The sequence below is a fragment of the Protomyctophum bolini genome (genome assembly GCF_963924005.1).
Source record: "Protomyctophum bolini genome assembly, chromosome: 17".
NCBI lineage: Eukaryota > Metazoa > Chordata > Actinopteri > Myctophiformes > Myctophidae > Protomyctophum > Protomyctophum bolini.
In genome coordinates, this window is record NC_137878.1 from 33,440,882 (window position 1) to 33,512,970 (window position 72,089).

The 72,089-nt window shown below is 41.9% G+C and overlaps 5 protein-coding genes and 1 pseudogene across 6 annotated transcripts; 1 reads left to right on the forward strand and 5 right to left on the reverse strand.

Annotated features, from left to right (window-relative positions):
* Positions 1-7,488: 7,488 nt before the first annotated feature.
* On the reverse strand, positions 7,489-8,160 carry LOC308331736 (chemerin-like receptor 1; annotated as a pseudogene). The gene has a single exon. The product of its transcript is annotated as a chemerin-like receptor 1 (transcript).
* A 1,744-nt stretch (positions 8,161-9,904) lies between these two features.
* Positions 9,905-11,843, reverse strand: LOC308331737 (chemerin-like receptor 1; the record flags this gene model as incomplete). The annotated part of the gene is made up of 1 exon (XM_080787227.1): positions 9,905-11,843. One exon carries the CDS (start codon positions 11,841-11,843, stop codon positions 10,767-10,769), a length of 1,077 nt encoding a protein of 358 aa, XP_080643353.1. The 3' UTR covers positions 9,905-10,766.
* A 10,962-nt stretch (positions 11,844-22,805) lies between these two features.
* On the reverse strand, positions 22,806-25,989 carry LOC308332182 (uncharacterized protein). Its single transcript, XM_080787884.1, has 6 exons — positions 25,740-25,989; positions 24,591-25,264; positions 24,239-24,300; positions 23,834-23,925; positions 23,342-23,460; positions 22,806-23,237 (listed from the first exon to the last, which is right to left on the reverse strand). The coding sequence occupies exons 1-6, from the start codon at positions 25,924-25,926 to the stop codon at positions 22,986-22,988; spliced, it is 1,386 nt and encodes a 461-aa protein (XP_080644010.1). The 5' UTR covers positions 25,927-25,989; the 3' UTR covers positions 22,806-22,985.
* Positions 25,990-28,924: 2,935 nt separating this feature from the next.
* LOC308332181 (kelch-like protein 25) lies at positions 28,925-38,696 on the reverse strand. Its single transcript, XM_080787883.1, has 12 exons — positions 38,558-38,696; positions 37,388-37,616; positions 36,440-36,574; positions 36,144-36,335; positions 35,542-35,685; positions 34,714-35,020; positions 33,232-33,363; positions 32,213-32,347; positions 30,938-31,126; positions 30,032-30,175; positions 29,724-29,922; positions 28,925-29,633 (listed from the first exon to the last, which is right to left on the reverse strand). Exons 2-12 carry the CDS (start codon positions 37,592-37,594, stop codon positions 29,489-29,491), a joined length of 1,929 nt encoding a protein of 642 aa, XP_080644009.1. The 5' UTR covers positions 37,595-37,616; positions 38,558-38,696; the 3' UTR covers positions 28,925-29,488.
* Positions 38,697-40,071: 1,375 nt separating this feature from the next.
* serinc2 (serine incorporator 2) lies at positions 40,072-52,155 on the reverse strand. Its single transcript, XM_080787886.1, has 10 exons — positions 51,967-52,155; positions 48,188-48,349; positions 47,505-47,686; positions 46,209-46,288; positions 45,353-45,490; positions 43,802-43,971; positions 43,043-43,133; positions 42,752-42,899; positions 41,954-42,169; positions 40,072-41,429 (listed from the first exon to the last, which is right to left on the reverse strand). The coding sequence occupies exons 1-10, from the start codon at positions 52,003-52,005 to the stop codon at positions 41,291-41,293; spliced, it is 1,365 nt and encodes a 454-aa protein (XP_080644012.1). The 5' UTR covers positions 52,006-52,155; the 3' UTR covers positions 40,072-41,290.
* A 14,911-nt stretch (positions 52,156-67,066) lies between these two features.
* Positions 67,067-67,875, forward strand: pkib (protein kinase (cAMP-dependent, catalytic) inhibitor beta; the record flags this gene model as incomplete). Its single annotated transcript, XM_080787893.1, has 2 exons — positions 67,067-67,217; positions 67,784-67,875. The coding sequence occupies 2 exons, from the start codon at positions 67,067-67,069 to the stop codon at positions 67,873-67,875; spliced, it is 243 nt and encodes an 80-aa protein (XP_080644019.1).
* Positions 67,876-72,089: the final 4,214 nt, after the last annotated feature.

Consider the following 72,089-nt stretch of genomic DNA (forward strand, 5'->3'; position numbering starts at 1 on the left):
AAGCATGCTAGTTCCTGCTCATTCTGTTCTTGTCTTTGTTTCCATAATCTGCTATAGGGACATCATAGATGTGCTCTGGGATAAAGCATCTGTGAGTCTAGTTGCCCTATAAATACCTTTAGTTTACAGCATGTGACACTGTGAGCGCTACCAGGTGTGGAAAACTGAAATGGACTGACGTTATTGAGGAAACAACCCTGAATTTCATTCACAACTTGGGCAGACATTTGTAACCTCGCCGATTTGTGATTTTGAATGGCCCAAAACACAAAACCCTAACCCCACATTGAGAAACCACTAGCTCTAAGCTCTGTAATAGCACTGCTGTAGCAGCATGAGTGGGTCAGATTAGGGTTGAGCAGTTTAATTATGAACAGGGAAATGAAGTTCTCACATCTCTGACTGACGGGACACATTTAGAGACGAGGAACCATGGCGAGTGCCTCGCTCTCTCACTCCCTTCCTCTCTCTCTGACTCTCCCTCTCTTTGTCCCCCCCCCCTCTTTCTAGTTGAAGTATCTTCTCCCACTTCACAATCAGAACGTTCCTGAGGGAGAGGGATGGGGGTAGTGGTGGTGTGGCTGTAAGGGGGGGGGGGGGAATCCAGAGTGAAGTGGCACTTAGGATATTGCTTCAAGGACCGCTTCCTCTTGTTAAAGTCGTGGCTGAGGGGCATAAATAGGGGGGCGCGTCACGTGATTTATGGACGTACGGTATGCGTTCTTCTGAGCCTCTTCATGCCGACTGCCGCTAACAGGGAACGGTCAAACTGGAGGGACTTCTGCCCTGATTTAGAGTCAAGTTCCCATGGCCCATGGTGGGAAACGGTATAGTGAAAGAGGATGTGTGTGTGTGTGTGTGTGTGTGTGTGTGTGTGTGTGTGTGTGTGTGTGTGTGTGTGTGTGTGTGTGTGTACACGTGTGGGGGGTTGAGGGTTAGGAATAAAATAAAGGCAAAAAAAATAAAATAAATAAAAGAATACAGTTAAATTATCGTCTTAAAATGTTGACGTAGGCTATAGTAATACAAACATAAATGAATGCTCTACTTGGTCATACTACAATGCCCCACAAAAGTAACAATTAAAGTATTGCCGATAAGTTCATAACGTGTTGCATCGTGACACATTGTGAGCGTTTCTTTATTTCTATTTTAAATGTTTAAGTGTGTAGATATTGAACCAATGAAAAGCATGAACAAGAGCCTGTGACTATAAACTATAAACTACATTGGATCCAGTTTTGGACATACGCAAGGTTTCCACCCGCCCCAACAGCAGCGATATATGTTCTGCATCCATTCCACTGTATTAGTGTCAAATGGAATGAGTTTGTCTTCACGCCAAAAGTGTTTGGCATTGCAGAAACCATTTAAATTAACAGCTGCACAGTTGCTCTGTTAACCTCTTAAACCCATATAACACTTATTGTAGGGTTTCTATGTCAGATACGTACGCAGACGTCAGGTCATGGTGAGGTTTGGTGACCTGAACAAAGAAATGTCCGGAAGTGAACACCACCAAACGCAATCAGCCGCAAATAAAGCTTGTTTTGATTAGAGACAGAATCTGGGATTAGAATCCGAAACATTTGAAAAACGTAAACAGACAGTGACTGGATTGCCGCAGCCATGATTTTCGGGTCAAAGCCTGTTTACATCCCGCTAGCATTCCAGAGCTAACTAGATGTAGCTTCCGCAACCAACCTTAATTAATATAAAACATTAAAAAACAAGATATCGTCAATGGCAGACAGTACGGGTGTATTAAAAAACAAAACAAGATATCTTGTCTATGGCCATTTTATTTAAAGTAAAAAATACGCACCATATGAGCCTGATTTCAGCTTAAGGCGGGGTGGAATATCCCTTTAATCCTTGTAGATCGTCTATTTTTGCAGTGTTCGATTCAACTTTTCGACTTTTATTGTCACATCAGACAAATTCAAACTGCCGTTGAAAGAAATATTTACTATATAGGCCTGTCTGTCTGTGTACTACTACTGTGTAGTGTGTTCAAATATTTGTTTATTTTTTAGATTATGATCTATTCTAAATAGTCATTCTTTCTTAAATATTATCTCATTGGATTACCTTCTATAGCGAATAGTGAAATAGTCCCATTAACTACATTCAAGGCATCCATATTTCGGGATGTCATAGGCAAAATAAATAGAAAAAGTGCAGAGCTACAATGACCTTGTAGATTTACATGCTCTGTACATGACTCCGTACAAGCTTGTAGATCCGCTATTTTCAAATATCCTATGTTTGGGGTTAATGTGATCTGGGTCCACTTTCAGAAGCACTGACTGTGCTAGAGTTGTGGTTCAAAAAATAAGAGCATGGGCAGCGAAACAAAGAAACCACGGATACTGGAGTTGGTCATCAGCGGATGATGATAATTACACATCTGAGAGGCTGATCACACTCACCGTCTGTCTCTCCTTTTATTCCCTCTCCCACAACTGTCCTCTGCTTTTATTACCCCCCCTCTCTCTTCCATCCATCCAGCCACTCACCCACCCACCCACCCACCCATCCACCCATCCATCCATTCATCAGGTCACGGGTGACACATCAGAGCTGATTAACTGTGACAATAAGCTACTCACTAATTTACTCATTTATAATATGTTAATATGATTGACATTTCATTTCTGCAACCTCCCCTCCCCCCAAACCCCCCGTAGGGCTGTGCGATAGGGCTGTTTGGGGCAATGTGTGTGTGTGTGTGTGTGTGTGTGTGTGTGTGTGTGTGTGTGTGTGTGTGTGTGTGTGTGTGTGTGTGTGTGTGTGTGTGTGTGTGTGTACGTGTGTGTGTACATGTGTGTGATAGGGGGGTGGTGTTTGGGCCAGTCAGCGCTGCTGACAAGCCCATTAAAGGGAGATGGGCGTACAATTATGTGACTAATTCAAAGGCTTCTTTTAATTTGCCAGCATAAAATTGTCAATCACAGAAATATAATCAGCCTCGTTCCCCGTTTCGGCTCGCAACTAAAAATAAACGAGAATGATAACGCTGCTGCTTGCCATGTCTGGATGTTATTCCTCTGTTTATATGAGGCGATGATGCACTGAGGTATAGGTATTAGAAAATATGAATATTCTTTCGGTGGTGTGCAGGACGTGAGCTGTGAGGGGGGGGGTCTATGCACTAGGCCTCCACTAGATACAAATTTCTATCTCTGGAACCCCAATATGCACGTTAAAATCCTAACTCTGGGACTGTACAAATTGAAGCAAAGGATCTATTTGGTACCATTTGCACGCTATCAGGCCCAGGCCCGCTACTCCTGGACCCCTGGGGGTTCCCGGACACCCGGGAGACCCTGAGGGGGTTCCAGGGAGTCCCCAGCTAAAGGATTGATAGTTGGGACCTTTAGGAGTCCGAAACTCAGAGAGTTGCTCTTACAACCTTATAATAATGGGTTCCATTTGTGCACTCTCAAGTCTCAAAAGTTAAATTAACATTGTGTCACAATGTGCCAGCTCAGGTGAGGACCCATCACCCAGTCTCAGAAGCAGGGGGCCTGCTGCCTGCTCATAATTCCGACCTCCCAAATGTTAGCTTAGTGTGAGGTTGAGTTAGGGATAGGATCAGTTATAATGGGGCCGCCACCAGTCGGACCAACGGACGTCCGAATGATGGGCCTTCAAATATCCCAATATAACCAAAAATGACATTATGGTCAGAAGCAGAACCATACAGCCATGCTGATCAAGCCCAATGAATATACTTATTTAAACAAAAACAAAACTTTTTTTTGCATGTTGCTTTGCCACTCGATTTGCCACTTGACACACTTTTAAGCATGCGCATAGGCTACCCTCTATTGTCTAGTGTGGGCGCTATACTCTCTCTGCCAACCTGGGGGGAGCAACGGACACAGTACACACTGGCAAAAAGAACCCCACACACAGAGGGGTATAAATAGACAAAACACTAACTAGGCACAGGTGAACATAAACTACAATCAACACACGATAGGCTGGAACTGAACAGGAGGACACAGGTGAACATTCTTTGCAAGTTACAGACTGGTGAGACAAGACAGGTAGCAACAATTAGGGCACACAGGAAACACTCAAATACAAGGAGACATTGAGGTTTCACACTGTAGACTTGGTTGCCAGAGATACAAAACCGTATCAAACAAGGTTACGGGGTCCATGGCCTATAATGTGCACACACTGCACAGGGGTCCTTGAAATTAATAAGGTTGAGAACCATTGCGTTAGGTCATTGACCCCCATTAACTCTGGGAGTGTACAAATGGAACCAAACGGATCCATAAGGGTTCGTTTGACAGTTGACAGTGATAGTGTACCCATAAGGGTTCGTGTGGTTCCATTTGTCCCTCTGTGCCCAGTTAAGATCTGGTGCTTACCTGTGGCAGTTGAGGTGGGCAGATATAGGCCTACTGGCATTCCTGAGGAGCAGCGATGAGCAGCGACTTTGTGACCTCAGACCTGGGAGTTGTAGAGGATGAGTTTCATTTTGTTTTCTATTGTCCACTACAGAGAGAGAGAGATTGATTGAAAACTTTATTTCAGACACAATGGGTCCATATACAAACAACATGTAAAAACACAACAGTAAATACAAAAACAACAACACAGAAATAGCCTATGTATCAGGCTATTTTCACTCCTTTTTTTGCCTCCAGTGTTTCCAGAAACATGAGGAGAAGACTGTGTCACTCTGTGTGATCTCTGTTAAGGCCATAATTAGTGCATTATTTGATTCCCTCAGTCTACACATGAATCTAAACATAAAATTCCTCAGTACAGCATGAAATGTGGGTACATTACTGGTCACAAACATTTCACTAGCACTGGTCCATCTTGGGAGTCTCAGGAATATTCGAAAAGCATCATTATATGCCACCTGAAGATTTTCATTTTCGCTTTGCTGTATCGGCACCACAAGTGACTTGAGCTGTATAGAGTGGAGTGCAGTAGGTTTTAAAAAGTGCTATTTTGACATTGTCTGTACACATAAAAGAGAGAGAGAGATGTTTTACCTGTAGCCTACTTTTAAACAGAGAGAGAGAGAGAGAGAGAGAGAGAGAGAGAGAGATTTTTACATGTAGCTGTTATGTCTCACTGTTTGATTGTGCTGCGCTCGTTGCATATTCCTGTGTTCAAGTTGCCTTTGTGATGATTGGGGGGATTAACTGGGATCGACTACTTCAGTCTTGACATACAACATGTGTGATGATTTTGATTTGCCGTTGTGACTTGTGACTGAGTTTTGAAAGTAAAGAAGAGTTGTGTTTAAGCTGTGTCATGGTCCACTGATTCACAATAGTAGCGTAGCTACTTTTAAACAGAGAGAGAGAGAGAGAGAGAGAGAGAGAGAGAGAGAGAGAGAGAGAGAGAGAGAGAGAGAGAGAGAGGAGAGAGACTTTTACCTGTAGCCTACTTTGAGATTTTTCCTGTACTTTTAAACAGAGAGAGAGAGAGGGGGAGGGGGGGGGGATGTAAAGTGTCGTTATAGTGAGAGTTGAGGGGGCCCAAGCCGTGTATATCCACTTCCCAATGCTGACCTCCTTCAGGACATCACAAGGCAAAGGGGGGCGAGCAACGCTGACCTCAAGTGGTCATTCAGTGAACTGAACACTGGTCTGGTTTTGGGCTTCATTCTCGCCCCTCCCGTTTGTAATGCGGGAGCTGACCTGGCGAAACCTTCTGGGAAGACTGGGCACATTTTTGGGGTTAGAGTGGGCACTAAAGAAATATGGGCACCAATTTTTGGGGAAGAGTGGGCACTAGAGAAATAGCCTAGGCGCCATGCTCAGTAAAACTATGCCTACATACCTAACCTTAACCTCCTAGAAATATACCTTACATTAATAAATGAAACAAATGTGTCTGTAATGCAGTAAACAATAATCAAATAAACAATAATCAATAATCACTAGACAATAGTCTAGTGACAATAATCACTAGACAACCCGGTCTGGGAGAGATCTGTGCTCAGACAAGCAGACTTTTCTATTATGTAGATCAGGGGTGCCCAAAAGGTTGATCGTGATCTACCAGTAGATCACAAAGACATGATAACATGCCCCTGGCCTAAAATATAAATAATTTAAATTAAAAAAAATGGCATATGCCACTTGCATTAAGGTGACTTGATTGATTGACATCAAAAGGGGCCTGCCAGCTCAAACCCACAATGCAATATTTTGTTTTCAAGAGTGTTGCACACAAATGTAAGTAGCATTACAAAGATACATACAAAAAAGGAAATCCCCCTTTATTTCCCATTCCGTGCATTTGTCTGATATGTAACGACAGAGCCCCCATTCCTATAGCAGCATGCATGTGTGCACAATGCACATGCATCCATGCATGCTTACGAACGGCACATGTGCTGAAATTGAAAGTGTACACCACCACCACAAAATCTGGATTGTTAGTTTAACCGCAGCAGCTTTGCATCTTTATTGTCGGCATGTCTTAAAAATAGGGGAACATTCGGCAAAAACCAACATTCATCTACATATTTTCACTATTATGCATGCATGGTTTAAGTGGTTAATGGAAGCCAGTCATCCAAAATGGAAGAACAAGAAACCGGCATTGAAGGAAATCATGAAGTGCAACTATGCAAATATTAATATTCCATCACATGGGTGTTGTGTTGTCTGCACCATTCAGAATAACACAGCAGAGAAACCTTTCACATTATGGCATTACAGGGCATTACGTAAATATAATTTCATAATGGCAACAGCAACAAGCGTTCTCTTTTTGTTACTTCAAGGACCACACTTTTTTGGCCTTTCAGGCTTCTCTGTCTTGCAAACCGTACGTTATTCAAATCTTTATTCAAAGTGATTGGCATATTCAAAGAGGGTGCATAATGCAATTAATGCATGCACACACTCACACTATAACTGATCTAACCTAAGCCCTAATGGATAGATGTCTAATGTTAAACCTAACCCTAAAAACTTGGGGACACCAATTTTTGTGTTGACATGCACTCAGACCTCTATAAGGTACACACACGAAGATGAACGCACGCACACTCACACGCCCCCACAGGTAGATTTTTTAAAACTATTTTCAGCAATGGGATATTAAATATAATTTTTGGTGGGTAGATCTTGTTGAGCTGGTCATTTAGCAAGTAGCTCTCAAGTAAAAAAAAGTGTGGGCACCCCTGATGTAGATTCTAGAAAATCTAGAATATAGGCAGTAGGCACTATAACTAAATAACTTTGTCGTTGCAAGTAAATAGCAAAATGTGCATCATCATCATATGAAAACAATGGCCAACACAAAATGTGTGACCGTCTACGTCTCTACTTCAACATATTCTTTTGGATAGTTTTCCAGAACAAATAAAGGAATTTACAATTGCACTTCAAAATCAATTATAATCAACCTACAACTGCTTCAGAAAAGGAATTTTCTTTGCTAGAACTGGTGATCTCTGGGTTTGTGCCAGTGGAAGTGTTGTTCTGAGGCAGCCCTTCAGTCCTTGGCTTTCTCCAACACTTTGAGGATAGACCTGCGAAATACATCCTTGAAATCCTGACTCATGAACACATACAACAGCGGGTTCAGGCAGCTGTTGAGAAATGCCAGGCAGATAGTTATGTGAAACCCAATGTTGAGCACATTGTTCACCGTTTCACTGTGATATCCCACCAAGATAACCACTAACTGAGTCTGTTCCATGATGTGAAAGGGGGCCCAGCACAGGATAAATGCTGTGATAACAGCTGCTATGATTTTGAAGGGGCGACCCGAGTGGCTGGCCAGAGAGTGATTCCTCCTGAGCCGGTAGATGATGACAGAATAGCAGGAGACGATGATGGTGAAAGGGACCACAAATCCCATGAGGACGTGCGTGATGATCATCATGGCCCCATGTCGAAACTTCCACAACTGGATCACTGCAAGTGTACTCTACTATAATCATCGGTGAGTGCATAGTTGTTAAAGCAAATGGTGTCCTTCATCAGGGCATGTATCCATGAAAACAAATTAAGGGGAACTAAGAGCGAAGGCCGGTACCCAGACACCTAGAGTCACACAAGTCGCCTTTCTTACACTGCGGTGGTTCTTGGCCAACACTGGCCACACCACACATACACATCTGTCAACACTGATGACCATCAGAATGTAGACGCTGGCAAACATGTTCGTGTAGAGAATGGAATGGTAGGTATATGCACTTGCCTCACTGACGTTCTGCCCAAACATTTTACTATATGTGTAGCTGCTTTGAAATAAAGTTGTTATATTTTCTACAACGTGCCTCTTGTAAATTGTTCCTGTCAAGGGGACATTTGTCACAATTCAGTTGAACAGTGTTAAGGTTTAAACTCTAGGCCCGGGTGCCTCCTTTTACCAGTTACTACACTAACTATATTTCTTCTCCCTTCCCAGGGACCAGTTTACTCTAGTATAGGCCTATAGATTTTGGAATGACACCTGTATGTCGGGTTTATTGAACAAACTGGTGAACTGACTGTGAATGTTGGTAGCTACTAGCTAGTCTATGGTTGTGTGATTAAGTTGTGTTGTTGAATCTGATAAGAGTGCAATAGTTACTCATCTCCAAACTGAATTTACTTCAGGATAAGTAACAATAGCAAGGTTGTTGTCACCACTGTCTGCATATGTCATGATTGTCATCTATTCTCTCCTGGTCGTCCACTAGATGTCAGTCTTGTCTCTCCTGTCCAGTAGAACATGTCAGTCATTGCTCTAAAACAAAGTGATACAATTGGCATGTATCAATGTATGAAGTATGATCAATACAGTATTCGGCTGTATTTCATTTCAATATCACACATATTTGACATTGTGATATTACATTGTGATAGTGTACAATATGGTTTACATGTTGCACTCATCTTACAGATTTGTAACTTGTAAGTTATAATATAACCAGTAAGACGCCCTGAGGGCGAGAAGCGACCTCGTCCTTTAGGCTTAGGGCAAGGTCAATCCTTCTGTTGAGCTGGTCGAGTCAACATTGTGATGTCAGAACAACATTGTGATGTCAGATAGGCCAGCTCCACATATGGAGATCTAGAGGTTTGCCGAGTTAAGATCAACATATGGAATGAATTCTGTAGGCCTACTGGCCATATGAAGCGTGTCTTGAGTGTACAGGGTTTGATGAGGTCAGATCAACATAATGGAATGTCAGAACAGGTCAGCTCCATATATGGAGATATTAGGGTTTGATGAGGTCAGGTCAACATATGGAATGAATTCTGTACTGGCCATATATGGAGCTCCATGTATGGCCATCCAGGGTTTGATGAGGTCAGTGTCGTGATCTTCATATATGGAGACGGCCATATATGGTGCGTGTCACAAGGCGTGACTGACGGTCATGGAAATGCAGGTTTTCATAGTAAACTGCGACCTACAGTCGCAATTAAAAACAGTAAAGTGAATATCTGTTTTCTCAAGCAGTGCATTCAATTGTATTTAACTTTAATCAAATAATATTTAATTTATGTTACAATTGAATGCTATATTATACAGCAGCTTGCCTAAAAATAAAGAGTACTCACTGAATGGTATGGTATAAAAAAAGGTAATTTGTAAAGGCTAGTGGGCTATGAAAAACAAAAGTCAACAGAGTTGTTAAAAGGGTCCTTTTGCACACCTACTGGGGCATGGAACAAGTGCATATAGGAGGAGGCAGTCAATGCATACGAGATAGGGAAAATAGAGAGATCCGAACACAATGTCTTCACTTACAGAAAAAAGAAGGGGTTTTATTGCAAATATGTTTATGGTCAGTAGGACCGAATTGCAATAATTAAAATAAATGTTTAGTTTATCTTCAAACTACACTCCTTGCACAAGATAAAAAAGAGCACTGACAAAACACTTTAAGAGAATAGTGTCATTTCCTGACAGTCTTTAAGGAGGTTAGACATAAAACCATCAAATGTCACATTGTGAGAAATGGGCCATGGAATGTTCACACCACTCTGGTGTGGTGACTCTGGTGAGCATTTCCTCAACAGTGATGTGGGTCAATTCACAGCTCTCTTTTTTTATCCCACGATTTTGCAACCCATTCAATAATGACACGCGCCTCAGAAAGGCGGAAAGGGTGTCTATACGTTTATATGTCTATGGGTACAACAACAGTGAATATACGCAGAAAGGTGTGTGAGGATGAATCAAATGGCATAATGACTAAATTGTGGAGAAAATGGTGGTTAAAAGCAACAAAAATAATATTCTCCTCATTGACTGACATTGCATGGTGGTGAGGTCTCAAAGTCTCTTTTAGTAGGCTACATAAAGACCACAGACTACAAGCTTGCAAGCATGATCTAACATGTTGTGAGCTTGTAGATCAGCGTTTTTGGGTGAGTCATACGTATACATCAGGCTTCAGTGTCAGTGTCCAGATTGAAACCAAACCACGTAGGAATGTGATTCAAATTTGATTCTCAACAATCTGTTTCTGTGTGTTTTTCTTGTGGGTGTTCTGTTGCAAGAAAGTCACATTTTTGGAAGAGTGACATCCTGTGGGTTTAAGCAACATAGTTTTGTGTTGTTCAAAGGCCCATAATGTGACACATCGGATAATGTGTTCATGTTTTATAGCGATGTATAGCGATTTGTGTGAAATCTGAAGAAAATCTGAGGCTATAGTGAAAGAAATCGAGATAGGCATAAATGAGCATGACCTATGGGCTGTGGCTTCATTATCCCAGGAATCCTGGGAAAATTTTAGAATATAATAAAAATAAACGTTTGATTCTATTCTATACCTGTGCCTCAGACATGGCAATCACTTGACTGTTGACCCCTGGGTTTGTGGAAATGTTCGTCTGAGGCATCACTTCAGTGAAGGCTTTCTCCAACACTTTGAGGATAGACTGGCTAAATACACCCTTGAAATCCTGACCCATGAATACGTATAACAGCGGGTTCAGGCAGCTGTTGATAAATGCCAGGCTGACAGCTATGGGTAACCAAATGCAACCAAACGGGTAAACCACATTATCCAGCATTTCACTGTCCTCTAGGAGATTCACCAACAGAATTTGTTCCACAACGTGAAAGGGGGCCCAGCACAGGAAGAAAGCAGTGATAACAGCTGCTATGATTTTGAAGGGGCGACCTGAGTGGCTGGCCAGAGAGTGATTCCTCCTGAGCCGGTAGATGATGACAGAATAGCAGGAGACGATGGCTGTGAACGGGACCACGAATCCCATGAGGAAGCGCGTGATGATCATGGCCCCAAGTCGAAACTTCCACAGCTGCATCACTGCGGGTGGACTGTAGTCATCAGTGAGTGCATAGTTGTCAAAGCACTCGATGATATCCTTATCACGGAACGAGGGCCGTGTGTCCATAAAGATTAAGTAAGGGGAGCTGAGAGCCAAGCCCACTACCCAGACACCCAGACTCACACAAGATGCCTTTCTGATACTGCGGTGGTTCTGGGACCACACTGGCCACACCACACATACACATCTGTCAACACTGATGACCATCAGAATGTAGACGCTGACATACATGTTCATGTAGAGAACGGTAGGGTACAGTTTGCACACAAATTTGCCAAAAATCCAGTGGTAGTCCATAGCTGTTTGTGTGATGACCAGGGGCAGGGAAGCTGTGAAGAGGAAGTCGGCCACGGCAAGGTTGAGGTACCAAACAGTGTTGATGGTTTTCTTCATTTTGAAGCCTGTCGCCCAGATGACAACTCCGTTCCCCAACACGCCGAGCACAAAGACCAGGCTGTAAATGACGAGGGACACGATCTGGAGGGATTTGTAGAGTCTGTACTCTTCATTGTCCTGCCAGAAAGAACTGTTTCCACCAGACAGATCCATGGTGTCATTGTGATAGACAGCAGTTGTGGTCATAATCTCCATCGTCCTAAAACCGAAAATAACAAAACAAAGGTATATGTGCTTTGTTACGATTTCTTAATTGTCTTACAGGTGCAGTAGGTGATTTATTTTGTTATTATATTTTTTTTAATAAGTGTTACATTGATCTATATTCTGATAGAAATCATTGCTCAAGACCTTTGATGCTAGATAGGAGGGCAACAATTCAGGAATCCCAAGTTGCTGTTGGCTAGACTGCACTTTCGCATCGGATTCGCAAGAATCGCAACACAACTCATTTTCAGGTTGGGATACCATCCAATCACTCAGGAAAGAGAACTCATACAGTATATACTATACAGGATAAACAAAGGGAAATTGGAAGTGATGACAAACAAAATGAGTAGAAAACATTGGAACTGGAACACTATAAAATTGGGTTCTCGCTTCTGACCTGAATATAGTTTATCTATTTTCTGTTTACTAGAAAAGAGAGACTGGGAGCCCCATGCTAATAGCCTGCATGTATTATCCTCTATGACGTCTATAGGGTTCAGTATGACTCCAAAAGCATAATGGACTAAAGTAACTCTTAACTTAGGGCATGAGTGATATATTTGTTAACATAAGTGTTAAAATAGCCCAATACTCTCATAGCAATCATTGCTATCTGTCTAGTGTCTACATAAAAACAGAAAAGCTACCTGTTTCAATGTGTTGAAGTCAGCCAGAGAAGTGTCTTCTTCAAACTGTGATCAGTGAATGCTGAGGAGCTCACATCTCCCTGTCTGACGTCACGCCAGACGTATGCAGGGAAGCTATCAGAAATCAGCATGAAAATGGAAATTACAGCAGCAATCATTTGTTAATAATTAGGCTATTAATAATGTAATCACACTCGTGTGGAAGCTTCCACTGGAAGCTTTTCATTCATGGGGAAAGACCCAGAATTTGACATACATTGGAGTTGCTATAGGCCTAGCCCTGGTCCAATGCTTACAGCCGTGTAACCGATCTGATGCTGCTCACCCACTATACACGGAGATTCTCCCATCCGGCCTTCGCTTGCGAGCCCCCTGTGCCACAAAAAACAGGCACAAAGTCAAACATTAATTTGTCGCCTGTCTCTATCTGCACACTGAATGCTGCTCTGGGTAGATCTAGGAGATAACCTTATGATAAGCACTTTTCACTTTTTACATCTCCTTGCCTATGTCTATCGCATAGCACTTTAACGCCTGCACTTTAATGGTTGTGTGCACCTTTGTACTCTGGTATCTGCTATGTGAACTGTTTGTTTGTTTGTACTGTTTCATTGTTTAATGTACTGTCTATGCTGCAACCCAATTTGCCCTTCGGGGACACTAATAAACTTGAACCTTGAATAACTGAGGATTATGCATGTTGGAGTATAAAACTGCGGGGGTGTAGAGAACAGCATTAGAGCAGAGGATGTGGATAGTGATGAGAAATAACATGAAATGTTGCATTGTGACTCAGTGATGTGACATGACCACAGGTGACCTGTCTCTGCAACCACCATGTCTGCACTGCAGGTCTCTGTACAAACATACTATGAACAGAGAGAATGTTCTGGATTCTATGTCAACTTATGCAGTATGAGTAATCAGGACGGGAATTTCATCATTTAGGGGCAAGGCCACTTGGTCTTTGGTGTTGTCAATTTTGTTTAAATAATGGTTTTAGTCCACTGAAATGTTTTTAATATAAAATAATGAAATGAAATGAAAGCTCGGAATTTGTTAATATTACTTAAAGGAGTTTATTACACGGCTTGATTGAATGCTTTATTCTGATTGAATTGGTCAATTGCTGAATTGAGCTGTGTATTATTTCTTGATAACAGACTGCTACACTCTCAGAGCACCTGCGCTGCTTGGATTTGATGCTGTATGACAGCCATGTAAACAACACACACAATGTCATTTGACTAACGCATTGACGCCTGGTGCAACGTATACGTTGTTCTACCCTTGATGCCGGCGCGCTCTCTGTGTCTCATCAGCTATTGCTATACATGTAGCAACATAACTATTTAAAACAAATCATCAGAATTTGAAGGTTTTCAGAAACCTTTAGGTCAGGCCCTAGAAGGCGTTCCCAGATTCGGCCTCAGGCATCAATGGGCTAAACATTGCTCTCAATAATGTTTTTGAAGATGCAGTACCCTGCTCTGCAGGGCCAACTTGGAAGGAAACACTTAGTATTGTTGTCTCTTTTGGGTCAATTTATTATTTTGTATTAAGTAGCCGTGTATAATAAGCGGGATAATGTATGGCTAAGTGGTCATTGTTTCTAGATAAATCATCCTATCTCTGATTTATCTATCAATAATGACCACCTAGCAATACATTGTCCCTTACATATCCTGTAACACAGCCTGCCTGCTCAGGGGGTCATTTCAATCTTGACCATCAGGTCAAACTTCATGTCAGATCCTGTGTCTAGTTGAGGCATGTCCAGAGCTGGGAGACAAAACACAACCACCCCAATAGTATTCGTTATATTGAATTAACACACTCTATCTACTGTACATACATGTTTCCAAGGGGGAGTGGTTAACCAGGCTAACTCTACCCTACAGTTTGGACCAAATTACATTTTATTCCAAACGCAAGCTTAGGACTCGCTGTGATTGACCAGTAGCCACTTTGAGTGGCAGTTGGGAAAAATGCTCTCACCAGGACACTATTTACTATTCTCTGCCTATCGGGGTGCAACTTGAAGCGAACTTCGCAACGCTTTATAGGCGTTTCAGCTATATGAGCCTTCATCAGAGCATTTCTGATGAAGACTATGAAATATTAACGAATATATCGAACCATTCCTGTTATAGATTTACAAAATGCAGGTAGCTGGATGCCGATTGCACACTCTGTAATTTTCACTACCTTATCAGCCACAGTGCAGTTACCCGTGTGTGTGTGTGTGTGTGTGTGTGTGTGTGTGTGTGTGTGTGTGTGTGTGTGTGCGCGCGCGCGCGTGCATGTGTGTGCCTATTTATAAACGTTTATAAATGTTATGCTGAAAATGTGGGGATTGTGAAATGACTGAAATCAAGCGAGCCCCGCATATTTCGCATGTTGTGTGCGCACTGCGCGGAAATATGCGATTAAGATTACTTTACACCACTGCAAACTATACACCCATATATAAGTGTAACCATATATTATGGAGATCCAGTCTTAACCACAAGCTTACAACCAATTGATCAGAATCCTGGGTGTCAATGATTTTGTACACTTTTACTTGGAATTATTAAACACGCACACACACATTAAACAATTTGTTTTTAGATTATATTTAAAATATATCATTACACACAGGTCTGGTCTGTCCTGCTTTCAGAGCCCTTTGAAGCAAGGCAGTTTCCCAACTTTGTAGATGTGGAGCATAGGATGAACAAAGACTGGCATCATGGCTATCACATATGTGATGTATTTAGCAAGTGGGCTGCTCAGTTGCTTGAGTTTATACAGAACATAAGGAATATAGGTCAGTGTAGTCAGTACCATCGCTATCAAGCTGATCAGAATAATATTAAAAGCCCTTCTCTTCATGTAGTTTCCCTCCACCACACTGTCCTTCTGTCCTTCTCCTGGTCCAGGCTGTTTCAGAGCTCTGAGGACCGAGAAGCAGCAGAAAGACACCACAAAAATGCAAACAATGTCAAAGCCCAGTAAGATGTATGACAACACGATTCTTGACCAAAAATATAACGAGCTGAAGGCAAACACCGTCAGCCAGACAACGCAGCAACAGGCCACCCTGTACTGAAGACCTTTATACCTGAGAAATACCACAGGGTGAACCACCGCAATGTAACGCTCCACACAGACACAACACTGGAACGATGGAACAGAGAAGAAGAAAATAAAAAAGGAAACATCACAAAATGTGCTAAAAATAATGATGCCTGTGAAGCGCCATGCAAAGTAAAAGACAGCGGTCAGGGAAAAGATGATCACAGATGCAATCAAGTTGAGATAAAATAACTCTGAGGCCATTGTCCCACCAGCTCCATTAAGGATCAGCCACACAACATAGCTGTTGGTGGGGAAAAGCAGGGTGAGGTAGAGAGAGTTGATAGCAGTTCGGAGTGCCAGATAGGTTTCGTCTTCTGGGGATATGAAGAGGATGGAGGAGTTATAGGTGCCGTTTCCCAGTGTGTCATTCATCTTAAGAATCTGTTTGCCTGCTCTGTAACCTGTACAAGAGAGCAAGACATAATCGCTGGGTTTGAGTGCAGTTGAATTAATATAACAAAAACAATGAATGACACAACTAAACATGTTAACTCTTGTGAACAACATTATTCTGACAACAACTATTCAAATGAACAATGAACACAAGGTTAAATAAGTGATCTCACATTTTGGTTGCCAGCAAAGTGTTTCAGATCTCTGAGTCGGGTGTTTGGGTGAAGTCTCTTCTTCAGTCTCTGTCTTCCTGATGTCACATCGTCCAAATTATGTCCTCTCTGCTTTGCCTCCTCTAACTATTCCCTTCTCTGCTCCTCTTTCCACTGTATTGCTTGTTGTACACCTGCACATCAATATTTATTTGGATGTGGTTATTCCATGGAAATATTCTTAATCACCCATAAAACCCAGTCATTATGCAAAGTATGTCCTTGTTGGATAAGTTTTGTGCTCATCATTTGTTTATCCCACACCCATGTAGCCTTTACCATGTAGCATTCATATCACTTTCGATGATTATTTCATGGAAATGTATATTTAATCACCCGTCGTTACACATACTCATCCCTTTGTACGTTATTTTATTTAGATATTATGTAGGGAAGCTGAGAGGAAAGGCATATGTATAGGCTATGGAGCAATTTGTAACCCAGTTTCAAAAAATGCTTTAAAACTCTAAATCCCATGATGGTCGTCGTCACCCCCCCAACACACATCAACCTCTAGGCATATATATGTGTATATATATATATATATATATATATATATATATATATATATATATTGAACCACACGGCACCAACAAGAATGTGAGGGAGTAGGGACGTACCTTAACACATGCAACCACTCAAACACACTGGGACTGTTCCGTTTACTCTAGGGCGGCTACTCTCTCTGCATTCTGCCTGCCCTCAGTCCAACAAAGATGGGCACTTGAACTTGAACTTGCTGTAGAAAAGGGATAGGGTAGGAGTAGCCTACTTCTGTACATCCTCCTCGTCTTTGAAATAGGCATTCCCTTAAGTAGTGGTAAAAATCATTTTGTTTGGGGCGCCCGCTGGCCATAGTGGTCCAGGCGCATGCCACATATAGGCTCTGGCCTGACAGCAAGTCGCGTGTTCGAATTTAATTCATGACAACCTTTGCTGCATGTCTCTCTCCCTCTTTCCTGACCGTCTTTACTGTAACTATAAATAAAGGCACAATATATATATCTTTTTTTGTTTGCCATTCACTTTTGAGTTTTTTTAAATCATTCTTTTGCATTGTAATATGCTCTTAGTTTTCTGTCATAATTCTACTTATTACCATTTTTTATTTTTGTTCATTATGCTCTGAAGTGTAAATCACTTTCAAATGGGTTACACAAATACACTGACATTCAAATGATTGTTGTGCAGCTCCATAATGCAGAAGCCACACATGCAAAATTCATCCCCATGTTGGAACATGTTGGAACTGAAGCAATCGAGTGTTGCAGTCCCGCCCCCTTTCAGAAGGACGAGGGCACCAGGAAATTATTCCCCATTCATTTTTTCAAGTATTCAAGTATTTATGTAAAGGCTCGCAGAGTTGACAAATCATGACAATAAACAAAAGAAATTGGGCCGAACAAATAATTAGAAAGAAGAAAAACTATTTTTTTCTAATTATTTGTTCGGCCCCCAAAAACGTGTTTGTCACGATTTGTACACGTTTCTGGTGACAGGTGAACAGTGTGAGCTAATGATAGCAAATGTTTAGGTGTGTGTATACTATGGGGCTGGCGGGGGGGTGGAAACTTCCTCTCTTAAACAGCTAGCCTCAATAAAAGAGTTAAATGTCTTTAAATAAAATACTTTTGGAAACGTCTATGGAAAAAATTAATGTGGAAATATTTCCGTGGTGCCCTCGACGTTCTCAAAGGGGCGGGACTGTAACACTCAATTGAGACTCACTGTCTCCACCAGGCCGAAGGCATGGGGAGAGATTATGTTTTGCAGTCCGTCCGCGTACAGCTAATCTCCAGCACCGTTAACCCTGGATGCCAACGACGAACCTCTGCCCCAAAACTTCCAGAACGGCCTGTTATAGCACCACCATGAGGCAGATTTTCACATGTTTACCTATAACTGCACAGATATGTTTACCTATAACTGCACAGATCTGCTTGATCTGCTTGAAACGCATTGCATGCACACTCCCTAGAGGGAGTGTGCATGCAATGCAATGTCCAAAAATCCCGCAAATCGTTACACAGTATCTCTAGTCATGTGCTCAAAACGGATCTGTCCATCCTAAATGCCTAACATTGGCTTCCAAAGTTTGCATGCAGGATTGGCCCATTTTGAACAAAAAGCCTCAAATCATGAACGCAGCATGCAATTTATGTGACATTTATCACACACTTTCCTACTAGGCACTGGCAGAGGAATAAATACCACCCTTTCAACATTGGCCTGTTATAGCGCAACCAACAGGTGGATTTTTGCTAAACACATTTTTGGAACAAAATGCCTCAAATTGTCCAATTGCCATCAAATGTGTGAGAAGAAAATGGCACCCTTTTCACATTGGCCTATTAGAGCGCCACCAGGAGGCCACGATAACCTGACCTGGCCTGGTCTAGACCTGTGCCATGAGGGGCACTTTTTATAGTTAGAGCTGTAGTCAATGTTACGCACAACAGTCCCAACTTCTTCACCAAAAATAACTTTGGTTCTAGAACTAGCTCTGTTCTAGATTCTTGGAAAGTGCTTTCACAGAACTGGACGTGAACTGGCTTGCATTCCACCAGTTTTAGGATCAGTGGCAACGATAAGTTTGATTATTTGGGTTTTAATAATGCATTTTATTACCTCTCTGGCTCCTTTTGGTTTAGAGGGCAGCAACACATGTGCAATTGACATCACATGATAACTTAATTGATAACAAACAACTAAAGAAAATATATATTTATTAACAATAATAGTTTTACAGAAACCGAATAGCAGCATAAGCCGTGAGGGTGGCCAAGGCCAAAACAACAAACCAAGGACCACACTAAATAATCAACAAATACACTGATCTGCACCAAGTCAAATTCTAGTCTCCCTGACCAACACAAAAACAGGAGTTTAAGCACTTTAAGCACAAAAATATGGCTCACAGCCTATATGGCATTGAGATTGAGGGAGCTACAGCACACACTGCAAAAGGTCTCTATAGGCTATAGGGCCACTAGCTACTAGCCTGGTTTCCAGCCCATAGACCCCGCCCACCCGACTGAGCGCACTGGTTCTGGAGAGTTGGCAACACTGGTCCTGTGCTCATTCCGGGCCCCTTGCTGGATAGAATGTCGTCCGTGTGCAGCTCGTGGAAAAGTAGAGTAAAGTTTTATGCAGTTTCCCAGCTTTGTGGATGTAGAGCAAAGGATGAACGAACAAGGACATGTTAACTATTGCATATGTTATGTCCATAGCAACTTTGTTTTGTGCCTGGAATATTATGGTTAGGGCATAGGGAATATAGCTCAGTGTAGTCAGTAACATTACTATCAAGCTGATCAGAATAATGTTAAAAGCCCTTCTCTTCATGTTGTTTCCCTCCCCATTGTCCTTCTGTCCTTCTCCTGGTCCAGGCTGTTTCAGAGCTCTGAGGACCGAGAAGCAGCAGAAAGACACCACGGAAATGCACACAATGCAAAAGCCCAGAAACATGTAACAATACAAGGCTGCTGATGAATAATGAACTATTGTTCCAATGCCTAAGACAATCACTGTCAACCAGACAACGCAGCAACAGGCCACCCTGTACCAAAGAGCTTTGTATCTGAGAAATACCACAGGGTGAACCACCGCTATGTAACGCTCCACACAGACACAACACTGGAACGATGGAACAGAGTAGTAGATAAGAACAATGAAAAATGTATTAACCATGTGAATAATCAAGTTGCGTGTGAAGAGCCATGCAAAGTAAAACACAGCGACAAGTGAAGAGCTGATCACAGATGCAGTCAGGTTGAGATAAAAGAACTCGGAGGCTATCGTCCCACCAGCTCCATTCAGTATCAGCCACACGACGTAGCTGTTGGTGGGGAGACCCAGGATGAGGTTGATGGAGTTCATAGCAGTTAGTAGTGGCACACTGATGAAGGGAGGACCATGGATGGAGGAGTTGGTACCGTTTCCCAGTGTGTCATTCATATTAAGACTCTGTGTTTGCCCTGAGACCTGTTCAGAAAAGCAAGACATGATTAGTGTTGATTTCGTCAACTAAAACTATGTTCATCGACTACCTTTTTTTACTGAGGAAAACTAAATAAAAGCTAAATTAAAACTAAGCTATGTAGCTAAAACTATCACTAAATACAGTATCCACTAGAACTAAAAGTCATGTCATTTTATGCTTGGTTGCATGCTGAAAATAGCAGGTCTACAAGCTCACATCGTGCTGTGACACGTTGTGAGCTTGTAGCTATTTTCAGCATGCAACCAAGTGTAAAATCAGCCATTACGACAAAATCATGGCCAGCCATAATACGTTTTAGTCGACTAATTCAACTGTAGATTTAGTCGACTAAAATCTTATGATAGGCCTATTTAGACTAATCGTAAAACAATTCAGATGACTAAAATATGACTAAAACTAAATTAAGTTTAATTCCAAAGATACTACAATGATTGGATTGTGTCTGGATTTGAGTAGCCTACAGTTGACTGAATATAAACATTACACAACTAAACATTTTAAACAACTCTTCTCAACTTTCTTCTAACAACTATTCAAATGAACAATGAGCACAAGATTAAAGTGAACTCACGTTTTGGATGCCAGCAGAGTGTCTCAGATCTGAGTCGGGTGTTTCGGTGAAGTCTCTTCTTCAGACCGTCACTGTCTTCCAAATAATGTCCTCTCTACTTTGCCTCCTCTAACCATTCCCTTCCCTCCTCCCTCCACTGTATTACTTGTTGTACATGTGATTTTGGTGTGTTCTGCAGAAACCACCTGTATTCACCTCGTGCCAGTTAAAACGACAAGCAGGCAGCTTGAACCATGGATGCATGATTCAGTATGCAAACTTCTGCCCCCGACATCAATATGTTTTCACTGAAGCAAGACTCATTGGAGCTGTTGTTGTTATTGTTGTCACCACAACATCTGACACCAGAGCAACAGCTCCAGACTGGATCATGTCTGATAGGACACAGGATAAGTGGGCAGTGGCACTATAGCGACATCTGGGCACTTCGAGGCTATTTTGTCCAAAATTTTAAAATAAATAAAAAAATCCCCCCCCCCCCCTCTCTCTCTCATTAGCAGGCAACAGTGCAGCACTACCCCTCTCTCTGTTTCTGGCACAACAGCGCCCCTACTGGTACGCATAGTCATATACTGGTGATCATTAACCAACACAGGCACATAGGTGAATATATATATATAATATATATATATGCATTGGAATGCATCCATTGCGATGCAGTGCGAGGGTCTCATTGCGTGTGATCAGATAATGGAGGCTACAGAGGCTTCGATCGGTCTTAACCATTGTTCTTAGAGCAGTCGCCATGTGAATGTGTGAAGCATAGTCTTCTATTTAAATAAATGTATAGCGTTTGCTAATAATTTCATCCATCGACCATATGAAAGCGTATAGATAGCCAATAAGTGTGCATGTTGTGCAGATTGAATAGTGTCTGAAATAACCTAGACTACAGCACTGGTTCCATGGGTACTAATGTACCCGTCTCTCTTCGTCAGATCATATTAAAAATTGTATGGCTAGAAACTGTCAGTGAATTTGATCATGATGACAAAGTGTTCATCAATCATGTTCCTTATGGCCTGGGCCATGGCTCAGTGGTCCAGGCACCTTGGCCGGTAATCCAGTCTGGCAGTGTGCAGCGGGTTCGACTCCATCTTTACTGCATGTCTTCCCCCATATCTCTTCCCATTTCCTGTCAGCCTACTGTCTGTCCTTCCATAAAAATAAATAAAGGCGAGAGCCAAAAAAATCATGTTCCTTACAGTAATAGTTTGGTATGCAGGATGAACAGTAAAATGAAGCAGTTCTTGTCACTGTATTGTTCACAGTACAATGCTTATCAAACACAGGATAAGATGTAAATTCCTTTGTGCAAGCACATAGGGATAGGCCTACCTGAGTGTCGTCGTGATGAATGGTAGAATGTCTTGGTGTCATCTTATCGTCTTGGTGATGAGTGGTGGTGAATGGTGGGAGCTGGATACGCATCATCAGTAGTGTATCCTTGGATCTTGGGATGTTTCGGCCCTAACACTACACCCTCCCCAAGGTGGCCAGCTACAGGCTGATCAGACCTGAGTTTGCGTTAATCCAGACTCGTCACTAGAAAGAGAGCCATGCATGGCAAACTTCTCGTGGGACTATGCATGGCAGGGGCGTCCTATTCCCTGAGTCAAGCCAAAGCTGACCGCATACCTCATGGCTTGCTACTTCGGTGCCCAGCTTGTTCACAGTACAAGATAGACGTCCATAATTAAATTAGGTGAAACACACCTTTCTGTAATGTGTTTCTGTAATGTAATGAACACACTTAAAGGAACTGTAGCTGTCAAACCTTTATTTGAAAAAGAAGAAAATAGGAACATAGTTGTTTTTTGCAGATATAACAGAATAACTATTTGACTTTACAATACAATTTATGAAGATAAAAAATATAATCTAAACAAATGATCAAACCAAGTGATGAAAAACTGTTAGTCCAAACAACATCATCAACAGACAGTGATGCACCAATAGTGCATGAATATTACGGATAGAATATTGCACCCTGACAAAGTCCTTAACAGCCGAAATGCATAGGTCTTTCTTTTTAACGCTCTTTGCCTGAGATGCTGCTTCAATAAAGGCTTTTTTACTTGACTGTAGCAGAGTGCCTTGGACCACTTTTCGTATTCTTAAAAAAAGAGATCTGTTCTATCTCATTGTCTCTCGCTGCACACGGGGGTGTTGAAGGGAACGTGGGTCTCTCTGTTTTTCTTTCCTCTCCTGAAGAAGCTGGCACAAAGCAGAAAGCTCCGCATCTCTCTCGAATGGAGGTGAAACGATCCACACACTGCGTCCATCTACAGCGCCATCCTCTTCTTCCGACATTAGTTCAGCTGTTGCACGCATCCACACAGCCCTCTCTCCATCGGTCTCCAGACATTCACTCCTGGATTTCATCAACTGTATAAAATAAAATAAATTGAATAGAAATTAAATTACGTATATATTAATTTACCATTATTACATTACAAAACGCATCTTATAAACAGTCCCACATAACCTACCCTCTTTTTTCTGGCTCGGATCTTCATGGAGGCATTCATCTTCTTTTTCTGGTCAGCATTCTCTGGTTGGTCCAGGCGATGGCTTCTTTTCATAGACTCAAAGTAAGTCCTGCAAGCAGCTAAAAGGAGAATACAATTAGGATTTACTTAGTTTCAAAATATATACAGTTGTAAAAGAGCATGATTTGTAACTGCATGCTCCCAGCTCCCTGTATAAGTCTAAGCCTTTTCACTGGAAATTGCCCACCCTCCCGGGGGAATCGATTTCTGTTCATGAATGGTAAATGGTGCATTTATATAGCTTTACATAGAATGTGCATTACATGCACACTGATGCCGAAGGAAACCATGCAAGCACACCAACCTGCACATCGGGAGCAATTCTAAAGTATTCAATAAATAAAATGTCTGTCTGTGTGTGTGTGTGTGTGTGTGTGTGTGTGTGTGTGTGTGTGTGTGTGTGTGTGTGTGTGTGTGTGTGTGTGTTCTTACCTGCTATCACTACACTGTCCATGTCTGGGAAAGCAATGCCGACCTGCTCCAACATATGGGTCGCAACTGCCAGGTTATGTGGAGAATTGATACTGGAAGAGCAAGCAGCATGTTGTTAGTTGCAGTGGTGTAAAGAAACTTTTGATTCTACTCCAAAACATTTCAGAGGCAAATATTGTATTTTTACTTTTAATTTATAAAAACATACATTACCCACTTCAGCCGTATATTTCGACCAGCTCACACTGTTTTGTGGTGTGTCAGTTAGTTTTGACTCACCCCTCCCCCAATTAAAATCCCTTTGTATCCCTTTCTCTACTAATCAAGCTGTCTATTTTGTTTTGTTTTTAATATTTAGCTGGGGTAAATTACACAGTGATACAACAAACAACTGATTATAATTACCTTCGTTGTGGATCAAGTTTCAGGGAATTGCTTTCAGAGTTGTGTAAACGTCTCACCACCTCCTGCAACAGAATGATTCACAAAGTTAGTGGGACTGTAAAAGCATATCCAATCCACTATATTTATATAGCCCATTTCAATGTGCTATACAACTCAACCCCTGTACAGTGCTGTACAGAAAGTTAAGATAAATACACTGTACACACTAAATAAAGCTAAAAACACAGAAAAAACAGCAAGATGATCTTGCTGTCGTTTCTCATCACACAGTAAAGAAAGTACAGTAAAAAAACAAGGCATGAAGGCATTCTCGCCTTGGGTGGACACACAATGCAGACATAATTTCACTTACCGCAATTTGTGAATTATGTGCTCTTTTAATCCTCTTTGCAGGCGGCAAAGGAGAATCAGTGGAATTATCAGCAGCAACAGCACCGATACTATCAATCATACTAAGCAACTGCTCAATCTTCTCATCCTGTAGTTGAAACATCTCATTGAACTTTTCTTCAACTTTCGTGATTTGTCGCGACAATCCATTCACAGCCACAATAATAGTATTTAAACCTGAACCTGACTGGTCCCATTCATCACGGTCTTCAGTGTCAGATTCAGAACGGTGTGAAGAGAGGAGTTGATCACCACTAGTTGGTTGTGATGTTCCACAGTCCTCTACACAAGCTTGTGTTTCCATGTGTTGAGATGAGATGTTCGCTATAGATTCTGTTTTTATGTTTTCATCATCCTCTGTTGATCCCCCATCCTCGTCTGATATTTGAAGTAGCTCCTCATGCTCCTCTTTAATCTGTGGAGACCCTGGTTCCTCCTGGGCCACACTAGAGGTTCTCTCCTCATGTTCATCTTTAATCTGTGGAGACTCCGGCTCCTCCTGGACCACACTGGAGGTTCTCTCCTCATGTTCCTCTTTAATCTGTGGAGACCCTGGCTCCTCCTGGACCACACTGGAGGTTGTCCCCTGCTGCTCAGGGAATACTTCCTCTTTACACACAGGGAGGTGTATGGAGTCTAGACAGAAGATAAAATGAGAGAAAACCATTACATGTTTGAACATTCTATCCTACTGTGGTGTCTTTGTATTGTATCTTTGTACAAAAGTTAGTGTGCAACCAACCAGTATGTAGTTGTTAGTTGCTGTTATTTCCATATCTATCCTAATGCTGTTTTGAATGATTTGGAATGCAACAAGTTTAATTAGTTTCCTCCCTTTAAAACTGTATGATTATATTTTGAATATATATATTTTATTTATGTTTTCCTTCTATATATCAATATTTGTTTAACAGTCACCCTAACATGAATGGAGGAATCTACAATTAGATAATACAAACTCAGTTGACTCAGTTCCTCTTCCTCTTCCTGTTTTGTGTCTGAAATTATGGTGAAATTGCACTCACGTCTTTAAAGCAATTGTTTTAACATGTTTTCCTTCATGTTCAAACCTTTTACGATTAGAATAAACATAGTAAAGGGTTTTACCAACCTGCTCTGTGTAGTTTGTCAATTGGTTGTAAAATCAAATCCAGTAGTCGGCTGTTATTTTCTTGCTTGATGTGGAAAGCTTCATCCTTGTACACTGTTAGAATTCTTTCAAGGACCCCACATATCTCTTCAGCAGCAGTAGAAAGTCTCTGGTTGACCAAGGACTTCAATGTTTGTAGTAAAGCCATAACTCAAAACTTGACCAAATAGACTGATCTCGATTTAAAAAAAATGCAATTGTCAGTTAACTGACTTTGGAAATCTGTAAAATTAAGCACACAAATAGAACCAAACCGAAATGCTTGAGCTAGTGCAGAAAGGAGAAGTTCAGCTCTTAACAACTAGCAGAGATTAAAGTGACACTATGCTGAACAGACTCATGTTAAATACCAACATAGGTCACTGATGGTCCAAACAGAGCGAGTGGGCGGGACATACCAACAATAGAACAACCTATAGACCGATTCACAGAGGGTTTCCTGGGTGCGGCCATTACTGAGGTGTACCATTAAGCGCAACAGCACTGATTAGCTACACCTGGCCTACGGAGCACCTGCTCCATGGATTACACCTCAGTAATGGCCGCGCCCAGGGCACCCCTCTGTGAATCGGTCTATAGCCAATCACTGCTCCTAACAACTAAAACAACTAAAATGAACCTGCACCATGTAACTCTTCTTTTCTACCCCGCATTGGCCCCGCATTGGCCCCCCCATGGCCTTAATAGAAAACACATATTCAGGAAACAGAGTAAAACAAATAAAACAAGCAGGGAAGAGAAAAAATATATAGTAAAAGAGCAAAACCAATCAACAAATTTGAATGAAATAAATTAAATAAATGCAATAAATATAATAGAATGTCAGTGTAGAATAATCATTTCAAACATGCATGTTTTTTTTAGTTAAACGTCAAAGCAGGGGAAGTGTATGAAATGTGTGCGCATGGCAATCGTTTTAAAACTCACTAGAGGAATCACAAAAGCCAATTTGAGTCAAGGCTTTTTTACTACATAGCACAGCCAAGCATTTTATCTGAGAAGTCTTGGACATGTTCAAATTTAGATCAAATGTTTTATTTTTTATTTTGCTTTTTGATTGATTGATTGATTGCAATTAACAGATTGCAGAAAGGACACAGTTCAAGGAATGTACAGGTCAATACAAAAACTGCAAATACTAAGACTTGCTTACATCAGGGTCCTCCATTTTCTTCTACTTTCTACTTTATAACTAGTGTATTGAAGTAAGGGACTCAATTTACAATTTAGGCATTTAGCAGACGCTCTTATAATCCAGAGCGATGTACTACTCCTTGAACACCCACAGATCTGATAGAAACAATGAAAAGATTATAACAATACTGGAGAATAACAGATGACAGTTTTGCTTGTTCTTTGTATAACTAAAGTGAAATGTTATACGTATGTAGTCAAATACGTATGTGATAAGAAAACTAAAATACATCAGCCGGGGTGATCAAGTCCCGATTTACGGCCCAGTAGCTACCCTCGATCAGTCCCATTAGGGAAAAACCAGGGCCACACAATCCGTTCCTCCCGAACTACTCTGACACGGAGGCACTATTCTGGCATGTGGAAGGACTAGACTCTGTGGGTTGACTCCTGTACGGGCCTCTCCTACGTCTCACCATATCCACACCTGCTCTCACCAGGTCCAGCCCCTGTGCGTTGCACCAGACTCCCAGCACCAGGCACTTCATTCAGGAATGGTGGATTCTCGAGCCGCAATGGTTCCGCAGGTTCCACCTTGCCCAAGGTGGTGATTGAATGGCCCTCCTAAAGGCCTCACGGTGGGTTTGTTGGGCTTCTTCCTCATGGAAGACACAGGCTGGGGCGCCAACCCATACTGCTCCCGGGTGCAGCCTACATTCCGGCTGCCACTCGTCTCTCCAAACTATTCCTGGTTGTCACGTAGTCTGTTCCTCTATCACTAAACACTATAAATAGAAAAAAATATTAATACATCGCATGGATACACCTGGGAAGTATACTCAGTGAAGATTACTGGGACATGGTAATGCTCTGATGATGTGCTTCACACATGCTCAGTGAATGGACAGCAGACAGTGTGAATGGTTGTTTTTGTAATTTGTTAATTTCTTCTAATTGTTCCAGGACTGACTCAAGACCTAATCTCGCCTCACCAGGCTTTCCACCGCCTTCAGGAAACTGAAAACAGAAAATGACTGTATAGTTTTAACATGTGCTGTACTAGTTTTGTACGTTGTATGTATGTTTTGTTTATGTATGTTTTAACATGTTCTGGTGAAATATATTTCTGTACATGGCAGCAGTAGAGAGGAAATTACCACTACTTGTTTCGGTCTCATGACATGCATGTGTGAAATGTGACTGTCTATTTTACAATGAGAGATATGACCTCATAGAATGACTGTATATATTGATATGTGCAGAGCATCTTAAGAATGATTAACCTTGTGAAGTCCAAATGTAGAGATACAAGATAGATCAAGTTGTTCTTGTTTTCAGATGCTTTCAGATGTATTTTTCTAAATAACTTGAATGCAAATGATTCCCACTCCTATATACATGTTCCACACAATACTGCAGGAGTATGTGCTATATACACTACTTACCATACTAAAGGACCACATGCAAATTGCTTGTCTCATCCATTCAGCAATAGGGTTGCACACCCGGCCTAACCCAGTCTCACCTGCCAATAACAATGGGACAAACGACCATGCACCCCGTTACTTTCCGGGGGAACCCCCTTCACAGAAATAGCGGTATTTTGCATTGATCCTAACGGCTGATTAAACATGCATACTCCTCTCATAATAACTCTTTTGGAACAACCTCTGGATGTTTGGTAATAAAAAAATTGTGCTTTATACATTATTTAAACTGTTTTAATGTCAACCAGGTCTTTGGAATGGCAGTGCTTTTAATTTGATAAAGAGTTGGTTGGTTTGATGGTTCTCTGTAGGCAGTTGTATTTACAATTCTTATTGCTCTTTTTTGGAGGATGAATATTGATGTAGTATTTGTTTTGTACGTGATTCCCCACACTACCACACAGTAAGTTATGTATGGTAGATGGATGCTAGATTCCGAGACTACTGTCTGTTGCTACTGTGGGTTCCTCTCAGTCACATGGAAGGACAGACAGCTTGATGTAGGTTCACTCATTTATTGGCTCCACACACACTCTTAGTACAAAATAAAGTCAGCCCAGCCGTGTGGGAACATTGCCTGCCACGCGGATTTCAGTTCAGTTGGTCATCTCTTGCACTCTGCTCTCTGTGCCCGACTAAATAAACGAATAAAGTAAAGTACAGGCCAGGTGGCCATGCAAGGCTGTGTTGTGACCTGTTATAGCGCCACCATGAGGCCAATTTGAAACATATAGGGTGGTAACTTGATTTGCGGTATTTTGTGCAAAATAGGCCACACTTGCAAACCTTCGGAAGCCAAACAGCCCATCTGAAAAAACAGACAGATAGTTCTTGGTCAAATGTCTACAGAGATAATGTATACTGATTTGCATGAGGTTTGGACAACATATGTACGAGTAGTATAGCAAAAACTAAAAAAGGTGAAAGATTTGGGGTGGAGGTACTTGGCTTTCTGGGAGTGGGCATGCAGAGTTTACTAAACCTTGCAGAGCCATGTGGCCCATAGGGCAGGAGCAAAATGTATATTTCCTATATTGAGGACCCAGTTGCAGGACCCTGGATACTAGGGCAGAGGTGCAAGAAGGGCCTTTAATTCATTCCTGGTGCATCATTCCTCAGCCTGACAGACATACAGCTGTGACTAAAGCGACCGTAGATTTCATCTGGCATCTGCCCGACGGTTTCCCACGTGTCAGTCACGTCACAGTACCTCTCGAAGTCATGGACACCCTCCCTATCGTAGAAAACAACACCATGAGAGAAATGTCTGGTGTGGAAAGAGATCCACTTTTTACCAGACTGTCATGGAGCAGCAGCCTCTTACCTGCGATTGTCCTCTCCTCCTCCTAGTACGTATATCATTCCATCCATCACAGCCACGCAAGGGGAGTAGCGTCTCTTCTGCATGGGGGCACACATGGTCCACTGGTTGGTCTTGGGGTCGTAGCGCTCCACCTTGTCCGTGGCCCTCGTTGCATACGCACCAAAAAACAAGTCTGAGACATTTGGTAGATCCATACCACCTATTGGAATCAACAGGATAGTGGCCGTTAGTGGGATCTATGTGCCCAAAACTACAGTGAAGTTGAAGTGTTTCATGTTACTAAGAGCCATTAAGAACAGGTTGGATACCTATAATGTAGATCTTTCCTTTCAGCGTACAGGCAGCTAAGCCAGAACGTGGAATCCGCGTAGGAGTGGCTTCTGTCCATTCACCAGTTAAAGGGTTGTACTTGTACAATGGGGTTAGGGGGCCGTTATCAGATCTAATGCCACCTGCACGCGCGCGCGCGCACACACACACACACACACACACACACACACACACACACACACACACACACACACACACACACACACACACACACACACACACACACACACACACACACACACACACACACACACACACACACACACACACACACACACACACACACACACACACACACACACACACACACACACACACACACACACACACACACACACACACACACACACACACACACACACACACACACACACACACACACACACACACACACACACACACACACACACACACACACACACACACACACACACACACACACACACACACACACACACACACACACACACACACACACACACACACACACACACACACACACACACACACACACACACACACACACACACACACACACACACACACACACACACACACACACACACACACACACACACACACACACACACACACACACACACACACACACACACACACACACACACACACACACACACACACACACACACACACACACACACACACACACACACACACACACACACACACACACACACACACACACACACACACACACACACACACACACACACACACACACACACACACACACACACACACACACACACACACACACACACACACACACACACACAATATTGAAGGTTATGTCAGCTAACCAATGTGGCATACATGCATTACGGCAGGTTGAACCTGCAGGTGCATATAAACCTGTTTCATACCAATAACATAGATCAGTCCATCTATATCCACCATTGCAGTGTCTCTGTAATCAAAGTCTGGCATGTCGACAGACTTCATGAGCTGCCAGGTGTTAGTGCTTGGGTCGTACTGCTCCACTGATTTCTCACTCGTATTGTTCTGCTCCAGGCCACCCAATGCAAACAAATAGACATCCAGCATCACCAGGCCTATGAGGGGTTGTGCAAGGGAATAAAAACACAAAACGAAACAGAAACAGGGCTGCAACTATCAGTTATCTTCTTAGTAACTATTATGTTAACCTTTTTGATTAATTGAATAAAAAACAACAGCAAATCGATAAAATCAGACTAATCCACTAAATCGATTAGTCTGATTATACTATTATACTTAAGATGATCCAATGTTATTCTCAGTAAAGAAATTACTTCTGTGAATCAGGGGATGGACGAGTGACGTCAGCATTTCAGTATTCTATAGCAGTTCATATCAAGGTCTATTATTTATTCAGCATTTGAGCCACGGACCAGAGATTTAGCCTCTCAGACCCCAAAATTTGAATATTTTGTTGTGGGATCAAAATAACAATTATTCTACGTTCTCTAATTGTGTAGACGTCTTGTAAATTAAGTAATGCAGATGTTTAACAACCAGTAAGACAGACGCCTGAGGGCGAGAAGCGTGCTCACATCCGCCTGGGTGACAGCAGACTGCTGGGTGAGCCCCACAGGGTTTGATTAGGTGAGATCAACATGGAATGTCAGAACAGGTCTGCTCCATATATGGAGATCGAAGGGTGGCAGCGGGGGCAGTGTCTTGAGTGTACAGGGTTTGATGAGGGCCCAGGTAGGGCCGGGCCTTAATTTTCGGGCCTGTTGAGAACTGTAGTTTTCGCCAGCTGCCGGGCACGGCTGCACTAATAACTTTGGGGCAGGCCCGTCTAGAGTTTAATTAGACACGGGTATCAGTCAAAAGGGAGACATCGGGGTCAGATGTAGAGTTGATGGCCAATATTGATGATATCAGGGATCTCCATATATGGGCTTACTATTGATGAAATCACGTGATGTCACGAGGCATTACTATATATGGGGGCGTGACCAACCAAACAACTGACGGGAAATGCACAATTTCATAGTAAATGCGACCTGTGGTCGCAATAATTTAACTCTTGAGAGCATAAAATGAAACCAAATGGACCTGTTAGCTAGGGACCACCTGGAACCCCCTCAAGGACCACTGGTGGTACCGGACCACTGGTTGAGAACCACTGCTCTACAGTGTAAGAGTCTTACCACAACCACAGCGTGCCTCATTCATGGGAGCCATCCGCAACCATTTGATACGGTTAAGATCACAACGCCACGTCTCCTTACTGAATGAACCATCACGGTTTCGTCCTCCAGCCTCGTACAGAACAGAACCTATGGCTTTAAGAACAATTTGAAGTTGACGATGTATTGTCACACTAATAATTGCGATCAACTTTTTTTTTGCATTGAACATAATGAATAAAAAATACATTTCAGTTTGCCTTTTATGCTTCATAATCAATCATTGCACATTGTTCCTCAGTCATGTTGCAGGTCCCTTGGTGTGATCCATGGTCAGGCGATGCCCTCTTGATTGTTTATTGTATTACTACACATTATGATACGGTTGATGATGCTGCGTTTGGTCGTGTAAATAATGTAAACTATTTTCATTTTAATTTGATTTTTCTTTTTCCTTTTTTTTCTTCTTTCTATTTGTTTATCTCATCTATCTTGCCTGTCCATGAATACGTACTCTGATGTTGTTGTTTGTGTTTGTATTTTAAGTTCTCTGTTTTATGTGTTTGTAAAAAATCTAAAATAAAGTACTGATCATAAAAAAAAAAAACATTGCACATGGAAGTTATGTCAAATTCACTTCAATTCTATACATACACCAATGTTAAATTGCTGCTCTGAAGGCAGCTTTGAATGCTGCTCTCAGGGCAGCTTAAATGCTATACATACAACCATGTTAATTTGCTGCTCTGAGCGCAGCTTTTGAATGCTGCTCTCAATGCAGCTTAAATACACAAATAAATTACTGACATTTGTGAATTTTAGAAATAGTGGAAATAGCTGATCTACTGTATAAGCTTACAACATGAAGTGAAGTGACGCGTTGTAAGCTTGTGTACAGTATAAACATTCAACATGGAAACAATTATGGCGAAAACAATTACGATTATCTAAAATAATTGCAATTAGAAGAGCATGTAATAATTGTGCCAGGCCTATAATTGACAGCTACTCCATTTGACTCCGATGATGGTATTCCTCACCTGATGCGACAATGCTGGATCCTTTTCCACCGGAACGGAGACATGTCAGAGCCCTCCACTGTTTGGTCCGAGGATTAAAGCTCTCCACGGCGTCAAACGTCGTCACAGCAACACGTCCCACCGTCACAATCACTTCAGCAAGCGGGAGAGAAGGAGGCAAGTCAGAGTAGATTAAGAGTCTGTAGGAGTAGACTGTTGTTGCTGTTGTTTGAGACCAAAGACAAATTCCCACATCGTGGACAATGAATGAAACTAACTAACTAAATAATAATAATGCATGCAACAATGGCTGGGTTTCCCAAACGCATATGGTGTAAGATTTGTAGTGCTGCGCATGCTCAGATTCCCTCTAGGCCGCACACAGAAGCCTGTGAACATAGACATTTCGTGCATAGATGTGCCATGCAATGGTAGGCCTCAGGCCTGGTATGGTAGGCCTCAGGTTTACCATTCTGAAATTTAATTTAATAATATTTGGACTGCTGGACAGCTGACAGTAGGCTCGCTTTACTCAATTACATTTCAGAATGGTAGACCTGAAGCCTGAGGCCTATACATACCATGCAGGCCTGAGGCCTACCATTGCGTGACACATCTATGCACGGAATGTCTATATGTTCACAGGCTTCCGTGTGCGGCCTAGAGGGCATCTGAGCATGCGCAGCACTACAAGTCTTCCACAATATGCTTTTGGGAAACCCAGCCAATGATTTTGAAGCCTGAACAGCAAACTAAACGTACAGGTATTTTTATTGCCAGGTATGTTTAGCATGTTGGAGGAAGTTATTTTGGCACTGCATCAATTCCCAACTAGAAAAGCCTTTTTCCCACCATCATCGGTTGCAACACTTGAGGTAGGTTATAACATGTGGTGTCAGCGTGGGTGTGGTGTGTTACTATAGACAGGGTACCTGTCAGTCGTGTTTTCTACTGTTATACGTTAGAGTAGAGGGTATGCACATGCATAAAGTGAGTGGCAAAGTGAGCTTAATGTTGTTTAACATTGTTTAATGCAATCAGACAGGACTTTTCTGTTTGGCTGAATTGGCAGTCAATGCAGAATGTTGTTTTTTTGCCACTCAGTAGGCAATTTTATCTGTTCTGGAACCCACAAGGGAGAAAGAAGAGGGGCAGACCACTAAACACCTGGCGCCCTGACCTGGATGCAGATGTGAAGAGATCTGGCCAAACATTGGGACAGCTGGAGAAACTGGCCCAGGATGCGGATGTCTGGAGAGCTCTTGCTCGTGGACTATGCCCAAAGTTAGGCTATAGGCATAAGTAAGCAAGTATAACCCTAATATAGGACCCACATTATCTCAGGACTGTATGGCCTGTGACATAAGGAGTGTAAACATTTTAAATGTAACAACTGAAGTGTAACAATTATGTATTGAACTGCGATTTCCAAAAGAATAATAATAAAAAAAGGGATATAAAAGGAAGTATACCGTCTGAAGAAACCTACTACAGCACCTGTACCTGTGGTCCTGCGGGGGCGTGCTGTGCTACGGTAGGACAGGAGATGATGGCCCTCAGCCTCAGAGACCAGCCTCTGGTAGGTCTTGGCCTCAGAGATGAACCTCTGACAGCCCTGGGATTCTTTCACCACTTCCAGAGACTGACAGCCCTGGGATTCCTTCACCACGTCCAGAGACTGACAGCCCTGGGATTCCTTCACCACGTCCAGAGACTGACAGCCCTGGGATTCCTTCACCACGTCCAGAGACCCGATCACAGTGTGGAGGTGAGATGGGCCGATAAGAGGCAGACGGATGTGCTCCAGCACCTTCGACAACAAAACACAACACTCATTATTTACTAAGTTTTTAGTAAATACTTACTTACAATACTTCAATACTCTACTGGACACTATATCTCAGAGGCAAATATTGTACTTTTATTCCAGGACAATTATTTGAAAACTTACTTTGAAGATTTTGATTATTATTACAAAACATACATTAACCGCTTCAGCCCTATACATTTCAGCCATTTGTAGATCTACAAGCTCACAATGCATCGCGATGCAACGCATTGTGAGATTGTATATTTATATCTTCTATTTTCAAGAGATTTGTATACAATTCATACATTTGAAAACATGTGAAATTGGGCATTCTGCATAATGAGTACTTTCTACTTTTGGTACTTTAAGTACAATACTTTTGTAAGGACAAATACTTTTATACATTTACTCAAGTCATTTTTTAATTCCAGACGTTTACTTGTAACAGAGCATTTCTACTTTGCAGTATTGATACATTAACATTATAGTACTTTTCCCACCACTGCTAAGAAGTGACTGACCTTGTCAAAGGTCTGCCTGTGGTCAGTACATTTGTTTAACCACAAGAGGGCAGCATCAAACACCATGTCCTCCTCTGGCACATTGAGATGGTCACTGGAGACGATCTCTGTCAGTTTGTCTACAGAGAGGGAGAGGAACTCCTCCTGTTGGTAGAAAAAACAAATCACACCCATTGTGAGTAAACGGTGGTGATGAGTGTGTTCTGGTATTCAGGCAGAACTACTCTGATGAGTGTGTTCTGGTATTCATTGCGGTACTACTCTGATGAGTGTGTGTTGGTATTCAGGCGGTACTACTCTATTTGATGTGTGAGGGCTGGTATTCAGGAGGTACTACTCTGATGAGTGTGTGTTTGTTCTGGTATTCAGGCAGTACTACTCTGATGAGTGTGTGTTCTGGTATTCAGGCGTTACTACTCCATTTGCGTGGGGGCTGGTATTCAGATCAACACTGTATGCTAGATGCGAAGGTGTGAGTCAGTCCTAAACTGTTTGTTTGTTTGTTTGTTTCTGTGAGAATTTGGCCACATAATATCCAATCACTGACCAATGACACATTGATAATACCAGCTAAACTGACTCAATGTTTCAAACAAAGCAACCTGCTTGTATATGACACTGAAGTATTCCAGGATGTAATCCATGCTGGATTTCTCCAGCTTTTTGCAGGAGTATTTGTCAGCCAAGTGGTGGATCTCCACACAGTTGTTAATGTTCATGTGATGCTCCATGTAGTCACAGCAGGCATCTCGTACATCTGTGACATCCATGAAGTTTGCACCTGCTAGCAGGACCTAAACCAAATAAAAAACAACATGTTTCTAAGCAGTAAGCTACTAAGCACAGATGCAGGAGTCGGACAGAAATGGAGACCATGAATACAGTTCAAAAGCATTACCTGCACATTTGCTGTGGAGATGGACACCTCCGAAGTGTAGGCAAAGTGCACCAACATGTCGACCACCTCAGGTTCCACTCCATCCACGTTAACCCTTTCCTGTGTGGACTCCAACATGCCAGTTGTAAACATGGCCTGTGTGGGTTGAAAATGTGGTGTCAAATAAACCTACTTATACTATGACCCAGTCCCGGAGTGTTGTTAAGGACAATGGCCCGGTTTCCCAAAGGACACATGGTGTAAGCCGCGGTATGGTGTAGACTGTAGAACATGCTCAGATGCCCTCTAGGCCGCAAACAGAAGCCTGTGAACATAGACATTCCGTGCATAGATGTGCCACGCAATGGTAGGCCTCAGGTCTCTCAGGTCTACAATTCTGAGATTTAATTTAATAATATTTGGACTTCTGGACAGCTGACAGCAGGCTCTCTTTACTCTTTAAAAAATATATAATATAATATAATATATATTAAACTGGGCCATTGTCATTCCCTTAACTGAACACATTGACTGCCAAGAAAGTGTTTTAACATTTGATGCATGTTGTGTGTTTTCCGATTTTACGCTAAACAGCGCTCTTTGCTAATCTATGAATCAAATTTGACTCTCAGTGAAGCAGTCTAGCAGGAAATCATTTGATCGCAAAAAAAAGCGAATGGATTTGGAGAAATGCCATATCTCTGCTTCCATGTTTTCTTCTGCATTTTTGGCGAGACATGCAATATTCAACTGCCGATAACTAGGGAATGGATGGTCGCGATGAACATATTTTAGTTTCTGCAGGAACCACAGACACACCTCCATGTTTTCCGATGCTCGGGGGCTCCATCGTAGGCCAACTGAAGCTAAATATTCTATGATCGCTGGCAGGGGCCAATGTATTCATTTATTTACTCTGGCAGTCGCGTGTTAACAACACCCAGGCCAATACATGTGTGTATTATTTACCTCAAAGTAAGAGCTGAGGGAGGCCAGAACAACTCTATGGCAGGGGAACTCTTGTCCATCACAGCACAGAATCACATCACAGAACACCTTGTTGAGTCGCAGACGGTTTAGTCCCTCTAACAGCTTGTTGGGATGCTGGCCTAGCTTGCTGGTTTCATCCAGAATGCAGGAGGGTGAAGCAGCATCCACCCGAGTCCTTTTAGCCATGATGTCTGCTTTCTAGAGCAGCCTGAGGAGATGGAATAAAATGTAATGGTCACATAGTGGTGGAAAAAGTATGCAAAGGTTTTGCTTAAAGGAGCATTCAGTGATTTGGGGGAAAAAAACCCGTCTGCCCCGGTAACAAGATGTGCACATGCACACATTAGGGGGGGGGGCACATGTCATGACAAATAACACAATGTTTTGGGCCGATCAAATAGGCTAATTTATAAGAAGAAAAACAAAACAAATAGTGTTGTATCCTGCCTTTATTTTCTTCTTTCCAATTATTTGATCGGCCCAAAATATTGTGTTTGTTGTCATGATGTACAAGCTCACGCTTCGCCTATTTTCAAATGGCCAAAATATATGGCTGAAGAAGTTAATGCATGTTTTGTAAAAATATCCACAAAGTCTATAGTAACTAAAGCTGTCAAAGTAAAAGTACAATATTTGGATCTGAGATGTAGTGGAGTCTAGCCTAAGTAAAAGTATTGGATATTGAAAATACGTGCGCACACTACAATATCCTACATATTAATTTGGGCTTTGGGGGTCATTGTTGAGTGTTGACATGGAAATGTTTGAGAACCATTGGTTTAAACAGCAGTATTGCCAATTTCCATGTCTGATTATTATAAGGCATTTCTGTAAAGTGGCTTGTAGTTGTGGGGTGTTTTTTCCCTACAAATCTACAAGCAAATACGATCTTGTAGATTTGCTATTTTCAAACAGCCCATCTACATTTAAAGTTTAAAGTGCTCCTGTTGGCTGTTGACCTATAATAATAGTCAGTTCTTGGGCTTGTTTTCATAAACATTGTTGCTCATTTCTGTGCAAAATCTGGAATCACTGCATGCAGCCACAAAGGCGGTGTCTTTTAGCCAAGGTGACTCCATATCGAGTTATTAAAGCCCAATGTTCTAATCTAACAGACAACAGACTGCATTAGTACATGTTACAACTTACAACATGCGACCCAACGATGTACAGCCACAGCTGACAGTGTCACCTTGCGCTTTTGGACGCGTCCTGAATGAAGACAGCACAGATAATAAACGTCATTAATGTAATTATTATAAAACTAAGTACCGGTATTACTATTAGTATTGCTGGTGTTTCCTCAAAGTGCTTGTCCTTATGCAAGTAATGCAACACAGTGAGTACGCAGCATGGTCTACTATGGTCTTTTTCTTCCTAGTTTAATGGAGAGTTGCAACCATTGCATATAGGTGCATACTGCCACCTACTGTCTGTATGTAGCCTGCTGCCTACATGATATATAATTAAAAAAATAATAATAATACCGCTTTATTTATATAGCACCTTGCAAAACAAAGTGATTAGGTCAGATATATAGGATGGGGCCAGATTAATACAATTTAAATTTCAGTTTTAAACAAAAATAGGAGCGAGTGCAAGGGTTTATTTCTCAATATTGCAGACTGGATCTCCATGGATTATTCTTGTTATTCATATTTCAAACAGAAGAGGGCACCCTATCACCATAAATGTGTTTACAGCGCATCAAAACGAGCCCAAACAATAGTAATTTGGAACGATGAACTGAAAATAGCAAGTTTAACGCATCACAGCATGACACGTTGTGAGTTGCAGACCCCCCATTTACCATGAAATATTGTATCAAGTAGAATAACGGCTTTAATAATCATGGGTTGTAAAGTAGGTCTAAGTAGGCCTCATCTCTCAACCTTAGTGCTCACTCTTATGGTGTGTTGCCCAGTGTGAAAATGAAATACTTCTAAAACAAAATACATACATGGATGCACCTGGGACGTATCCTCACTGATGTATCCCAAGGTCATCGAGAATTCGGGTCTCCCAACATCATACCCCTCGCTCAGGTGACCCAGCCGGTAGCTACCCTCGATCAGTTCCATTAGGGAAAAACCAGGGCCACACAATCCGTTCCTCCTGAACTACTCTGCCAGGACTGGAAGGTACCATTCTGGCGCATGGAAGGACTAGGCTCTGTGGGTTGACTCCTGTCCAGGCCCCTCCTACGTCTCACCAGGTCAGGCTCTGCACGTTGCACCAGACTCCCAGCACCAGGCACTTTATTCAGGAATGGTGGATTCTCGAGCTGCAACGGTTCCGCAGGCTACACTTTGCCCTTGGTGGTACTGCAGGCTCCGCTTGAGGCTTGAATGGCCCTCCTAAAGGCCTCACCGTGAGTTTGTTGGGCTTCTTCCTCACGGAAGACACAGGCTGGGGGCGACAACCCATACTGCTCCCGGGTGCCGTCTACTTTCCGGCTATCACCCGTCTCTCCGGTGGTCACCAGACTATTCCTGGTTGTCACGTAGTCTATTCCGATGAGTCACTATAAATAGAATAACTAAAACAAAACACATACATACATGGATGCACCTGGGACGTATCCTCAGTGATTCGGCTTCTAAATAAGCACCTTTCTTTGATGCTCATGAACTCACGCACAGAAAATGGAACAGAAGTCCTCCTTCCGTTTACACATTTATTGGTTAAATGTTGAAGGTACAAAATAGAATGCAATATAAAGGTGGGCTTGTAGATTGGCAGCATTTGTTATTTTTGACAATTCTTTGGAGGGAAAACAATTTGGCATTATTGTCATGGACACGATAGACTAAAATATACTCAATGAGATATTTTCATCGCAACTTTGATATCGAGGCATTTGGTTTACAATTTGACATTTGATGCTACAGAACGTAAGTCTTAACAGTATACTATATTAAAATATGTACTATAAATCCACGTCTAGAAATAGAAATAAAGAATATACTTTTCTGAATTACAACATGGAGAAAGGAGAGACACCCGCACACCGCCACTTGCTTGGTTCAGAGCATTTATTTAAGAAGCAACGTTTCGGTCTGGAGACCTTCCTCAGGCTTCTTAAATAAATGCTCTGAACCAAGCAAGTGGTGGCGTCTCTCCTTTCCACATTGTATATGCCTCGTCATCATCGCACCTGCTCCAAATTACCTACCGGGTGTGCGGAAGGAAGTCATCTCTCTATCTGAATTGACATGAAAACTGAATCAGACAAATATTTACTTAGAATTCTAAAGGATGTCAGCCATGAAAAGAATTAACCGGACTATAAAAATGAGCTATAAAATAAGGAACCAGGAATGTATGTACAGTAGCAGATAAGATACATTTGGCAGACATATTAAATCACTTGTGAATCAAGCAGAGTCCAGCTAAAGTCATTAAGGCACATTAGTAACAAATACAAAGACTTCAAAAGGAATCAAGCAGATTAATTTAAAGCTACTACCATGTGCTCTTGCAACAATGGCTTCGTTCAGACTGCAGGCAAATTCCATTTGGTTATCAAATCTGATCGGACAGATTGTCTAGTTATTTGCAAGGGATCAGTTCGGAATAGTGTATTCCAATAGAACTATTGCATTGATTGTTGCACTAACAACGTAAATATGTAGGCGTGAGTAACACTTAAGTTACACTCTGTCGCAGAATGGGTCGCTCACTGGAAATAGCCAATCTAGAATGATTTTTCATTGAGATAACATCTTTAGGAATAAGATTAGAATCGCAATTCAAAACCACCTCGGAATGTGGTTCCAAACCTGTTTTGAAATAGCCAAATGTCCTAATCTGATCCGATTCCAATCAGATTACCTGCAGTGTGTGCGTAGCCTTTACTGTAGTGACTGTATTATAGGTGTTTCAGTTGAATTCTCGCTCGGGCAGAATGAGCGGAGCCACAAGGGTCCACAGGTACAGCGCCAGACCCAGCCAGCTGGATGAGATCTTCACCCACACCGCCGGCATGCTGGTCTTCATGGTACTGTAGTCAGAGTCTGGCCTGGAGGCAGAAGACCGTAGTGTTAGCAGGAATAATAGCAAAAAAAGAAGTCTCACAACGGACATGTTTTGTAAAGTCCCAAGTCCCAATCTGTGATTTGTAAAACAGCGTGAAAGAAGCCCCCCTACAATAGCACTCTGTTTCCTAAAACATGTAATTGTGCAATATGTACAATTATGATGTTTTCGTATTTGTATTTTTCTAAACCACGTAACAGCGCCACACACTGTGAGCTTGTAGATCACAGAGCTTTGAGAGGAATGAGGCCCTGGTACCAGTTGGTGAGGGTCATCATAGTGTACAGAGGCCAGGCAGAGAGTGAAAACACTTACTGTACCAAGCAGAAGGAAGGCACTGGAGCAACTCAGACAGTTTAAGCCCTTTTAATCAGCAGGGTGCAAGTAAAAAAATGACAACATTTCGATGTATTGGTCACATCTTCGTCAGGTCAGAGGGTCAAAAGGGCTTAAAATGTCCACAGGCTTGAGGCGTGGTGTACTGTAACTCCCTTTTGTTGTACTTACTGGTACCAGTTGGTGAGGGTCATCATGATGTACAGAGAGGCCAGGCAGAGGCTGAAGTGGAAGAAGGAGTAGCTGTAGGTGACACTGTCCTCCTCGTTGTCCACGGCACGCCGCACACCGTCCTCGCCCGTGGCGTCCCCGTCGTCGGCCGTCAGGCCCTGGCCCTCCTCCGTCTGCATCAGCTTGTTCACCTGGGAGTTGTTGGACGAGCGGATGCTGCGGAGCCCGGGGGGGAGGGGGGTTGCATTTTTCACTAGTTTTCTATTTTGATTTTGTTTTGACATTCCTGCTGCGTTCACACGGGCAGATGTAAAGATATATATACACACACGCATACATATATATTTCTGGAAACAGAAAAAGGTGTGCAGACTCTTTTTTATTTCTAGACTGTATCTTTATATCTGCCCGTGAGAACGCAGCATCAGTCTTCAATTTCAGTTTAGTTTTAATTTGATTTTAAAGCAGGTTTGCAAGTTTTAAGTTACTAGAGATACTTTAATACATTTAATGTACACCTCTCAAATGCTACATGGCATAGAAAGTCGAGAAAATAAGAGTTATTAAATGTCTGTCATTTTGTTATATTTTGAAGTTATTTGTCATATCTATACTATCTATCTATATCTATATCTATATATATATACCAACTGTACAATTTCATTTTACAAAGACTAAAGGCCATTACAGAAATGTAATGTTTCATTTATCTGTTCCAATGTTCAGGGCCTAACCCAAAATGTAATTATCGTGACACACATCCTAGAGATGCTGTCACACGCTTGATCCTAGAATTACCTGGCATAGAGTGTACAGAAGAAGAAGATGACAAGTCCCACAATGCCTTGCGCGTCCCACCACTGGACGTCTCCTCCTGGGACTGTGGTCGGAGCTGGAGTCGGACTGTTACTGACCAGACTGAGCAGACTGGGGTTGCACTGACGATCTGGACAAATATGCATAATCATTAATGAATTCATTAAATTAACCCATTAAGACCTGGTTCTCTAGTTCTCAACGCAAAAATGTAAAATTACACAGATGATATCCCGGTTTTAATGACCTTTAGATGCGTGGCATGAGACTCACCGGGGTTGTTGGACATGGCCGACCAGGTGATATACATGGTGTAGGCCGAGATGAGGGACGCTTGGAGCAGACCTGAACTGGGCTGAGCTTCCTGTTGAGAGAATGAAAACCATTAATCACATGAACACATGAACCTCAAGTTCAAAGAATGTGACCTCATTCCCACCAATCAGTACCCAAAGGTGAACTGTGAGTATCACTGCTTGGGTTTGGCAAGTCATGCGGCAAGTACTGGGAGCTGATGGCAGGTGTTGCGCTCCACCTCATCAATCCATCTCCCAGAGGTCTATTCTAGTGCATTGTAAAACTGGGATAGACTCCCGCGCTCTGGCCGATACCGACAATAAGCCTCTCCGACCTGCTTACATACTGTTCTTACTTATAAACTCACTGGCCAATATATTGGACACACCTCTCCTACAATGTTAACGCCAATTTCTAATCTGCCATCATTATTATTAATAGTAGTAATAGACAGTAATAGTAGTAGTAAAATTGTGCATTTATATAGCGCTTAGATTGTGTAACCAATGGCGGAGGAAACCGTGCAAGGCACCAACCTGCTCATCGGGAGCAGTTATGTGTTCAGAGCCACCCCACAGTAGTAGTAGTAGCATTGTTATTATAATTATTATACTTTATTTTAAAAAGAACATCCATTCTTCAGAGAAGTAATTGCTAAGAAGACACTGGACAGTGGCAGCTCTGATAGAGGCATTATGACGTGAGAAGTGTCAGGGTGTGTCTGCAGTGGATGACCTGGACTTTAGGCAGGATGGACACGACGGAGACGATGATGCAGAAGATGAAGTTGAGGCTGATGAAGACCTTGTGCTCCGTGCATCCCTCTGGCTGGATGTAGAACAAGTAGAGGAGAACCATGGCACTGAAGGCCGCCGTGAAGAACAACAATGTGAACGACAGCAGTGCTGAAAAGAACCAACAATTATTTTTTTAGTAGAGCGTTGGTTCTCAAAGTGGCGTCCGTGGACCGCCTTGAGGAGTCATTGGGGGATTCCAGGGGGTCCCCCAGCAAAATATGTTAATACATTTTAATCCCTTTATAAATATTTTATACATTGGCTGTTCAGCAGTGTACTACAAGCTCACGTACAGAACATCACTTTGTGCTGTGAAGGGTTTGAACACAAATCTTCTCTTCTGGGGGTTCCCTGGCACAAAACATTTTCAGACGGGGGTCCGGGGCCAAATATATACAATACCACCACCACACAATGGGTACTGCACTAGGTATTCTGACAGTTAAAGTCAAAGTCTGCATGAAAACAGTTGGATGATGTTGAACAGAAACGTCAAATTTTCATAATTCCCCCCCCCCTTAAAAACAAATGGTTCTTTAACAATTGAGGGCAAAACATTTCATACATGGAATAGGCTGTATGTATGCACAGCAGCCATAATGGAAAGAAATTGGGCCTCTTCCTTACTTCCTTCACAGGTCTGACCTATTATACTTAACTCAATCCAAGCCAAGGAACGACAGGTTACGTTCTAAGCACTATAACCCCCTGTGCCAGGACATCATTTTTGCGTAGTTTAACTTTTACAATAGAAACGCTGGCACCTGGTCTGTTTCTATTGTAATGTACTGGCATGGATTGTGTGTACAAATGGAACCAAATGAACTGTTATCAGTCAATCTGGCACAAATCTTTTTCCGCCCGTCTTTCAGAAGCTAGACTGGGCATGATCTCAATTGACTGGGACAATGGACACTGTGCTTCTGTTTGTAAACTCTCTCTCGGGGGCGGCGGTGGCTCAGGGGTAGAGTGCCTGGATGGGAACCGCAAGGTTGCCAGTTCAAACCCGGGCTCCCCCAGAGTTACTGTCGAAGTGTCCTTGAGCAAGACACTGAACCCCTAATTGCTCCCGATGTGCTAGTTGGTGCCTTGCATGGTTTCCGCTGCCATCGGTGTATGAATGGGTGAATGTAATGCACAATCTATGTAAAGCGCCTTGGATAAAGGCGCTATATAAATGCACCATTTACCATTTACCATAGAGATAGAGACCCAAAAGGGGCCATTTGGAACCCACTCAAGGAACCATGAGGGTCCCTGGACCACATTCAGTCCCACTGGTGTAGCAGAATGTTTCCAGTGAACCAACATGCCCAATATCAACACTGTCCCTGACTCTGTTTGATCAGGATGGAACACAACCTTAAGAAAGGAAGAGGCCCATTTTATTTCAAAGCCTAATGGTTAGGACAAGGCTAAGGTAACAACATCAGTGTGTTTGTTGAGAGCCATGTGTGCGGACTGCGGACAGTACTGCTGTGTGGTCTACCTGCAAACCAGCACTTGGAGTTGCCTTCCTCAGCCTTCTCAAGCCAGGACTGGTTCCAGGAGTGAGCAAAGTCCACCAGCAGGATGAGCTGGATGATGATGAAGACGAACGAGCCGATCGCACCAAAGTAGTACCACACTGAAACCAGAAAATACACAGTCACATAAAGTAGTACCACACTGCAACCAGAAAATACAACGTCACAAAGTTCCCACACATTTTCACCAATGAATTTCCAAAACTTTTCCAGACTAATTATACCCAATTTCCAGGCCTATATAACAATCAATCAGCGCAATATTGTGTCTTTTACTCCTATGTGCAATGCCCAAAGACAAGTAGTGTAGCAAAAATAAAGCACATAATTGAGATTGGTATACACTGCAGCATGTTGTGATTAGGCTGTGATCATGCAGCGCACTCTGCAAAAAACTTATGTTACATGATATTTTGTGTAATGTTATAAATGTTTTGGAAAAAGTTTTTATTAACTACCAGTAAATCAATAGCCCAAAACAATGCATAATATCCAAATATGTTTTCCAGTAATTTTGAGTAAATCCATTACAACATTTCCATGAATTTATTCCATGACCGTGAACTGGGAACCCTATCACAAAGTAAGTTTCTAAATTAAATTTGATTAGATTTTTATCTCACACAATGCCTCAGAGTGGTTAAATGTCTGAGAAAAAATACAAATTAAATAATTTATACAAGAAAGCCATCTATGAAATCTATGAAAAAGTCAAATCTGCAACACAATCTTGTACAATATGTAGTCTCTCTCAGAGAAGGGGCCTGAAAAAAAGAAAAGAAAAAAAAAACATTGAAGACCCCTCGTTACAGTATATACCTGTAGTGAAGGTTCCATCAGGAATGAAGAAGGCTCCAACAGTGATGCCAACCAGGATGAGAAACTTGAAGAACCAGAATCTGAGTGTCAACACAGAGACAAATCCATTTCATTACACCCCTCGTCTTAAAACAATCACTGATTTCCGGGCAGTGAGAAAAGAGGTTTTCAACTGGAGCAATGCAAGGGTCTGTTTTTGTGAAACCTGACTAGTGAAAGCTCATGAAATGTAGAAGAACTAGTCATACACGAGTATTTACTGTCACACACACTGCTGTCACCTATTGGTCACATGACCAGGTAACAGGAAGCAGGTAACAGAAATCTTTAGAGACACCCAATGTTATGTAACGTAATGTTATGATTGAGACCGGCCGGTTGAGAGGAGCGTTCGTTACTAAATAAAGAAACAAGTGCTTCTTTCACCTGACAGATATCACAATTTAAGCTGTGTCACGCAGTGTTAATTTTGATAGCAATGTCTTACTTTGTCTAGTTTTAGTTGACTAAAGATTTAGACTCTTAAATCTACAGTTGATTTAGTTGACTAAATGTTATGTTGGTGGGCCTTGTTGGCCTTATACTTTATGTGTGCAGAAACTTGTTGATCTACTCGTAGATGTGAGCTTGTAATTCGGCTATTTTTCTCAGTACGCTCGTGCAACCAGGTATAAAAATGACTTGTCTTATTTCCACTGGATCTTCTGTCCACGTGACTAGTCCATTCCCAACATTTTAGTCTAGTTTGTATCTGATGACGATATCGTCAGTATATTTAGTCTTAGTTTTAGTCATCATTGATTCGTTTTTTTGTCAGTGAAACATTTTCGCCAAGGTTTTAGTCGGCAGAATGTACACTGCCTGAGCCCAATTTAAGTCTGGGTGGTAGCAGTGGTATGTTCTACCGTTTTACACTATATACATAGTATGTCGTGCTAATCATTTCATCCACTGACCACGTGCAAGCCTATATTTGTGCATGTTGCGCAGGGACATCTGAAAAAAAACCTAGGCTACATCACTGGGTGGTAGTCCCTGGCTGTTCACAATGTGGAGGAGCACTGTGCTATTATGACCAGAAGAGGGAAGCATTGTTTCCATAGAGTGAGAGAGAGAGAGAGAGAGAGAGAGAGAGAGAGAGAGAGAGAGAGAGTGTGTGCGAGTGAGAGAGAGAGAGAGAGAGAGAGAGAGAGAGAGAGAGAGAGAGAGAGAGAGTGTGAGTGAGTGTGCGAGTGAGTGTGCGAGTGTGTGTGTGTGTGTGTGTGTGTGTGTGTGTGTGTGTGTGTGTGTGTGTACCCGTTCTGTATGGCGGCTCGGGGGTCCTTGCTGCTGCGGACACGGATCATGATGACGGAGAACAGGAAGAAGAAGCAGGTCATGGCGAAGCACACACGGTACACAGACTTGTAGCCCACCACGAGATCACAGTTCACATGGCCGGGGACCAGCTGCGTGCCCTCCACACAGAAACCTGGAATCTGGTTGGATAGAAACACAGAAATTAATGCCAGGTACCACCCAGACAGACAAGACTATTATCCAGTATCCAGACAACTATTCCACAATCTCTGAATGCTAGTCTGGAAATACACCTCCCGAAATCCGAGTAAGGAAGCTGCCATTTCCGTTCTTTAGAGCTTATTATTTTATTTCCTTTTCTGCTAAGCTACAAGCTATATATGCTTAGATGATTTCTATTTATATTAGTATGAATTTGTGCGACTGTAAAGAAGTGGGGAGGAGGCTCCACTTCCGCTTTATATTTTACTCATGATAGAACTTCCGTTGCTCCAGACTGTATGATGGAAGCATTTGGAAATTGCGAGAGTCAACGTGAGACAGACGGACACAAAAACAAAATGAATATTTTAAAAATCGCTGGGCGCAGTCAGCGCAGTGTGCGTTTTAAAATGATTGTACTGTGTTTTTACTTGAAACAAATAAAAATGTAATGAGAAAAAAATAACAGACAGACAGACCTTCTTCAGCTGTGTCTCCATGCCTGGTAGGATCATGATGACAGACAGGAAGGTGCCCAGCAGCAACAGGAAGGAGAAGGCCAGACGGGTGACGGTGGAACTGAAGGACGCTGGGCAGCATGAGGACAGCAGACAGGGTGCTGATCCACACAGACAGGAGGCCTGCAGGACACACACACACACACACGGTTGTCACAAAGTATAAAATTCATAAAAATGCCAGTAATGTTTTGGCATATTTTTCAGTTATTTGTCATATCTGGCCTGTGCAGTGTGAGCCTTTTCGTTACAAAGCCTGAAAGGCAAACAAATTAAATTTCTATTCATAGCTTTGCTTGTAGATGAGAGTAGATTTCCATTCCACTATTTTTAATTTATGGTATTGAAGGTGTTTATATGTTCCAATGTTCAATGCCCAAAACACAATTAAATTGTTAATAGCACTTATTTGGTGGGATTGTGGCAGCCCGACAGAGGTTTAAAAATGGGCACTTCACCCCCTGTTGAACCTTATCTAATCATATAATTGATCCTCACTAATGCTAAGATGGCACCATTACACCTACTCGCTCTGTCTACAGAGGAGTGCTGTGGACAGTGGACAGTTCAGAAACATGCCTACTAGACAGTGACATGCAAGCATGCCGTTTTCAGAACTCACATTTCAAGGACGAGAACTGAGCTTGGAATTCCCAATGATGATGTCACTAGTATCAGGGTCTGTGAACCGTCCACAGCACTCCTCTGAGACACAGAGTAAGTAGAAATTGTGCCATCTTATAATGAGGACCAATTATAGGAAGATAAGGTTTAAAATGGGTGAAGTGCTCCTTTTATTTACGGCAGCATTAATTTGGACAGGAGATGGGGAGCTGAGCCACACACACACACACACACACACACACACACACACACACACACACAGTAAGGGCAATAGGGCATCAACATTTTAGGACTGCTAATTTATGAATGTATTCAATGTAATGTTCGCAGCAGATCTGCCAGCTTTTTACAGTTTACAAGCTTACAGATAGTCTACACCAGCGCTCAACCAAGTGCAAATGAGGCAGAACTCTGGGCCTATCTGGGCCATCTCTAATCCCTAAACCAGACATCGAAGTATCAAATCCAAATCCTAACGTGTCTAAGAAGATTTTAAAATAGATGATAAAATAAGTGAAAAACAGAAAAATGGTCCTCACAATAATGTCTGTTTCTCAAATTCTACTACTTGTGGGGACATTTGGTTCCAACAAGTATAGTAATACACCCCCCTACACACACACACACACACACACACACACACACACACACACACACACACACACACAGAGGACGATTTAGGACGACAGCACAGGACAGTGACTCACGCTGTTGTTAAACTGATGGATAGCCCTCTGGGAGGTGTGTGTGTGTGTGTGTGGGGGGGGGGGGGGCATGGATGCATGGCCTGCCCTGCAATGACTGTGACTTTGCACACACAGCAACATGTCGATGCCCGCACGCAACCAAGCATAAAATGACTCGAGCATAAAATTTGATCTCTTCTCTACTAGTCCCTCGCTAACATTTTAGTTTCGTTTTCATTTATTAATGAAATTGTCAATATATGTATTCATAATTTAGTGTTAATTTAGTTTATCAGTGAAAAAAGGTAGTCTTTTTTTAGAAGATGAATTAGAGGTTGTGAACGAAGCTTGCGACTAAAATAATACCTACATTTGATCGGAACACAGGCTCTTTATTCTCATTTCTCAAGTGATATTTTGGTCATACGAGGTTCCCACGCGACAGCAACGATTAGCACAACCCAGTGTGTATACTGCTGTCATGACAACCTTGTCTCCTCTCGCTGTATCCTTCTAGACAAACAACTATTGAATTGATGATGCACCGGTCCGACACACATCAACCCTGAATTGATGCTGAGCTCTCTGTCTCCCTCTCATCCTGTAAGGAATTATCTCTCTCTCTGAGTTAAACCCAAAAAATATTTATTTTCTATCAATTATACTCCCCATGAAGCCTTGAATTATATTCTTTTTTAGTTTTTTCCACATAACTGAGCCAATAAGTTTTGTCAGTTTGAGTCTCTGCCGGTCATCAATTTATTAGCTTAGGAAAAATCTCCATGAATTCAAGGCATTTTCCTGGGTGCAGTACAGTAGTCCAGACTAGTCATTGGTCCGACAAACGACAACCTACCTCAAACCTTAACCTAACCATAACCGCAAGCACAGGAGCAGCGCATGTCCAACATGCGGGACACCTGTCAAGACTAATGCTCCATCCGCTGGTCATCAATTTTTTGGCTTACGAAAAATCTCCATGAATTCAAGGCTTGATATCATGGGGCGTGTGTGTGTAATTGTTTTGAAATAGGTACTGGCCTGGGAAGCCACAGCGGGGTGAGGAGGCAGACGTTTATTTTGCACCCATGTTCAAATCTCCTCGCGGACAGACGGACACAGACAGACAGACACGGCAGACCTTACTAAGCTGTGTGTGAAGCAACTTTGTGACATCACCGTTATCCCAACCCATCATTAAAATAGGCCTACTATAATGACATCACTCTCATCCCCTTAACGGTTAAGGAATGGGTTAAGGCTTAACACATTCATAGTCTCGCATCGCCAGATTGTTGCCTCTCGCAATTTTCTAATGCATCCGTCATACAGTCTGGAGAACCGAAGCTCTGATCACAAGCAAGCGATAAAGCGTAAGTGAAGCCTCCTCCCCACTTCCGTTTGCGTGCATAGTACTGTACAACACCAGTAACTATTTAACCAAATATATGTGTGAAATGTACACATGTATAGCACAGGATTTGTCCTTTATAAATTATTATTATGGTATAAATAAGTAAACACAATGATTCATTGGAAAATGCATAGATATTTCTATTTGACCAAATATGGACAAACTCACGCCTTGACGAGCATGCAGAGATACGACACATAGAGATGAAGTGTAAATGTAATCGATTCTTTGCAATCGATAGAAGTCACACAATATGATGCGTTTGTTTAAATAGATAGAATTGGAGTTACTGACATTGTCTTTACCTGACCAAAACCAATGTTTTGTTGTTTGTTATTTTGTGTTATTGTCTCTCCAGCTCTATAAAAACAAAATGTCATACAAGAGTACCCATTTATCAGTCTTCCTGGCTGAGGCTCTTCCATTTCCTTTGTCTGTTCATTTCTACAATTTCATAGCTTCCAAATCCAAATTCACTTGCTTATCACTGTATGAGTTTTCTCTCCCCTGATTGGATAAAAAATTGTATCCCGAGTGGCTGCCGACCTGAACATGTTTGTTTTCTCTTTGTTTACTGTAAAGACCTTAAAGTGAAACCCCTGTTTTGGGGGAAAATGTACACTCTCAGTCTATGATTACTATCACAACAGAGCTTATTTTAACAAAAGAAAATCTCTGCAGCACCTTTAACTATCTTGGGAGAACATTATAGTAGCTAGCCTAGAACACAAAGACACCGCCACAAATCAAGTTTCACAACAACAACGGAAATCCCGGAAATCAAGTTTTGAAAGCGTTTTTACGGAAATAACTAAAACTGAAAGTGTCAATAAAACATTGCTTGTTCCATAGTGTCAATTGGGGACTAAGTGTAAATGAAACAATCGATTAGCAAACCTACCGTGTCGTGTTCGATGTTCACCCTCGCGAATCTAAACAAACCGACGTGAATGTAGGTCGATTTGTTTTGATAAGTTTTTTGTTAAATTACTTGTCTTAATAAAACGTATACTTACACAGCTGGCCAGTGAGCACAACGCCATACAGGCTCCCATGATGTTTATTTAACCCTTCCTGCTTTTACAATAATGTGTTTTAACACGAAACCTGAAGTTTACTGCGTAAGTTTATAAGAATCCAACGACGACGCACTTCTGGTCTGGATGGAAGCAGCTGTTGTAGCTGTAGCCTGTAGCGGCGGCGGCGCCTGTAGGGCTTATATGTGTTTTAAGATAGGAAACTGCTTTTGGTGTAACGTCGTTACGTCATTATTCTACACTAAACTGATACCACACACTTTGGGTAAATATTCTGTTTGTAAACTTTCCTACTGAAAGAAAGAAAGAAAGAAAGAAAGAAAGAAAGAAAGAAAGAAAGAAAGAAAGAATAAAATATTCCACTTGAAGATAATGAATTAAATAAAAACATTGTGGTATGAAATGTGAAATGGACCATTTCTACATAATCCCTGCAACATACCAGTAAAACGCGCAAACGCGGGAAGCGAACGCAGCTCGTACATATTTGGGTTTTTTTAAAGATTTATTTTTAAGTTATTTTTTTTTTAAGTTAAGTTATTTTTAAGTTAAGTTTTTAACTTAGCCATAACCATATAAGGAGTCCCCAAAGCTATACGTCCAAATATGGAGTGTGTTGCATCAATCACAAACAAATCACTCAGCTCCATATATGGGCACAAAGGGGGGACACACACACACAGACATGATCTGCTAGGTCTCATAGTAAGTGCTCACTGCATTTGTCCAGGGGGTGTACTTGTACATCAAGCTGCCTCACGCTACAGAAGCAGGAGGTCGGCAAGGCTACATATACTTACTTACTATATAGGCCCTAGCTATATCCATCCATCCAACCGATTATCCGTTATCCGTAGTCGGGTCGGGCAGAACAACATTAGTGACTTCCTCCTGGAGGATCCCGAGCAGTGTGTATCTATTCTACAATAAGGCCTGGCCAAAATCCATACAATGAGAAAAAAAGAGAGGACAAAAACAAGACCTGAGAGCTATTAGTGGACAGCTGATTGGCCGTTGCGGTAGAGCGCGACCCTCAATCACATGCCTTTCAGCCTTTGTATCCTACTCGTCTGGCAGTTATATCTCTTTGAAAACCTTTAGGGCTATACGATTGTGCACGGGCACGACAATTAACACATCTTGCCTGCCCAAAATGTAATTCTTGCCTGCATGCCCAAAATGTAATTTCTGGAAACGCCACTGATCCCGAGACGTTCCAAGGCCAGTGAGTCGATATGTTTCCTCCAACTGCGCCGTGGTCTGCCCCGGGGTCTCCTGCCAGTGGGACGTGCCTCAAGGACCTCCCTAGGGAAACGCCCTAGAGGCATCCTAACCAGATGCCCGAACCACCTCTGGCTCCTTTCCAAGCGAAGAAGCAGCGACTCTACTCAGAGTCTCTCTGAACTTCTCACCCTATCTCTAAGGGAGATGCCAGCCACTGGCATTAGAAAACTAATTTCGGCGGCTTGTATTTGTGACCTTATTCTTTCGATCATGACCCACACTTCGGGCTTCGGGCTTCACCACAACAGTGCGGTACAGCGACTGCAATACCGTCCCTGCTGCTCCAATTCTCTGGCTGATCTCCTTCTCCGTCCTCCCCTCACTCATGAACAGGACCCCGAGATACTTAAACTCCTTCACCTGGGGTAATGCCTCATTCCCTATACCTGGACTGCACAATCCACCGATTTCCTGCTGAGAACCATGGTCTCAGATTTGGAGAAGCTGATCGTCATCCCCAGCCGGGCGCCGGCGTACACTCGGCTGCGAAGTGCGATCCAGTCCAGTGAGAGCTGAAGGTCTTGGAATACCAAGGTAGAGTACTGCGGGGATGCCATACTGTGTCGTAGGCTCAATATGTCAGTTTGTCACCTCCCCCTTCAGATTCAATAGATCCCGTGATCTTTTGTGGCCAGATGTAATTTCTTGGGGTCCAGTATAGTAGGACTATTGTAAATCATATTAAAAGAAATACGATTTTGGTAAAATCGCTAAAACTAAGGAAAGCAGCAAATAAATAATAATAATAACACTAATTTTTTACTTTCTCTAATAACATGAACCTTGGTTGAAACAAGTTACAATTTACAATTTAGGCATTTAGCAGACGCTCTTAATCCAGAGCGACTTACATTAAGCAAGAACAAAAGCATGGGAATACATCACATAAAGACATTTATCATGAAAGTTGTCCTTTATGTAAAAGTATCAAAAGTCCGGAATTCAAATTTAATTCAATTGTTTGTGTATGTATATAGAATCTGTGTATGCAGAATCAATGTTTTGAAATGTCTAAAATTCATGAAAATCATTTGTAGATCAGCTATTTTCAACTGGCCGAAATGTATAGGACTGAATGGGTATTGTATGTTTTGTAGTCAAAGAAAAGTAACTTGAGTTCTCAAAGTAAAAGTACAATATTTGGATCCGAGATGTATAGGCCTATAGTGAAGTAAAAAAATTGGAAATAGTCAAGGAAGCCTTGAAAATAAAAAAAGAAAGTAAAAAAGAAAATACCACAACAACACCATTGTAGCCTACGCGGTGCAGTATACATACATGTAGTACCACGTACTGCTCCAGACTGGCCTCCAAGTATTAAGTTAAGTTAAGTTTAATATAATTTAAGCATTTAGCAGATTCTCTTAACCAGAGAGGTAAATCACATGCATTTGCTGCCGACCTCCAGTCTGAGTCAAATCAAATCAAACTTTATTTATAAAGCACATTTACAAAGACCAAGGGTCAACCAAAGTGCTGTACAGGATCAGGTAAAAGAAAAATAAGACAAAAAATAGCATGGTATAACAACACAAACAAAAGAGCAACAGCAGTTAATTGTAGTAGGCCTACAATAGAGCAAGAATCAAATAGAGTTAAAAGCCATGGACAAAAACAATAGTTTTAAGAGAGGACTTGAAAGCTCCTAGGGAGCGAGCAGACCTAATCCGCAAGGGCAGACTGTTACAGAGTTTGGGGCCGGCCACTGAGAAAGAGGCAGTGCATGGAACCTGCTCAAGGACCCCTGGGGGTCCCCAACCCCACTTTGAGAACCACTGTTTACTCACTCATTGGTATAAACAACTGCAGGGGAGTCGGGACATGGCCTGGGCCTGGCAGTGTTGGAAACCACTGATTAATTGGGGCCATGCAGATTTGACGACGTTTGAGATACAGTAGCTCACTGTGAGATAACAGCGTCCGTAATCAATATAAATAAATATGTGATTACAAAAGGTGCAAACAACCTGTTGAGACTTGAGAGATAAGAGCCGCACATTTCACATAATAAAGCCATCAGGCAGCTAAACCAGGCAGGAGCATATAGGTTTATGCAGAGTGGGTTTATGGAGCCCAGCTATGGAGCCCAGGCCGGGCGATTGGACAATATGGGGACGCTACCATCTGGATGAAACACCGCGGGGGTGTCCCCACGCTATCCTTTTCTATGCGACACACGACGCAAAAATGCACCGTGTGACTGAAATATTTGAGCAAATTACGTGATTTATGTGCAATACAATGACAAGAGAACTAGTGCATTTCGGCCATTTGGCGATTTATAGTTTGCTCCGTCTAACGGTGCACCCCCTCCACAAAAAAAACAGCATACTGGTTTGCGCCTCTCAGCCAGTTGCGCTCCTGTGGATTTGTACAATGAACCTGGGCAACCTGCGTGCGCTCTGCTCCCCGTTTAATTTAGGAGGATATTTAACGAATGTCAGCCGTAGTTAACAGTAGGCCTATAGTCATTGTATTCATGTTAAAATGAGTCCTAATGCAACCAATAATTAATAATTTCACGCACAAGGAGACGATGGTGAGCGGAGGATAGTTCCAACTTTTGGGAACAAGCTTTGTTTTGTTTTTCCCCTCAAGGCGCACGCAACGCATTTGGTGAGTGCCATTCCTTTATCGTTATTGCGCACATGTAATCCGTTTAAAACATAATGTATTACCATAGAGTTATAAAATATTTATTAGTCATCTTACGGCGGTATGTGTCGTTTGTCGGCAAAAGCAGATATCCAAGCTATAAAGCCACGTTCCGCGACGCTTTATGGCTTGGAGATTTTCTCTTGTCGGCGAGCGACAACCCGTCATCAACCCCGTCGCTTATAATAGGCTACACACTCCACAGGTGTAGGCTATTAAATGCATGTCAAGCCATGTATCCACAATGACATTGATTTTAGAATATGAATTATCTAGACGTAATGGGAAGAATGAATGGCGTTTATTCTTTGTCTACAGACACAGAAATTAAGAACAACAACATCGCAACAGTGACAGTAGGCTAATCTAATGCATAGCCTATACATATTGTCAAAGTGTAATGCAACTGTAGGCTATTAGATAAAGGCTCAGTGCATTTGGTTGCTATGCTGTCGTCTCTCGGTTTGGGGGCATTATTGACCGAATATGCATACATGTGTAACACACATGGGCTAGCTATGTATTATTGTTATTAACGTATTGGCCTAATGCAACTATTCAGTCAAGGGTGGATGAAATTAGTTATAGCTTAAAAAGCTAGATGTGGTGTAGGCTATACAACTGTGGCAAATACAGGCGTTGGCAAATAGGTGTTTTTATTTTATTTTAATGGCTACATATTACAGCCGCATATTAGGCTACCCACAAAGTGGTGGACAGTGTATATAGGACCAAGTATAGGCCTATTCAAAAGTACACATTACAAAGTACATTTTCTTAATTCACTTCATTTTTTCCAGAAATCAAAACGTAGGCTACAATATTTATATTTGAAATGTAGCAGAGTGAAAGTCATGAGCTTGCTATAGTCTCTCCAGATCACTGTGACTAACGTCCTTTATTTGCTGAAGGGTTCTCAGATTGTGAGCTTTAAAACAAAAGTAGGCCTACCCTCCAAAAATGTACAGCTATGCATGGTGTCCACCATGCCCCCATAACGTAGACTGTAGACCAGGGGCTGGCAACCTTTTTGACATTAAGTGCCATGTTTTTATTTTCTTAATAGTCAGTGTCCATCTGATTTTGATTGTCCATACACATGGCAATATTTATTTATTTTTCTTCTTGTTTAAAAATATCTTCTTTCACATCAGGATGTATGATTGATTATTAGACTCAATAACCCACTATCTCCCAGAGTCTCTCCCTGTACATGCAGAGTTCAATGAATGTGAGTTTGAATGAATGTGGAATTATATGCAGGATGTAATTTGCATACTCATGAGACTGGACTTAATTTCCGACTAAACCTTTTTTTAAATATTTAGTTTTTAAATAAAAATCTTCTCTCTCTCACACAAGCCAGTGATCACTCTTTGCTGTGCCAATGTTGGCACCAGTGCCTAAGGTTGCCTACCTCTGCTGTAGACTGAGACTTTCTGTCTGACTGCACCACGTGTTGTTTACATTTCTGACTAATAGTGGTTCTCAACCATTGGTCCAAGGACCAAATGTGGACCTGTACATTCATTTTCAAGAAGACTACAACATTACAGAATGTAAAATAATTGTTATTTTGATCAACGTTTGCCTGTAATCTCTCGTATTATGTATTGGTACCACATCAATACAGCATGGAATTGTGGATAAAATCGTATCCAATGATAACAAAATATTCTTTAGTTTTTGGTCTGCTAGGCTAAATCTCATCAAATGGTGGTGGTCCGGCCGTGCGGCTCAAATGCCAAATAAATAATGGGCCTTGATATGAAAAGGGTTGAATAGCACTGTAATAAAGAATTCAGTGAAATCTGTCATCATAATGATAATGGTCACTAGATGAATCAAAAGTATTGTGTTGCTGATTCCCCCCCCCCCCCCCCACCCCGATACGGGTGACGGGACAATTGCCCTCTCAGCTGTTACAATTTAATTGCCATAAATGACCTCTCATCATCATCCCGGCCTGGAAACGGGCACACATTACAGGAGGAGAGAGTGGTTCGTTCCATCTGTAGGCCTGTATACACTCTCAAGGGTCAATAGGTTCTATGCACAGCAGCCGTATTGGAAAGGAATTAGGCCTCTTTCTTATACTTCCATTATACTCAAGCCCCCACGGAGGCTCTCCAACGTTGAAGCACTCGCCCCTACTGGTCAGAGTGGGGACTGTGGGCATGAATAGTGGGGGGTCCCCTGTCCTGCCCTGCTCAGGAGGTGGTACTAATCCTGAGTTCTGGTAACAACTTATTACTTTCTAAAATAGCGAAATAGCCAATCTTTAATCTCACAACAAGTAGTATTGCGATGTGCCGTGAGCAGAAAAAAATAACATTAAGGTTCTGTTAGGTTTCAGGTTATGGAAGGTTCTAGGTTAGGTTTAGCCTATGGTGAATCACTCCCCTTTTGAAATCACATTGCATTCAAGGTTCTAAGTTAGGTTTAGCCTGGTTAACCACTCCCCTTGAAATCACATTGCATTCAATGAATGAAATGTGATTTCAAAGGGGGAGTGGTTTTAACCCTTCGTCTTGGAATAGAGCTGTTTATGTGCCAGTGTTTCATTGACATTCTAGAGTGAATTGGCTCACAGATGGTGCACATACCATCGGCCCTTGAAGTAACCTTGTCTCTCCATGGTTTGCTGAGCAGAAAACACTCCTGGAACCAAAAGAAAGGTGCAACATAGGGCTGTCACGATTATGACATTTTATCTGGTGATTAGCTGTCATACACATAATTGCACTGACAATCTGACATGTTTAGTAATTGTATACCTTCGAAATATTGTAATAGTGGAAATAGCTGATACCTTTCCACTACTTCTGGAAAATGTTCGAAACGTCTGGAAAATAATTGTGATTATCTAAAATAATTGTGATTAGGCGAATACCGTATGTAATGTATGTGACACTATTCAAAATAGCTTGTAGATCTGCTGAAATAGAAGCTCCCCGTTTTGTCCACAGCGACTATATATATATATATATATATATATATATATATATATATATATATATAATATATATATATATATATATATATATAGCAACACCTAATGTTACACAAAGGTGTTCCTGTATTGAAAGGTATAATAATAACGTGTTAGGGCTAAATGGATCATGTCACCCATTTTCAACCTGCCTTCATATAATTGGTCTTCACTAATGCTCAAAGTCATACAGTAAGATGACACTACTCACTCAGTTCCTTCCACAGAGCAATGTCATCTATTTTATCACGCTAATGTCTGAGGATGAGAAAAGCTAATGTTTACAATAATTTTGAATCCCCATCGATGATGCCATTGGTAGGCAGGTTTCTGGACTGTCCATAGCCCTCCTCTGGGACACAGAGTGAGTAGACAGAAATGGTGCCATCATAATGTTTAAATAAGTCGCCCTCAGTTTGACAAAATGAGTACTTTTTTCCACCACTGGTTGTCTGCACAGCGCTGTGAATCCAGGTCACATCGACTCACGGGTTGTCACATGGAGGGAGATAATGGCGCTGGTCAGTCATTATTGCTCTGTATCGACCGGACCCCATAAACGTCACCAAATCAGTGTTTGTGGCCTTTATCGTGTGACCTATATGGCCCGCTGCCATTTGACCATGCTGCTTTCATCTCTGTCTGCTACCGTTGTGACTCGCAAGAAATGTCACACTCTCTGAGACAGCCAGATGATCAGAATGATAATGGATACAGTGGGGACTGCTCTGGGTGTCAGTTTGTAGCTTTCAGTGTGTGTGTGTGTGTGTGTGTGTGTGTGTGTGTGTGTGTGTGTGTGTGTGTGTGTGTGTGTGTTTGTGCGCACACGCACACACACACACACACACACACACACACACACACACCGAAAATCCAGACTATGTATGAGCCTTTCATTTTCGGGCCTGAGAACTCTAGTTTTCTCCGGCTGCCGGTTGCGGCTGCACTAGTATCGGTAACTTTGGGGCAGGCCCGTCTAGAGTTTGAATGGACAGGTATCAGTCAAAAGGGAGACATCAAAGAGGAAGGATGGATGGGGACGGATCAACATATGGAATGTCAGAACAGGTTCTGACATATATCCATATATGGAGATCTAAGGGTTGAGATTTGAGGTCAGTTGCTGGCCAATATTGATGACATCAGATATCTCCATACATATGGGCTTGGGAATTGCACATTTTCATAGCAAATGCGACCTGCGGTCACAAGAAATGTTCATATATTTTCAAACCTTTGGTTTGGTGGAAATAGAAAATCGGCTATTTCCAGTATTCATGTGTGTGTGTGTGTGTGTGTGTGTGTGTGTGTGTGTGTGTGTGTGTGTGTGTGTGTGTGTGTGTGTGTGCGTGCATGCATGCGTGTTCTATAACCCCTAAAATGTTTTTCTTGAGCATCTGAAGAGCTTGTTTAGTTGAGAGCCTGCTATGCCAGAGGAGGAGCAGAAAGCTACAATTATCATTTCAATGGCTTTTCAATGGGGACTGTCAATTAGTGTCTGCTTCCCACGGATGGACAGAGCCCAGCGTTGCCAGATTGTGCAAGAGAAACAAGCGCCGCTGACGTCTATGAAAACAAGCCCAAAAGAAGCTATTAGGCAGCGTGATCACACACACACACACATACACACACAGGCAGTCCCCAGAAAACCACTTTAACCCTACATTTTAACAAGATGTTCAGATGGGGGTCCGGCGTGGACTATCTCAGTATGCCCTAATATCAATGGCCATTCAGTTTGAGTAGTGTCAGTGTGAGGTTATACATCTGCTTGCATTCCGTATGCTGTATGCTGTTTGTAACTATTACAGTGGCAAGACAAAAAACGTGAATTGAAAGTGTATCACTTTTGACTGGTAAAAAGTCAGGAGGCTTGTAGTATTTTAAATTCCCCAGATGACTAAGCCATAAAACTAATTGTGTTCCCTGGACAGAAATACAAATACCGTCTCTCTCTCATTTTGGATGGCTATAGGATAATTGGGCTGAGACCAGAATACAGGACATTGTAAATAATCCAAGCGAGAATAGACCAGATCATTGAAAAAATAATAATAATCTTATAGGTGTTTCTAAGATGCACTATCAATTTTACTACAATTATTTGACAACTTTAGTTACTAGTAACTTTCTAGATTTTGATTATTATTATAAAAACATACATCAACAACCCTCACAAAAAACATGCAGTAAACCTGGTCTCTAAACTACCTCTCCCTGGCCAGCCGGGGCGCCTGATGGAGGGCAAAGGAACTGGTCGGAATAACGTGTTCCTTCCACGCTATGTCCGACCGGGGAAACTCCTCCCGGTCAGGTGAAAAGAAGCAGCTTGGACTCCTCATGCATAGAAGGAGGCATGAGGTCAGTCCGCTGCCCCCCAGGTTGGCAGAGGAAGCGCCCATTAGATAATTGAAACTGACAAAAAAATTGTTGCAAAATCATGGGATAAAAATGTAAAAATACCAAACATTACTCATTTCATAACAGAGTGCACCAGTCTACAGCGTCTTTTGGGCAACATTCGATGTCATTTCCGGCTAGTCCGTCATCCAAAGTGGTCCAGCTCCATTTTAATGGATGGGATTAAAAATCTTAAAACGTGAATAACTCAACTAACTAACAAAATATTGTTTTTTTGACGGCCCAGTGCGGTCATACCTCCGGTGGTTGTCGATCCTCTCGGGGGTCTTTTGGCTACATGCTATGATATCTAGCACAACCAAGATGGCGTTGTGTCACCTTGAAATGGGCTCTGAAGCTGCAAATCGCTGGGCACACTGAGTATTAATATTTTTATTTCACAATATTTCACAATTTTCTAAAGAATTTAATACATGTCAACAAATTCTAAGAAATTCCAAAATAAAAAAGGAAATCTCCTTTATTTCGCCTCAAACTAAAAAGTTTCACATCCCCAAAGCCTTTTGATAGAAGGATAAAGGGTCGTTCGAAGACAGTGATTAAAGTGACCGAAAAGAACGCCGCGTTCATACTAGGCCCATGCGTCTCTTCCCTTCGCTCATCAGTGATGAGCCCCTTGTTAATGACACTAATTACTACCTGGGCTATTTATATACCCTTACACCCTGCCTATAATTAAACCGCTTCCTTCAGTAGTGCCAATGTGTAAAATTGTCTCAGGGATTAAATCATTCCCTCATATTACATTCATATATGAATGCTACTTATTTTTCTCCCCCATGCGCCTACTATCGTTTAGTACCTACTTGACAATGACATACAGTAACGTGTATGTAATTTTTATTTCATTTAATAGAAAGCTAGATCTGACATCTGTTGATCTGTGTAAGAGACCTCTCTGAAACCTTTCACAGTCAACGCAGGGATTGTAGATTGTTTTAATGCCACAACATAATAGGGTCCCGAGATTATATCCCTTCAAACAGCTGTTCACACCAGTTCTCTGCAACACGAAGCAGAGAGAGAGAGAGAGAGATCTCTTCAGAGACATGGAGACAGACACACAGACTTTCTCTCACCTAAGGGTCTCACCATGTGTGAATGAGTGTTTTCAGCACAAGGGACAGAGCAAGAAAGGCACAAAAGAAAAGAGACACGCGCACGTGCGCGCGCGCACACACACACACACACACACACACACACACACACACACACACACACACACACACACACACACACACACACACACACACACACACACACACACACACACACACACACACACACACACACACACATTCTATCACCATCCTAAGATCTCACCATGTGCGGTATTTTTCAACACAATGGACAGAGCAAAAGGCACATAGAAAGATAGAGAGAGACAGACAGACAGACAGATACAGACAGAGTGAGAGGTAGACAGACAGACAGACAGACAGACAGACAGACAGACAGACAGACAGACACATAGTGAAAGATTCAGGCATGCCACACACGGCCTGCATGGCCTGAAGGAGCCAGATAAGTGCTCTGTGCATGTCATCAGTCTAACAGCATGGGAGCACGTACGTCCGAGACACCCCGAGAGGAGGAGAGAAGTGTCTCTATCTCTGCAGCTCCTCTATGGAACAAGGTGTAAATTGGGACAGAGGCTGAGAGAGCCAGAGTCTCACAGAGCTATTAGTTCACACAAAGGCAGTAGTGGTTCTCAACCACTTTTTTCTGTATAACGGCCCACTTGCAAATCTTTGAAAGCGTTCGCAGCCCACCCATCTGACCACTACACGCGGGACAAAGTGGTCAGACGGGCATTCAAAGCGTGTTTATTTGAATGATCAAATGTGTCCTAGGCTAGCTGGGATCAATGGAACTAACGATATTAATATGTTGTTAAAATCGGCCACACAGGTTGAGATAAAACCACTGACATAGAGGCTCACAGACATGCTTCACTGTGCAGGCATCACCAGCCTGCAGACACCGTGAGCCCATGCCAATGGAAGGTCACCTGATTTTCATTCCATGCAAGGAAATTCAGCTGTCTAGGAATTTCTAATCTTGCACAGTCTGTGCATGCGTGCGTGTGTATGTGTACTACACACACACACACGCACACACACATGTGCACGCGTGCGTGTCATCCGCTTGTGTGGAGTATCATCATCATCCCTTAACTCGTAAAGCTGTGTGTGTGTGTGTGTGTGTGTGTGTGTGTGTGTGTGTGTTTGGGGGTGGGGGATTAGGATGGAACAGTGCCTGTGATGACAGGCTACAGAGGAAATCATGTTTACACAGAGCCTGAGACTCAAATTTGAGGTGAACAAATACATGATGTCAGGAGGGGGATTACATGCTTCTTTTTTCAGACCCCCACCTTCTGTCCCCCCCATCCCTGTGATTAGTTTATTTGACAGAACCCCCCACCTCCAATTCCAATTCCAAATAATCCTAAAGTGCAATGTGTACCCTCTGGCTGCTATGGAAACAATTAAGGCCAATGTTACAAGCTATATACTGGATGGATAGAGATATTGAATATGTTAATTGACAGTTGAGAAGTGTTTATTGACTTAAATGTAACTCATTGACCGCCATCTAGTGGCTTAGAGTGGCGCCATACATTATATCTCAATGAGCGAGGCTCTTAAATTGAAAGCCGCTATTTAACATGTCTCGCGATTGTCATTTAATCCACCCAAAACATATTTTTTGTAAAGCCGCAGCCGGGCGGCGTGCCACAGGTTCGACTCCCGAGCCCGACACCCTTTCCTGTCTAATTACTGTACCCTATCAATAAAGGCAAAATGCCAAAAAAAAATCTTAACCAAAAAGAGAAGAATCCGAGATATTAGCATTAAAAAAGCTGCATAAGCCAGCGAATCTTCCATTTCCATTTTTTTTGTTTTGTTTAGGAGTGTTATGATGGCAAACGCAGTTGACAGTTATATAAAATATATATAAATAGGTGTCAAAAGGTGCAATTGGTGGTCCCTATAGACTAGCGTCGCAGTCCCGCCCCCTCGAGAGACCCGGAAAAGAATCCCCGGTTAATTTTCCTCATAGACTTTTCAAAAAGTATTTATTTAAAGACGTTTATGTCGCGGACAAAGCCAACTCTTGTCGTGACAAATCATGACAATAAACACATTTTCTTGGGCCGAACAAAAAATTAAAAAGAAGAAGAAAACTGTATTTTTGTTGTTTTTCTTCTTTGTAATTATTGGTCCAAAATATTGTGTTTGTTGTCATGACTCGAGTTGGCTTCATAAGACGCTTAAAAGGTCTTTAAATAAATACTTTTTGAAATGTCTATGGGGAAAATACATTGGGAATTATTTCCTGGGCCTGGCGGCGTCATGAAAGGGGGTGGGACTGCGACGCTCTATTTTGGGTATGGGTTATTTATTCATTTATGTTTTATATAATTTTTATCAAACGATTTTGCAACCCATTTCTTTCACCCAGTGTCAATTAACTAATGTAATCCTGGGCGCTACACTTCCTTCTGCCAACCTGGGGGGCAGCGGACTGACCTCATTCCTTTTATGCATGAGGAGTCCAAGCTGCTTCTTTTCACCTGAAAGGGGAGAGTTTCCCTGACCGGACGTAGCGTGTGGAAGGAACACGTTATTCTGACCAGTTCCTTTCCCCTCCATCAGGCGCCCCGGCTGGCCAGGGGAAGGTAGTTTAGAGACCAGGATTACTGCATGTTTTTTGTGAGGGTACCTACCCTAGGCCTAGGGGACATGGGGGGGGAGAACATGCAAACTCCACACAGGTATGGGTTATATGTAACCCAGGTTTATAATTGTATGTCTGTATTTGTATCTCTGTATTTGGAGGTCTAAAACCATCATCAGTATCAGTGTTAATATAATGCTTTGTAATGAAGAGTAAAATGGTAAAAATGTTTGTAGAAGAAGGGCTACAGACCTGCCACAGCCAGTGATGTGCACCTCACTGACTGAGACAAAAGTGCTGTGCTTTATACTAGGGTGTGGTGAATCTGATTGCTGATTCCAAACTGGTGTGGCTGAGTGAGTGTGGGAGTGATCGGTGTGATGAGCTGTGAACTGATGCAGAGATGGTACCGTGACCATACAAATGCATTGCATACTGATGCAGATGGTACCGTGACCATACAAATACAGACATACAATTATAAACCTGGGTTACATATAGGTTAAAAATCTCCAAATATTTTCACAAACTTTCAAAGATAGTAGGAATCTGATCTGAACACTTGCACCGGATAATTTCACAATTTTATCAGGACAGCAGTGACAGGGCGTTTCTGTATAAGATAGGTAGGGTGCCTTTAGATTGAGGTGTTTCAATATGCATTGGCAATGCTATTTTCTGTCGAAAACTATTCACACAGCGGCCATCTTGCTCTCACGTCATATTTGCGGATTTGAGAGGAAATGCCACCCTGTGTGTGTGTGTGCGTGCGTGTGTGTGTGCAGGAACACTGATGACTGTTATCTCCTGCCTTATGAAGCAAAGGGAACAGAAATGAGTCTTTGCTCGACAACAACACACAAAAAACTCACGTTTGCCCGCCAGAGGTGTATTTTCTTCTCATTGTCATGGCAACAGCGGTTCGCTGTGCGCGCACGTGTGTGAGATACTGTGTGGCAGGTGATGTAATTGTGTCTGTCACTGTTGTGGCCATGAGCGGACCATAAGATCGTACACACACACACACACACACACAGTCACACACACACACACACACACACACACACGCCCACACACACTACAGAAAAGATTTATGGTTGAAATGGGTGCTGTGAGTCTGTCTGATCTCATGGTCAGTGTGTGTGTGTGTGTGTGTGTGTGTGTGTGTGTGTGTGTGTGTGTACATGCGTGCGCATGCGTGCGTGTGTGTCCAGGGGTAATCAACATAGATATAAATAGCATTCAGAAAGGGAGACAAAGGGAGCCATTGGTGGTCCTGCAGACGAAATTCACTTTTCAGCTTCATCCAGATGGTTAGCTCCTGGGGTCTAGCAGTTAGTGGTGGTAAAATGCCTTTTTTCTTTCTTTTTTAACATTTTTATCCCACGATTTTGCAACCCATTTTTTCACCCAGTGTCAATTATCTATCTGACTTTAGAGCTCTCTTTCTCTACCTATAACTTGTGTGTATGTGTGACATTGTGAGGACCATTTACCTGAAGATAAATGGTTGTTTTATGTTCTATGAGTTTTGCCTGATTTATAGTTTTATACTTAGTAGAGTGCCACGACGATGTTAGAAGTATAATTACACTCACGTACAATTTTAATAGGTCTACAGGACTTTTACTTGTAACACACACAAGTAAATTATTTTATTGCTACCTTTATTGAATTGAATTTTGTACGGGAAATAGTGAAAATGGCAATCATAAAATTGCGGTCAAATGTCATTGCTGTAAAATGCTAATGTCCTCACAAGTTTAATAATACAAATACACTGCAACGGAAAACAAAAACAATGACACCTCTTACTGTTTTTCTCTTAATGTCCTATTGACCATCTGGTTCATAAGGCGTGTAAAGCTGATTTGCAGTCCTGTGTGTGTGTGTGTGTGTGTGTGTGTGTGTGTTGGGGCCTTGGGGGGTGTGCGTGTGCGTGTGTGCATGTGCGTGTGTGTGTAATACATTTTCTCATTAATGAAATGTGTGTGTGCGTGTGTGTGTGTGTGTCCTCTCTCAGCCTGGTGATTGGTTCCTGACATGACCGAGGTGCAGCAGCAGGAGCCTGTGCTGGACTTTGCAGCGTCCGAGCGCGCAGGTCGAAGGAACGCCCTGCCAGACATCCTGGGCTCCCCGGCAGGGGTCAACCCCACCGACCTGCCCCTCAAACTGGCCGAGCTCAACCTCAAAGGTACAGCGTGGTCTTTGTACCGTGGTCTGCTCACCACCGACTAGGTAGATTATGCACTAGACATACAAGCTATCAACGCACTGCATCGTGGCTGTCGACAGCTTGTAGATCTGTTCTTTTGGGAACATGGAGGCACTGTACTTCAGCGCAGTGGTTCTCTTTTCAAGCTGCGACCCTCCAAAACAATCATATTTTATTTTGAACTGAGGATCTGAGGAGCACCTTGAAATTGTAGGAGACTACGAGTTGAGGCATTACATATAGTTTGACTCAGTTCCACAGACCACAGATATAAATTGTGAAAATAGCTTTAAAAAATACTGTAACGCTTTGTGAACTTGTAGAGCAGCTATTTCCGCTTTTTTTTTATGTATGAAAGTTTTTCAACATGGACACGATTATGACAAAATAATTGCACTTGCCTCAAATAATTGCGATTAAATGATTATGTAATAATTGTGACAGGCCTACTGACAATCTTGTTCTGAAAATCTGCTCAAGATACACAACAGGATCTACGATGTGGTTCAACATTCTGGCTACTTTTTGATTTTGTTTATGTACAGATGGTCCCGAATCGGGAGCCCAGTCCCCCACCACGACGGCAGAGGGCCCCCCAGCTCCGCCGAAGAGCTCGGACGACACCACGGGATCCTAGGGACGCCTTTACACACCTCCGGGTAGGAAGAAGAAGATGACCCGAAAAGAACTGTACTGAAGAGAGAGAACGGAAAGGCAATCTTCGACAGACTGTTGGTGTGTGTATGTGTGTGTGCCTAGCTACCGGCGGCCATGTTTGAAGCACAGCAGCTGTCGAGGGACAGTGATGGACAGAGGGGAGCTAAACTGCAAGAGTGCGGTGTCAGGGCATAATGCAGTGGTTCTCAAAGTGGGTGGTGTGGCACCTGGGTGGCCAGGGTTGTTGCTGCAGAATACTTTGATAATATTCGGAATAACAGACCCGAAAATAAATAAATAAACTTGCAACTTACAAACTGCTATTTTGGTGATTGTTCCCCCCCCAGAATAGGGATGTTGGGGTTCAATTGGTTTAATGTAAAGTGTAAAGTTATTTCAATCTGGCATAATGGAAACGGATAGTCTCCCAAGTTGTCCTAGTCGACATACTCTGTCCTAGCGGGAAGGATAAACGTTTTTTACGTAAATATGACTAATATGAATAAATGCATCGTGCCATGAAGCAACAATGTAATTCGGGGGTGCCCCGGATGAAAAAAGTTATTTAGGTCACCTGAGCCAAACGAGTTTCTTTAGGAGAATCACTGGTTTAATGGACCGATGGATGGCCACCTGCCCACTACCCTACGGTGACAAACAGAGGGACAATGCCTGGAGCATAGGGCTGGGTGATATATCAGTATTATATCGATGTATGACACTAGAGATATACTGTTGGAGATCATTATATGGCAAGTGTGTTGTTGTCCTTTTCTGGTGTAAGTCGCTTCAAGCCTTAATGTATCATTTGAAAAATGGTCAAACATCTTGTAGGAAATACAGTAGCACCCGATCTAAAAGCTTGTTTAAAAGCAGCCAATCGAAAAGCTCACAACGTGTCACAATGCTTTTAGGCTTTTATTTTATTTTAATTTTGTTCCATTTGTACACGCTCAGAGTTAAATTAACTTTGATTTTACAATATAAATTGGGGTCTCAGAGATAAAAATGCCTTTAAAATAGGGGTCTGTAGCCTAATGCATGTCAAACTGGGGGTCCTTGAAATTAAATGGCATATTTTCAAATGGCTCATTACTGTGAATTTGGGGGTCCTGGACCTTGACAGGAAAAAGTTTGGGAACCACTGCTCCATGCCGTCTTGTGGCATCGGGCTTAGATGTTTGGCAGCAGTTTATTGGGTTGGGTAGTTTATAAAATGTGTCCCAAAACTGAGTCCACACAACAGCATCACCTGATGAAGGCCATGATGTTGCTTTGTAAAATATTCGGGTTCGGTAGTTAACCTTGTTGTGGTTATAGTTTCTCTGTTGAGAATCCAATGACAATGTCCTCATAACATTGTGCTGTGAAACAGTTCTTAAAGTCACTGTTTTATAGCACTAGAGACTGGCCAATATGTAACATCACATTTGGTCACTTAAATCCCAGCATCCGTATTGTGGGGAAAGCTTTCACAGAAAATAGCTGATTTACAAGCTCACAATGTGTTGCGGTGCGACGCATTGTGAGCTTGTAGATCGGCTATTTTCAAATGGCCAACATTGATATAGGGCTGAAGTGGTATGTTTTTTTTGATAATAATCTAAATCTACAAAGTAACTATAGTCACTTAAGTTTTCAATGGATTCTACTCCACTACATTTGAGAGGCAAATGGAGTAGAAGTAAAAGTACTGAAAATGTGACATACTCAAGTATAGTAGAAATACCTCAAATTTGTACTCATGTACAGTACTTGAGTAAATGTACTTAGTTACTTTCCACCCCTGCAAACATATAGACGCCTTGACAGACGACGTCACACTGATAAGCACCAGCATGCGTGCGCAGGCCGGCAGCACAAGAACCCCACCTCGCATAAGATGCAATGGAAAAGTTCTAACTGTACTCGCGTGTAAAAAATAAAAAAAAGCCCAGTCACCCGTGCGCCCAGTCCCAATGTTTGTAAACAAATAATTGGTCTATAGGTTTTAAGCGGTTAATCGCTAGTAGCAGAAGACCTGTGTGACATTATATTTGAGAGTCCTGGACTCCTGGGCCACAGATGATGGTGCAATGCCAGCTTTTGTAAATGTACTGTTTAGATTCTTTGCCATAATAAGACTGTAATAATAATAATAATAATAATCCTGAACACTGAACAGGGATTTGATAAATCTTTAAGGTGTCTGTGCTGTGCAATCCTTTTCTTTTCTTTTCTTTCTTTGCAAGACAACAGTAGGCCCACAGCCAGGATAGCACTGTTCAGAATATCTTTATACATTCAGATACAGTAGGCCACACTACATGTTTATATTGATTGTACACATGTGCACATTGATGAGCAATTACAAACATTCTGTGACCATTAAAATGCTGCCTGTATCTGATATTTATATTTGCGTTAACCCATTTAAACCTGAGGACGCATCTGTATCACCTTATAGCTTTTAACCATTTTTTAGACAGTTTTTCAGAAAAAGACTCAGGTGTCAAAGGGGTAAACTAAAGGGATATATTTCACTTTCAAATAAAATATACACAAAATAAATGAAAAAAGTTATGGAAAAATCTTGTTTTTTAAAATATTTTATTTGAAAGTGAGAAAGTCAGCCCTGGCCCTCTGGTCAAAAATGTGTCTCTCCCCTGATGAAGGCGATAAGAAGAAATGTTTTTATTTGTGAACCGCCAATATCTTCTTAAGATACAGCACCTTATGATTTGATATGCTGCAGCTGCAGTCTAATATAATAGTAACATTTAAGTTGGCTTTTAACATTAGCCTATGCCCACTGCAGACTGGGCATGCTAATGGCGATCCACTCACACTGCCATTGTGTGCCATCGATGGTTTTCCTATGTTGAGTGAATGCTGGCCTACCACTGTTTCCCAAACGGTGGGGCCGGGACGCATTTGTGGGTCACAGACACGTTTATGTATGTGTCCGAATTCCTACATTTAGTTTTTATTATGATTTATTTTTTTCTGTATTTGACTAATTTCATGAAGAAATAATAATAATACAAAAAATACATTAATTCAAAAACAAATGTTTAAGAACTAGTGAACATTTGTGCTGTGTTGTCAGCTTGTAGATCTGCTATTTTCACTAGCTAGGGCAAACTTGTTATTAAAGGAGAATTCCAACCTTTTTAACATGTGGGTCTTTTGTCGCTGTTAATTCTTCATTCCTCAGAAGCTACGGATCAATTTAAGGATTACATGCACAATCAACCTAAATTATGAGATCCAGTGATTCAGAGGTGATTGGCGTGTTTTGAGACATGTCAGACTTCAATAAGTGTCATGAATAGGCACTGGCAGACATATTTCAATAAAGGAAACAATCAAACAAATATATTGAAGAAATGTTCTTTTCACTGACCATAATACTGAAATGATACTGAAAATGATACCATGATACTGAAATAATATACTGTCCCTTTCTTTCTTTTAACGATGTGGAGTAGAAGTATATATCATTGAAAAAGTAAAGTAAAATTACTTGAGTAAATTTCACCACTGCCAAAAGGTGCGATGATGCACCTGCTCTCATTTTATAAAGATATTGTATAGAATATAAAGTTTGAATTGAATTATATAGAGCATGGGTCTTCAACAGGGGGTCTGGGACCCCTATAGGGGGTCCTCAGAGTTTTTGTGAAAGGAAGTTCTGTTTTTGTTTCTACATTAACCACTTGAACCTCATAGCGTCCCTATTTTAATTCTGGGGAAATGTAAAAATAAATAAATCTACAAGCTCCCAACGAATCACATTGCAGCTGTTGTGAGCTTGTAGATCGGCTATTTTCTGTGAAAGGGCTTGGTGTGTAGAGGCGGAAAAGAGTAGACCAAGTACAGACAGAGCTAAAGGTCAAGTTTACTAGCTATTACTAGTTTACTGTAGTCCAGGAAGGAAGTGAGCCCAGTGTCCAAAAAATATCTAAAACCACATATTACACATGAAGACCCCAGGAAAGTGTCCCTTTAATAGAAACGATTATAGTTTGACAGACAGACCGTGGACATTTTGTTCTCATGCCTAATTTGTTACTTAGGTTTGTTACTATAGTTTCAATGTAGGCTACGGAATTATTATTTTAATTACTGAGGCACTACACTCTATTGAGGCATGTATATTTGCCTGCTTATTCAATTACATTCAGAATCCATATCACAATAAAAAAAAATCAT

What these genes read in the sequence shown, in the direction of transcription:
- serinc2 (XM_080787886.1), bottom strand. Translation starts at nt 52,005, where the DNA reads ATGGGAGCCTGTATGGCGTTGTGCTCACTGGCCAGCTGT. An exon ending in TGTGCTCACTGGCCAGCTGT is followed by an intron (nt 48,350 to 51,966) that starts GTAAGTATACGT and finishes TGTGTCCTGCAG; the next exon opens with GCCTCCTGTCTGTGTGGATC. An exon ending in TGATGGAACCTTCACTACAG is followed by an intron (nt 45,491 to 46,208) that starts GTATATACTGTA and finishes TTCTGGTTTCAG; the next exon opens with TGTGGTACTACTTTGGTGCG.
- LOC308332182 (XM_080787884.1), bottom strand. Translation starts at nt 25,926, where the DNA reads ATGGCTTTACTACAAACATTGAAGTCCTTGGTCAACCAGAGACTTTCT. An exon ending in TGACAAACTACACAGAGCAG is followed by an intron (nt 25,265 to 25,739) that starts GTTGGTAAAACC and finishes TCTTCTGTCTAG; the next exon opens with ACTCCATACACCTCCCTGTG. An exon ending in AAACTTGATCCACAACGAAG is followed by an intron (nt 23,926 to 24,238) that starts GTAATTATAATC and finishes TTGCTCTTCCAG; the next exon opens with TATCAATTCTCCACATAACC.
- LOC308332181 (XM_080787883.1), bottom strand. Translation starts at nt 37,594, where the DNA reads ATGGCTAAAAGGACTCGGGTGGATGCTGCTTCACCCTCCTGCATTCTG. An exon ending in ACAGGCAGACCTTTGACAAG is followed by an intron (nt 35,021 to 35,541) that starts GTCAGTCACTTC and finishes TTGTTGTCGAAG; the next exon opens with GTGCTGGAGCACATCCGTCT. An exon ending in ATCCAGCATTGTCGCATCAG is followed by an intron (nt 32,348 to 33,231) that starts GTGAGGAATACC and finishes TTGTTCTTAAAG; the next exon opens with CCATAGGTTCTGTTCTGTAC.